At 29.6% G+C, this 72,089-nt stretch overlaps 1 protein-coding gene across 1 annotated transcript; it reads right to left on the bottom strand.

Annotated features, from left to right (window-relative positions):
* Nucleotides 1–10,961: 10,961 nt before the first annotated feature.
* On the bottom strand, nucleotides 10,962–59,435 carry LOC142324497 (uncharacterized). Its single transcript, XM_075365325.1, has 3 exons — nucleotides 59,139–59,435; nucleotides 13,403–13,572; nucleotides 10,962–11,256 (listed from the first exon to the last, which is right to left on the bottom strand). The coding sequence occupies exons 1-3, from the start codon at nucleotides 59,320–59,322 to the stop codon at nucleotides 10,987–10,989; spliced, it is 624 nt and encodes a 207-aa protein (XP_075221440.1). The 5' UTR covers nucleotides 59,323–59,435; the 3' UTR covers nucleotides 10,962–10,986.
* Between the last annotated feature and the right edge of the window lie 12,654 nt (nucleotides 59,436–72,089).

The following is a 72,089-nucleotide window of genomic DNA, read 5'->3' on the forward strand; positions in this document are numbered from 1 at the left end:
GTGGGAAATATTCAAATTTTTTTTCAAATAGGCTATTAGGTGTCTATAACGTATCATTCTTCTAAATTTGAAGTAAATTTTACGGTTTTGTAACATTTATCAAATTACAGTTATTTAAGTCAGGAATGGTAATTTATAAATATTACAACAAAAATTGATATGTTCATTTTGATAAGCTGTATACGACAATTTAGTACCTAAAAATCATCATTATAACATCATGAAAAAGCAGTTTCTGAAAAATTCTTTGGTTTACTTAATGTTAATTATTTCGAAATGGAGAATATTTTAAATAATCACTTAATAAAGAGATAAGAAATTTGTTATCGTGGACTGTTGCGTAAGACAATAGACATAAGACAAGGGGCCCTAGAAAATAGTTTTATTTTAAAAATTATTGTTCATTGCCCGCTTTGAAGAAGGAAACTAGTTAATAATTACAAATATCGCTTTATCTTTGACAAAATAATAGCGTTATATATTGTTACACTCCCGGAATCATAGCTTTACAGCTATGCTGCAAGAAGGAAATTATGGTAATCAGTGTAAATGGGTACGGGTTTTTCTAATTACGTGAGGTTTTATGACTCAGAGATTCCAATAAACAAAAAAGAGGAGGTAATATTAATATATGCATGTGTTGGTGTGTTTGAAATTTAATAATTTTTGATGAAATTTTGTACAGAGACTAGTGTGTATGGGAAAAATTATTGGTAAAATTTGGGATCTCCAGAGAGTCGGGGGTTTTTTGTGGGGCCAATTTTCTCAAAATGTTCCAAATACGCACATAAATCCACTTTATATTAAGCAGTAAATGCGTGCAAGCTTATCTTACCATTTAAAAAAAGAACTGCACCAAAATTTCCCCTTCTTCAAAAATCGAAAATAATATTTAATATTTTATTTATTTTTAACATTAGTAAAATACAAAATTTGAAACTGTTATTTATCCTTCAATTACTTCCACTGATGATATAAATGATTATCTTTAATGGAAAACTAAAAGTGGCATCATCATTACGTTTTCTAGTGGTTCCATTACCAAGCTATAATTAAAAACAAACTCTACTGTAATTACAACTAATCAATGAAGCTTCTCATTGTAAAGAAAAACATGATTTTACGTAATTTTCTATTTAATAAAATCAATACATTTTATGCACAGAAACATTTATTAATTATCTAAGATTGGCAAAACGTAAACGGGTTAAAATAAATAATATATTTTCATACGACTGGATTGAATTAGTATGAGATGGTATTACAAAAATGTGTGAGCAACTTCCAAGATTTACAATCTTAGAATATCAAGGTAGAAGAATCTGTTTGATCTTCCCTCAACCTTAATTTGATTATTTTTAAAAACGATTTCATTAAAATTGAATTATTGAAATGTGGAATGATCATTGTACAGCAATATATTTTTAAAAGGGCCTCTAAATAAACCGGAATACTGTAAAAACTTGAAAAAAATTCAAAGCCTTGATTATTGAGAAATATATAAGGTCCATATTAAAGTAGAAACTCTTCTAAAGTGGAAACGGACTGCATTTTTTACTTTTAGTTTTTGATAGTGCTTATTTTTTGAAAACTAAAGAAAATATTTTATTTCTGAATTACAAAGGATTGAATTAAGAAAATTTATATTATATTGATATGAGAGATATTCTGTTCTAGCCGCGCCAGGTTAAAAGCTAACATTTTTTTCTTGTAATATAGATTCTAAAATTAATTATAAATCAGTATAAAGAAAAGGTTATTTCTAGTCTTTATTTTGCAATTGTATACTGATAGAAAATTGAATGGGGATGTTCTTTAAAGGTAAAACAAATTATAAATAACATTACATCTGATACCCAATATATATTCGTCATCCATGTAATATTCATCATACATTAATGTAATTTTTTGTGTTTGGTTGCTTTAAAACTTTTGGCATTGCTCATGTTATAATGATACTGCTTATAATATTACTAGCAGACCCGGAAATGCTTCGCTGTTGCTATATTTGAGTACATATATATATATATATATATATATATATATATATATATATAGATTAAATGAACACGATTGAAAGTTTGATAAAACATTAAGAAACTGAACATTATGAAACTTCACAAAATTTAACTTTCGCTTTTCACTTATCCCTTATCCCTATTTCCCTTTTTCAATTTTCCCTTTCACCCTTTTTTCTCACGCGTAAATCGATCCAGTAGTTGTTTTTATTCTTCAGCGGACACATTTACGAACATTGAAATTTATGTATATATATATATAAAAGAAGAAAATCTGTTTGTATGTTTGTCTGTTTAGTAAACACCTAACACCGGCGGCCTCAACACCGGGTATAGTTTTTGCAAAAATTTTTCTTTTCACGTAAATAATATATATTCTGAATATGAGTCAAACTGGGGCTCATAAATACAATTACAATAAATAAATACAATTTATCTAAATATCTCAACCCTAGCGCTACCTTGCGGGTCCAAGTTAATTCAGAAACATTTGCGGGCTTGCGCACAACTCACCAAAGTTTTCATCGCAGTCGGATAAATGGTATAGTAACACATAGGGGACAAACAACTAACATTCATTCATTTTTATATGTATACGAGTATATAAGATTATATTCCATTTCATCTTTATTTAAATATTTTATTCTTTTTATTTTTATTTTGATAAAATGTTTAATGACTCACAAAATAGAAAAATTTAACTTATTTGTTTTTCTGCACGGATAGACCTTAAAGGACCACGTAAATAAAATTTCTCCTGTAAAATATCTCGTGTAATTTTTCTCCTATAAGTTCTCCATCCTTTCGAACTGTTTAGCTCTTCTTTCTTCAGTCTATTCTCCTTTGTTGGGTTTTTTCTTTTCATCTACAAGAACCACCTTCAATTCAAAAATTTTCATTCTGTATTCTTTTCGATCTTGACAGTCTTTTTCTGTAATTTTGAACTTTTTGAGCTCTTCTTTAATCTGTTTAACATAACTACCATGGCCTTTGTAGTTTTAGAGTTTACTGGAAATCTGTATTATTCTTTCCATTTGAATAGATTTTCTATTCCAGTTACATTTGTAGTGTCCATTTAGTACAAGATGTCCGGTCTTACAACTATGATAAAACCCCTTAATTTTGCGCTTATAGAAATGTTCTTTTTGTTACAAATATTTTTTGTGTAAAAGTTGGTTGTTCTAATTTGTATTTATTGATCTTAATTAATAGTTTATCTGTTCCGTTTCTTTTAATTATTTCTCCAAAACATTTTAAATGGTATATTTACAATGTAAACTATTGTTATATTTTAAATAATATTTTCGTTTAAATTTGATTTTTTCATTTTTATTATTATGATTATAATTATTGTAGTTTTCCTATTTATATAAAATGCTATAAAATAAGTATCAAATTTAAAAAATTTAAAGAATTAAATTATTACAATAAAGTCCTATTAAAAGGTTTTAGAATATTACAACAGTAATATTCAGACATTTTTTTTGTCTTCAGTCATTTGACTGGTTTGATGCAGCTCTCCAAGACTCCCTTATCTAGTGCCAGTAGTTTCATATCAGTATACCCCCTACATCCTACATCCTTAACAATTTGTTTTACATGTTCCAAACATTGCCTGCCAGCACAATTTTTCCCTTTTACTTCTCCCTCCAATATCAAAGCAATGATTCCGGGATGCCGTAATAAGTGGCTTATAAGTCTGTCTCTTCTTTTAACAATATTTTTCCAAATATTTCAACAGTAATATTCAGACATTTTTTTTTTGTCTTCAGTCATTTTACTGGTTTAATGCAGCTCTCCAAGATTCCCTATCTAGTGCCAGTCGTTTCATTTAAGTATACCCCCTACATCCTACATCCCTAACAATTTGTTTTACATACTCCAATCGTTGCCTGCCTGCACAATTTTTCCCATCTACTTGCCCCAACAATATCAAAACGACCATTCCAGGGTGCCTTAATATGTGACCTATTAGTTTACCTCTTCTTTTAACTATATTTTTCCAAATGTTTCTTTCTTCATCGATTTGCCGCAACACCTCTTCATTTGTCACTTCATCCACCCATCCAATTTTTAACATTTTCCTAGAGCACCACATTTCAAAAGCTTCTAATCTTTTCTTCTCAGTTACTCCGATCGTCCAAGTTTCACTTCCACATAAAGCGACGCTCCAAACATATACTTTCAAAAATGTTTTCCTGAAATTTATTCGGCATTAAAATGCCGAACAGCACAGGCGAAACGAGCTTTCAGTCAGAAATATAATTTGCTTACATCAAAAATTAATTTAAATGGCAGGAAAACATTTTTTTCCCTGGAACTTCTGTAGTAAAATCTGGAGTAACTTCTGGAGAAAAATCTTTTGATATAACTACATTTCGTTGGCCAATGGAAAATCATTGATCGTTAATATGCATTTTTGTCCACCTAGTAAATATTTTCCTGATTTCACGAGGAAGTTTTAGTTAGGAAAGTTGTTTGTAGCCTAAAAGTATGATTGGAAAACTTATTGGATAGGGTTCTGTCGTTTTGTTTGTGATAGCTTTTCCTCTCTTACTATCCTTTAACATTGGTCCCTTTTTCACGATTTTCAGTTCTGTGGCTGTAGATTAGATATTATCAAGTCTAAACTTTCAGATAGGAAAATACTCAGATCTTTATAAATATTTTTCGGGATCTGTAGATGATATGTCCTTTGTTGGAGCTAGGAGTGGACAGGAATGTCTGATATCTGATATAAATTCTGTTTCCTTCCAGTGGTTTTACAATAAGTCTTACAACTGAATCAGTTAAAGTTCGAAATCCTAATCACAAGTAAATTGCAAATAAAACTATTTTATTACTGCACTTGCTCATGAACCTTTCCCTATAAATTCAAAATCGTTGGCAAAATTAAACAAATGCTTTAATTCTCTCAGAACATAAACTGTAATAAATTCATATATATATATATATATATATATATATATATATATATATATATATATATATATATATATATAGACGAGGGTAAGTCAAATATTATCCGCAATTTAGTTATATTTTTGTTTATGTTAGTAGTACTGTCGTGTTGCGTAGATGACGCATGCGTGGTTTAATTGTTGTTATGTCTGTGCAGATTTGATGATGCTAGGTTTGTTCCATTATCGCTGCTCTGCCGTTAACCATGGCTGCTCCACTTTCTGTTTGCACCAAAGAACAGCAACGTTCAGTGATCCGATTTTTGTGGTCGGAAGTGTATCAGGGGCCGAAATTTATCGAAGACATTCGGTACAGTACGGGAACAGTGTGTTGCCGCAACGGAGTGTCTACGAATGGATTGAAAAATTAAAAAACGGTCGCACAAGTGTTACGCACGACGAAGGTACCAGACGACCGTTTACCGCCATAAATAAGAAAAACATTGAGCGTGCACGTGATATGGTTTTCTTAGACAAACAAGTAACTATTGATGAAGTGGCACATCGTGTGCAAATTAGTCACGGTTCTGCCTATGATATCATTCACAACAGACCACAACCGTTTCATAAAGTCTGTGTAAGACGAGTCCCAAAACAACTCACACAATTGCATAAACAAACGCGCTTGGACATCTGCCAAAAATATTTAGGTCGCTATAGTAACCAACAGGACATCTTAGACAGAATCATCACTGGTGACGAAACATAGATCCATCATTACAAGCCGGAGAGTAAACGACAGAGTGGAATGGAAACATCCAAATTCGCCCTGAAAAAAAGTTCTAGACCCAACCGTCCGCAGGAAAACTGATGCTTACGGTTTTTTGGGACTCACAAGGCTCAGTACTGGAACATTATGAGGAAAGGGGTACGACAATAAACAGTGCGCGTTACAGTGAGAAGCTTACTGCCAAGCTGAAGCCTGTAATTCGAATCAAACGCCGAGTACTGCTGTCGAAAGGTGTTGTGTTGTTGCAAGACAACACAACACCACATACTGCTGCCCACACTGCTGAAACGCTCCAGAAACTCAACTTTGAAGTACTGGCTTGTCCTTCGTACAGTCCTGATCTTGCCCCTTCTAACTACCACTTGTTTGGTCCACTCAAAGAGGTATTAAGGGGCCGTCCATCGATTTACCTCGGACGAAACAGTGAAAGAAGTGGTGCATTCCTGGCTCACAGCTCAACCGAAAACCTTCTTTTATGAGGGTATCAAGAAACCTGTGCAACGATGGACCAAGTGCATTGTAATGCAAGGGGACTATGTTGAAATATGATGTACATGTAAGTTTCCTATTTGTAATGCAATAAAATTTGTAACTACATTGCGGATTATAATTGACTTACCCTCGAATATAAAAAAACAGGATTCAATTTAGTTTAACATTTGCACGTATCTTAATGTTGTTATGTTGACCTTATCTGGTCAATATATTTTTTAGTCTCCTTTTGTTTCTTCTGAAATATTTTCATATTAGGATTAGTCCCTATATCTCAGTCATTCCCAAAATGTCGAGACATTTAACCATCTGAGATGGGATATTTTTTGCTCAATTATCATTCCTGTTATATATATATATATATATATATATTTAATATAGTAGCATCCCCACTGCGCCTTAGCCCGCGCTATATCTTTACTTGCGTTTCCCGTCGCGGGCATGGCGCTGCAGTCCACATAAACTTCCCTGCAAATTCCTCATCCTTGCCAACCATGTACTGAAACCATTTATAGTACTCTTTCCTTCGATCTGGGTCGTTCTCATTCATCGCGTGTGGCACTCCTGGAATGAACACTTTTCACTTTGCACTCTTCAGAATGCGTCTTACACTTTACCGTCACACCCCACTTTTGCGCGCTCCCTGGTTCACTGATTTCTACGGTGATCGGGTGAAATGTTGCAACACCGTAGTACTAGACGCTGGACTTGTAGCTGTTCGTGGTCGGCCGGATATTTTCTTGTACACCTCTTTAATAGTTCCGTCGGCTTCGAATTTATCGCGAATGCGGGAAATTGTTCGACGTGTTGGTGGCAGTGTTCCAAACTCTCTCTGCCACTGACGTTGTACCTCGTGAATGTTCTGGTACTTCCAGTACCACTACAGTACAGCTCTGCATTCAACAAACGATAAGCGAACCTCAGCCATTGTTGCTACTCGACTGTCTTCTGCTGCACTGGCTAATATGACTTGCTCGTTCCACCAGCAACCACCCGTACAAGTGCGGCATAAATTTCCAGCCCCACCTACCACTACAAATTTAATACGTTATACTACACTACACATTAGATTAGTGAGTGTAAGTCTTTTTTGTTTAAATGTTATTTAATAACAAACTGAGTTATTATTTAATAACAATTTTTTGGACCTCTCTGGTATTTTACCTATATATATGTAAGTTTTAATAAACAAATTTAAAAAAAAAATTAGAAAGGAATTTTTAATTGTATCACCTTTTATTAAAACAGAAAAATAAGTCTATAATAAAGTTTTATTAAAACATAAACTTTTAAGTCTAATTTTTTTTAAGTAAATTTAATTATCAATAACGTACTTGCAAAATTATTCCATCTTTAACAACTTTCACTAAAAATAAATGTAATAGTTATTTGCTAGTCATATTAGGGTTTAGAAAGCTAGTTTTCTAAATCTCTCAGTAACTTTGAAAACAAAACAATATATATTACAAATAAATACATAAAAAATACAACAAAAATTTATTTTATTTCTACGACCTATACAAAGATCAAATTTCCATTATTTGTTTCTTTTAATATTTCGAAAAAAATTAAGTTTAAACAACCCATTTAACATACGTTTAAGTTCAGTGCAGTTATACAGAATTTTTATGTTTATATTAGAGTTGAAGCGTGTCAGGAATGTCCTCTGGATTCGAATTCTGGCCAAGGGCACTTTTCATACACTACAAAATTTAAATTTCATAATTCTATGCATATGCTTCAAAATTATGATTAATCATAAAAAAGAAAAATAAATATATATATATATATATATATATATATATGAAATTTACAAAAACATGACATTATTTCTTTATTTAGTATAAAATGTGTTTTGGGTGAATGTAATTTTCTATGAAAGACAAATTTCGAATTTTTATGTGACCAAAATTATTTTTTAATTTTTTTCTAGTTTTTTTTTTTTTTAGATGGTTGTCATTAGACACTTGGTTAGACCCCCATTAGTTAAGTTTTGAGTTAATAAAATAACAAAAGCAATAAACTATTATTTAATATATATATATATAAATTAAGTAAATAAAACTTAAAAATTAAATAATAATCTCTGGATTATATATTCGTATTATTAAATGGTTAATAATCATATTTACCAAACTGTACATCGAACCAAAAACCTTTAAAAACGAACTTTCAGTTCTGTTATTAAATATAGAGTTGTTTCCGCTATCTGTATGTTTAAAAATATTACATTTTGCTATTTTATTTAGATAATGAATAAAATTACATTTTATTTTTTATCCTTTTCCAACAATTTAAAAATATAAATTATATTTTACAGCAGTTATTTGCTTTGCTCTTCTTCATAATAAAATATATTACTCATCTGGTATCTAATCTGATATTATTACATTTCAAAGATGTTTTTAATTCTGAGTCAAATATCACTTTGATTTGAATTCAACAATAGAACAACAAAAGTTCAATAATAATATTTATAAATCCTAACGAGGTAACAAAAAATGCCGAAATATTTTATACCATGTATACAAATAATGGGAGGAATCAGTTTTTAATAGTCAGTTGCATGAATAATACTTCGGCTGAGCCCAAAGCTCTAATTAATTGGAAATAATGTAATGTGCAAATAATGTAATAAGAAATTGCGGTTGTATTATTGATATTTTTCTAAAGCTGTCTTTATTATGGCTGCAAGAAATCAAATTAATTAATAAGATGATATGTATGTTATATGTCATTAATCAAGAGAGTAATAATATTTTTAGAATGATTAGTATTACTACTGGTAATTTACTGTAAATAAAGTAAGGAGACCAGTTTTTTTTTTGGCAGTCAAAGTGGCAACACTGTAAAGTTACTAGTAAACATATGGTTATATGAAAAGCTGATTTATATTAGGTATTAATATTTTTACTATATTGTTACCACGTGAGATGTAAACAAACTTTTCGTGAAACGAGTGATACTAATTAAGAACAACTTTGTGCAATCAAGTTTCGTGTTAAACTCTGTGAGAATGCTACTGAAACTTTTTCAAAATTGAAAAGGGCGTATGGAGATGACGCTCTGTCACGAGCTCAAATTTTTAGTTGATTTAAAGCATTTTCAAATGGCCGGGAATCAGTTGCGGACGATCCACGCTATGGAAAACCGTTAACGTTAAAAAGTGACGACAATGTTGAGCGAATCAAAGACTTGATACGGTACGACCGGCGATTAACTGTTAGAATGATTGCAGAACAATTGAATTTGAATCATACCACAGTTAATCAAATTTTGACAAATGAATTGGACATGAAAAAATTTATCCAAAATTGGTCCCAAAAAACCTCACTGTTGAACAGAAAAACAACAGGGTGGACGTGTGTCGCGTTATTCTAGGGTGAGTTGAAACTGATCCTGATTTTTTAAAGAATATTATTGCTGGTCATGAATCTTGGATATTTGAGTACGACCCAGAAATAGAACTCCAGAGCAAGGAGTGGTACACTTCAAATTCACCACGTCCCAAAAAGCAAAAATGAGTAAACCAAAACCATGTTAATTTGTGTCTTCGATAGTAATGGCATTGTCGGTAAGGAGTTTTTGCCAGCAGGTTAGACTGTAAATTAATATGTTTACCGACAAATTCTTGAAAGACTGCAGAAAAGAGTTGCCAGCGTGAGACCAGTCATCAAACAAAACTGGATGCTGCATCATGACAATGCACCTTGTCACACTGCACTCTGCATTAATGAGTTTTTGATAAAGAAAAACATTCCTGTTCCTCAACCAGTTATTCATCTGACTTGAGTCCCTGTGACTTTTCCTGTTCCCGACTTTAAAAAACACCTCAAAGGACACCATTTTGTAAAAGTAGAAAACATAAAAAAAAGACGTTAACTGACCATTTGAAGAATATTCGATTTCTGAGTTCCAACACTGCTATGAAGAATGGGAAATCGTTTGAAGCGTTGCGTGGCTTCCCAAGGGAACTATTACTAAGGTGATAGAGTCTATGTACAATTTGATTATAAATAAATAGTTTTTCTGAACAGTCTCATTACTTTATTTACAGACCTCGTATGACATACTAGTATGCTTCAGCCGTTTCCTTTACATTGCAACTATTCGGAACTTGGAATCGAGCAGTAGCTTACGTATGTACAGTATCTTTTTTACTTTCCAATTTATTTCACTTCTTAAATAAGAAGACAATTTGCAGATCTTTCGGATGGATATGTCCTTATTCATATCAATTTACTGGAGAAATCATAGTATCAAAATTAACAACCAATTGTTAACCTAGATACGTAATTTTAAATATTCATATCGGAAATAAAATATTACTAAAGTTGACTCAAAGTATTATTAACTCCTATATTAATTAAATTAATAGCAAACAAAAAACAAATTAAACGTTTTGTTTAGGTCTAATTTTAGTTAATAAACCAATTATCTTATGTCAATTGTTGGGTTATAAGAAAATTCTAACAGCACTGCACGAATAACTGCTGTTTGTAATACAATTTGTAATACAATCTAAGTAATACGAATAGCTTAAATATACAGATAATTTGTTAACAGTTATTTCAAAATAATTACAGTTATCATAAAAAAAATCAAAATAAGTTTTATCGCTTTATAAAATTAAAAATTAATACCGTAGGTAACATTATTCGTTTGGTTAAAGCACAACAAAAAATAAAATTAATATCATCGTTAATTTATAAATAGCTGTACAATTTTGTTGCTTGTAATGGAAAATCGTAAATAGTCAACGTGTTTTTTGTTTACGAATATCGGGTCACTCAGGCGTCGCTGTCATAAAATGACTAGTATCTTCAACGCTGTTACTATCTGCTTCACTTTCAGCTAAATCTCGTGCGGTATTCTGTTGATGACCCGTATGAGAAGGTTGATGATGTGTTATCGAATGGGGCGGCCTTTGTTGTTGCTGTTGCTGCTGGTGTTGCTGATGATGTTGGTGCTGTTTCATTGCTGCCAACCTTTGTTGTTGTAATTCTAAATGTTGTTTTCTCCATTTAATCCTTCTATTTTGAAACCACACCTTAACCTAAAATCATATTCATAATTCAATATAAAAGGAAATTAATGTGACATATTAAACGATTAATGGAATAAAGTAACTAAGAGACCGCTCAGAGATTATTTATAAAAAGAAACATCCACAGCTGAATACAAATTCTGATTGTGAAATAATTATTACCATCCTGAACCCCGTAGGGAAAGATATTCGCCTTGTGACGATCCTGGTCGCAGCACCACCCCCTCCGTCCATAGTCATGATGGCCTTTATCGAAGCTCGTCTTTTAAACACTCTAAACTTGGTAAAAATAAGCTTGAAAATATAACTGCCTTTCATTCTTCCCTCACCGGGAACAATGAAAGGCACAAGACACTGCTACTTCACAACGGAAATCGGTAGATTAAATATTTAAAAAGGTATGAATAAATAGAAGAATAAAACCATTTAAGAAGCAATAAAAAAAATTTCTGTATTTATAAAAAAAAAACAATAAAACTATAAATTAAACAATCCTGTTAAGATTATTCCAAGCGGCAAGTAAGAAGTAAGATCACAAGTCTATTTAACCAAATTCTATTCCTGAGCGGCCATCATAAACTTATCATAGATTGATCTGCTTTGCTTAGAAATACTTATCTAAGAAATTTATTTCTAGAAGTACTTATCTTATAAAACTTACCTAAGCAATTTGCATTACATTGAAAATGTTTTATTTTTAAATAAACAAATATATATATATAAATAAGTTAGAAAATTATCCAAATTAATAGAAAATTTTCTAATGCGATTCATTAGGTCAACAACCAAACACTTTTTTATATTATATATTTTTTTATATTATTATATATAAAATTATTTTAATATTATTATATTTTATTTATATATATATATATATACACACACACACACACATAAGGGAATTCATGAAGTATATCAATCTTTAAATAACTTTAAAACAGTAACGTCTATAACAATAACTTTAAATAACAGTTAAACTTTGAAAAAAAAAATTGAAAATTAGTTCCTTGAAATTATCTATTTTTTGGTATGAGATCATCCTACTCAAACCCTCAGGACGCTCCAGCTATGGGGGCTTTTAAGAAAGTTTAAATGGAACGGGTAGGCTTTATAGGTAATTTTAACAAGCATGGAAACTCAAAATTTTTGACGGAAAACAGTTTGGCTACACCTAAACAAACCAAAATAGTGACCATTTAATTTTTTTTACACAGCTAGTTTCAAAAGTAGTTGTTGGTACCTTTTAAATAACTACACAATAATGGAATTAAAAAAAAAAATTAATATAAATAAAAAAATTTCACAAATATTCGTAACAAAAAATGATATATTTTTTGGTATGGGACCACTAATTCAGATGTACATTTTCCACGATTTTGAAGAGACAGCTCCAACCTTTGAGTGTAATAAGTGTACCTACTGCTTGTTACGTCCTCGGATTGCCAGGGGAGAAAGTTGTTTGTTAGAAAGTAGCAACAGAATAGTACTGGATTGGAACTGAAATGAGGAGCAATATAGAGTATTTAATAATTCCTTTTTAATTCTTAAATTTTTGACAATTCCATTAACAATTAGTCATTACTCATAATCACTTTCATTAATATATAAGTAAATTAGTCACAGAAAATTTGATCTTAAAAGTATGAAAGATGTTTAGTTTCATGTAATCTAGTTATTATTATTTTTTTTTTTTACTGGAATAAACTGGTAGTAACTTCAATGAAGGCAGTAATCAAAATTGAATTTTATTTTTTTACAATCTTTATTTTTTGTATTCGGCTTAAATTGAAACGGAGAGTTTGAAAAGAAAAACAGGAATTATATAAAAAAAAGCACACTTCATAACTAGATTATCGAATACTCAGAAAAGGAAAGATTAGGCAACATGTAAATACGTGATATTTCGGGATGCTTTCACTTCCTTCCGTTACGAGCGCTACCGTAGCTTTTATCAAAATTTTGCTTGAATACTTTAGTAATAATTAATCTACGAAGTCCTTAAACATAATTTGCTCTTTTAAAATATAATTAATTGATTATTTAATGCAATTACTTATGAACCACACGGTAAATAAATTTTTAATTAATATTGCAGTAATTAAATGAATAAAATATAAATAATTATAAAAGTAACGTCTATTTTTTGTAATCATACCTGTGCTTCTGTGAGTTGTAAAGCATGAGCCAAGTATAGTCTTTCTGGTCCGACCATATACTGTTGTCTTTCAAATTCGGCTTCTAATCTTTCCAATTGCTCTGGGGTAAAAATTGTTCTTACACGTTTTGATTTTCCATTTTTCTTATTTTCTATAGCTTGTTTGTCACCTGTTAAAATAATAATAAATTAGTAGTAGAAAAATCCCTTTTTACGTTTTAACGAGATGTTATAATAAAAATTACTTTTATTCATAAAAATTAACAATCCCATAAGGATCTAACTGAACATTAAATCCTCATTCAGTTTTTACTTCATTTGAATACTTCTATGTTCTCTAAAAATAGAAGTAGAAATAAGCGAGATATTTTCTTAAATGAGCATGAGCGTTTTCTCGGGTGGCTCTTAAATACTTCTGTAATGAGATTTGAATAAAGTGAATCCTCATAGCTTGGAGAGGTCCTTATTATATGTTAAAATAATAACAAATAAAAAATAAATTAGTTGAAGAGAAAGTTTTTCTTTATATTTTAACGAAATATAATAGAAATAAGTTTTATTTATAAAAATTGACAGTCCGTTAAGAATCCAGCTGAATATTAAATTTTCACTCGGTTTTTCTTCATTTGAATACTCCTATTTTCTCTAAAATTTCTAGAAATAATCCAAATATTTCCTTAAATAACCCAGAACGTTTTCTCGAATGGCTCTTAGATACTTCTATCGAGAGATTTAATTATAGTGGATTTTCATAGCTTGGAAGAGGGCTGTAAAGGATTTTTTTGGTGGTGTTATGCTCCTGTTCATTCGTTACAATGTTCCTTTTTGAACATTTTTAATATCAATTCTCTTTCCTAAGGAGTGTTCATAAGGAATAATTCAGATTAATCTTATCTTATCTTTCAAAGTTCAAATTTTTGAGAAGATGAAATGTATTCTTTTTTTTAAGATTAATCTGAATTCTAATACACTCTTTCTCAAAGAAAAACTAATTGTACTGTGCTCGAGTAAGAGCAACCATTTTTTAAACAATGTAGTGTTTACAACAATGCTGCAGTATAACAATAATTGCATCAAACTTTATAAGATAGACAAAACTCTATCCGATAATAAACTGACAATAATACAGAGAAACCAGACAAAAACCGCCATTATCATAACACTCAACTTAGATGCTCAACGTAGTACAGGTTAAGTTTTGTTTTTTTCTTAACAACAATTACACCAAATCCAAGGAAATCCAGTGTAGCAAAAACAATTTCAGACATTCCTTCTCAAAGATATAAAAGAAACGTGAGATAAAGTAGAAACGATTTAGATAAAGTAGATGATGATTATGAAAAAGAAATTAAGAAGTGCCTAGTAAAAGATTGTACGTACGTAACATAACTCACAATAACATTAAAGAATGTTTAATCAATGACGTTTAGTATAATAATGCATAATCTAGAAGTCACTAGCAAAGTTAAAAATGCAGACTGTACATTGAATCTCTGGAATATATTTATATATCCCCCCTGGCTATTTGTAATAAATAAAGTTAAGCAAAATTTTTCACGAATTAGAAATTTTGGAATTTTGTATTTGACAAAATAAACAAATGTTTGGGGCCTTTGTATGTTACAAAGGCTACCACAGCATCTGAAATAAATTAGGCTTACGATATCTATTTTAAATAATAAAAACAGAATAAAATAATATTATACTGTAAAATTGTATTCAGTATAACAAAAAACTGAAATGTAACTGAAAATTCCGCGTACGTGTATTAAATATTACGACAGCTACGTTAACTTAGAATTAAAAAAGGTTAAATCTAAAATAGATGTTACTTTATGGTATTTAATTATTCTTATTTATTTTTTGTTAATTTAAAACAAAATTTCCCTTTTCTTATTTAAAAAAAAAAATGTTTATAATAAGAGAGAAGTTTCATCGTTAATAAAAATAATCAATGATGGTAGTAATTATGTGATACCCTATTTAATAGAAGTCAATGTTTACACTTTTTTTTATTATTAACCAATAAACAGATTATATTGACTCATAAATTATCCTTAAATATTGTTTGGCTGTTGATCCTTTATAAAAACATCATATATTCAAATATTATCCCCGGGTAGATTATATTGAGTTCTGGATGCTATTCCCTTACCAAAATATTTGTCACGTACATATTTCAATATGATAGAGAGAAAAGTCACGAGTTTTTGTTACATTCAATGGAATTTTTTTGATATGTTTAACATTATATACAGAGTACAATAGGGTGGTATCCCTTTATTATTAAATGATTTATAACAATTAAAAAACGGTCAATTGTTGTTATTTATTGATGATAAATAACACATATACGATATATATATATATATATATATATATATATATATATATATATATATATATTGAAAAACGTATTTTCGTCGTAAAAACAAAAACCACTTGGAACGTATTTTCATACTATTTTAATTTAACGGACTCGAAACACATTACTGTATCGAATACATATAAGCTTTAATACATACCTTCATATACCTCTATATATACTGAACGCCAACGCTATCTATGTATATTATCTGTAAATATCCATTGATAAATGGGGTGATCTAATTGTTCGGAATTTTGCATAATAGCTCGTTGTTATAACGAAAAAAATAATGACAAAAAATGAAAATGCTGTAATATTGGCTGTTTAAAAATAAACCCACATGATACCACCCTGTCCCCTTAATTTTTCACATATATACATTGTTTTAGTGTATATATAGATAGCAGTTTATTTTGTCTGTAAATTATTTAGAATTTATTTTCATAATACTTTTTTCATTTTATTAAAGATCGAATTAATTATTCAATTATTAATTTTTATTCTATTTTATTATTTTTTTTTATCACAATACGTTTATTTAAATCGGTTCCAAAAAGGAACCATAAGCAAATAAAATACAATTAACACTTGATGAGGGGTTTCCAAGGAATCCCCTCAATAAAACATACATAGAACAATCCATGTGCATAATGCACTCGAACATATTCAAAAGTATAAAAATCCGCAAAACTACCAAATAACCAAATAATATAACAAGAAAAAGGAAAATAAAAAAAAGATCATAATTAGTTTATGAGAGGATTTTAGACTCTTCATCAAAGCATACAGAAGATGATCATCACTTAGAAGATGACGTCCAGTCCAAGAGTCAGTCGGACTCCCCCAGGTTCAGCACATGAAGGCGATTGAGTCTCCGGACGTCCTCACTGTCGTCTAGGAGATTCAGCGTTAGACAGTTCACAGGATTACCTAGCCGTTGTTTGTAATGCGAACCGAACCGCTTGATTTCCTCGTGGATTAAGTCAATTCCAGATAAAAATTTCTTAGTTCCGTGCAAACCACTGCGCCTCTGTATGAATCGCCACGGTGATTTTCGCCAACTTATTCTGGAAGCGTTTTATAACCTCAATGCCCTCTTGCTTAATAACCACTTGCTCGTTGTACCCCATAACTGTATACCATACGTTCATATGGTGTGCAGAATGACCTTATTTATTAAAAGTTTGTTGGACAGCGACAAATGTGAATTCCGTTCAGTAATCAATAAAGCTGCTATTCTAAATCCATCTCTATTATATCAATTTTTGTTTATTTTATACAGCATTGTGATAAAACAACTGAACCGATTTCAAACTTGCAGTACGTACGATCTTATTCTTAACCTCGGTTAAAATGTATTAAGATAAAATATATTAAGGGGGTCACACCCTATTAAAAAAAAACTCCGACAAAACTTTTAGGTTCACTTAAAAGAAAAAAAATTATACATTTTAGATGGAACACTTTGTAATACCTGGCACAGGTTTTCACACTTCCTGTTAGCATAAATTATTCCTTATAATTTATCTACTAAAAGAGTTTTTAGCAGTATCATTAAAGGGCTAAAAATTAAAAAATAATAATAATCTGTAATTGTTTTTTTATTATTTTTTTTAAACCTGCGGTAGGTATTATATAAGATAAATTTTAATAAAATATTTCGATGAAAAAATATAAAATAATTTTTTTTTTTTTTTAACGACGTATAAGAGGACATTTTATTCGTTTTTTCCACCGCTTACTGACTCCCTTAAAAAATAAATATTTATGTTTTACAATTATTTACTAATGATGAACAAAAATGTACCTAGCATTAGGTGCACCAAATTTACCTAATAAAATCGCCTCCACCATACGTGCAGTTTTTTTTTTTTTAGAAATTCACAGGAATCAGGCCGAGGGAAATAACTAAGAGGGTGATCCATCTTCACCAACCCACACAAATACCAATGTTGCAGTTACTCTCCTCATTCTTAGCACATGTAAAATCGCTCCATTGTACTCTTCAGAATAATCTACTTTAAAGCAGTAGACCATTCTGAAAAAGAAATAAGTATGAATAAAAGAATCGGAGATCGTAGTAATTTTAATCACGATGGGATCAACACACTACTATGATTTAATATTGACTTATTCAGATAAATGCCTCGGATTACTTTTTCTCAAAAATACTGAATATTCATCCGAAATTAAATCAGGAACTTCTTTAATAAAAATTCTAACCCAGTTCCAGAAGTATGGAAAATCAAAAAGCCAAATGAGTTTTTCAGGTACAAAAAGGGGCGCTCAAATGAATATCTGGCTCCCATAATTATGAATCGTGTATACAAAGAAAATTAGATGTGTTAAATATTCTATTGTTTATGTGTACGAATACACAATATTTGTTAAAAGGAATGGTCACTTATTCTTAAAAAAGTAACATTATCCATTTCTATCAAACTAGACAACGAAACATTTTTCGTAAAATTCAATACAATACTTCGACTTATGAAATGAACCTCATTTTGTTTCCGTTACCAATTTTAATAAACTGATGAACCAATCGCAAAATCTTCCCGCCAACTTATTTAAAATACAAATAAAATATTTTCTTTTACGGAAACAATCTTATTTCATTTGACGATTTTTAAATAATACTATTTAAAATTTAAAAAAAACCTGTTTGAATCCCGTTCAACATATGCAAAAATATTTGCTCAAAATAATTTTTAATAATGATTTCGAAACTGTGAATTTTTTGTCAGTTTTTTATTTATTGATTTTTTTTTTTTTTAGTATTTTCATGTATTTTTTACCTAAACATTATTTCATGAGTTTGTATTAAATAATTAATGTGCACTTTAATTAATTTTTAGAATTAAAATCTATCTTATAATGACGTGGTTTATATAATGTATTATTTATTATTATCTACAGATAAGATTAAAAAAACTATTTATTTTATTTAAGGGGACCTGTGATGTAAATATTTACATTAAATAAGGAGCATCAAATAGAAAAATTTTTGGAATAATTGTATAAGACATTTTATTACAGATATTTATTTAATAAAACTTTACCCGTATAATATATGAATTCAATATTCATCTTGATTAATTATAAAATAAAAAATATTATAAAAAAAACGGAAAAAAGTAAGTATTAAACTAGTAAAATATCTATTAATGGTTAGGAATAGGGGAATGTGAATACAATTTTTTTTTGTCTTCAGTCATATGACTGGTTTGATGCAGCTCTCCAAGACTCCGTTATCTAGTGCTAGTCGTTTCATTTCAGTAAACCCCCTACATCCTACATCCATAACAATTAGTCTTACATATTCCAATCTTTGCCTGCCTGCACAATTTATCCTTCTGCCTCTCCCTCCAATATTAGTATTAATAATAATTAATTATTAATAATATAGTATTTTTAATATAGTAATTACACTTCCCAATAATTATATCCAGACATACGACATAATAAAATATAAAATTGCAATAATCTTTGACTTATTGAATTGAAAAACGGGATAAAATTAATGAAAGATTTCTTACAATATCATTTTATATCGCTCCTGCTTCGTCCATCTTTAGTAATTCTACTTCCCAAATAACAAAATTCTTCTACCTCCGTAATCTTTTCTCTTCCTATTTTCACATTCAGTGGTCCATCTTCAGTATTTCTACTACATTTCATTACTTTCGTTTTTTTCTTGTTTATTTTCATACGGTAGTTCTTCATTCATGCCGTTCATTTCTTCTAAATCCTTTTTACTCTCAGCTAGAATTACTATATCATCAGCAAATCGTAGCATCTTTATCTTTTCACCTTGTACTGTTACTCCGGATCTAAATTGTTCTTTAACATCATTAACTGCTAGTTCTATGTAAAGATTAAAAAGTAACCGGGGTAGGGAACATCCTTGTCGGACTCCTTTTTTATTACGGCTTCTTTTTTATGTTCAATTATTACTGTTGCTGTTTAGTTCCTGTAAAATACATTTTTAAAATTCGGAAAACGATTAAGGTAAATACATAAAACACTTTTATACATCACCTAACGACACATATTCATGGTACATAATAATGTAACGAAGGGTGATCAAAAACCATAAAAAAATAAATTATAGCCGCAGATAGAAGACACAATAAGAGACAATATACAAAGTCAATGAGGGGGTGGTATAAAAATAAAGATGAGGGAGATACAGGCATCGTTAAAGGGTTCAGCAATTCACATAAGGGGTTGTTTGATTTTGAATCAAATCCATTTCGTTCTTCCTCTATCTTTCTCTGTCTACACCGCTCCACCATCACTTTTCCCGAAAAGGAGAAAGAGAGGGTGTGAGCGAACGTGTGTTTGTAACATGCATGAATGATTTTATTATAACGTAATACTAATGAGGGTTACGTAACGCGTAATGTTTACAATAATACGCATAACGTTTGTATCACGCGTGTATAATACATATCTGCATGTAGTAGTAATAATATTAATAGATACAGTACAAGCAATGAAGCAGTAAACAATTAATTATAGAGAATAACATATACCATCCAACAGAATATGTTTGGTCTTCTCGTACAGCCCATATATGTATAATATGTTAAAATGACCTAATGCGGTTTAACATAAAGGGTTTACCAACAAACCGAACATCAATGATTGATGATTTTGATGATTCTATTATCAAAACCGCTATATAACCATCAACAATTGTTATTAGAATTAGACCTCACTATTTCGGCTTTCTTTAACAAACATACTCATATATAATATGTAATATATATATGGTCGATATATGATCTTTTCGCTACATTAACTCTGTAATCTTTACCGCCGTACGATAGTAATAGCTGGTTAACAAATTACCCTTCCTTCACCCGTCATCACAATCTGTTAACAAACATAATACGTCTATAAAACACATATATACATTTGTTACCCTGGTTGTTTTGTAATTGTATGGGTTGTATAATAATAAAAAATTTACTGCAGTTGGTTGAAAATTCCCTTTCGTATCCATTCATATTTACAGTTCACTGCCTTTTATATTATATCATCAATCTTTGTAACAGTACTAAATTTATTAATTAATGGTTATATAATAACTTAATAATGATAATAATTATTTGTCATTGCTAACGAAACTATTTTTTCTAGTTATTTTCAATTGTAATATATTTTTTTAGCTTGTTAATTTATGAGTTAAATCAACATTTACTGGCGAAATAGTTAGTAATCTTTTTTTTTTAATCTTTTTCGCCAGTAAAGGATATAAATCTATCTTTATTTCACCAAAACACAATGAGGAATTATATGGTAATACTCCAGAACGAGTTTTTATTGAAAAAGACCCATGGTTTTTTTTTCTAAAAAAAAATCGGTTTACAAATAAAGATTGTTTCAAAGTATATTCCTTTTATTTTTATTCCTCTAAAGTATTTGACTGTAAATTAAACTTTAAAAAAATAATAAATCGAATTTCCCCGACAAAAAAAAACGTAATAAAAAGTAAAAACCATTAATTTATTTTTAATTTACTTTTTTTTAATTTCTGAAGTTTGCGCCAAATAAAAATCAAATAATTACCAGTCATCAAAAATAGTTTATCTAAATTTCAAAACAATGAAATTTAAAGAACTTAAAAATTTGTATAATTAACTACTTGAGATTCAATTATTTTTTTATTTATTTAAAATTTAGATATGCATTAAAAAGAACTATAAAAAACTCTACTTACAAGAAAAAAGTGTCTTGAAAAGAATGAACAGAAAGAGACCGAAATGTACCGAGCGTGAAATAAGATAAAGCTCCAGCCAGGATAAAGGAATTCGTATTTGTTACCCTTTTTTCATACATACATTTATAGAAAATATTAAGTCAAAAAATATTTACAAATCGACACACACACATATAATACACACACACATATATATATATATGTGTGTGTGTGTATGTATGCCTGTCTGTCTGTGTGTGTGTGTGTGTGTGTGTGTGTGTGTGTGTGTGTGTGTGTGTGTGTGTGCCTGCCTCGCTCTCTCTCTCTCTCTCTCTCTCTCTCTCTCTCTCTCTCTCTCTGTGTGTGTGTGTGTGTGTGTGTGTGTGTGTGTGTGTGTGTGTGTGTGTGTGTGTGTATGTGTGCCTGCCTCGCTCGCTCTCTCTCTCTCTCTCTCTCTCTCTCTCTCTGTGTGTGTGTGTGTGTGTGTGTGTGTGTGTGTGTATGTTATATACAATATATAAGTATGCAATATGTGAATGCAAATTAATACAATTCTTACAGCCAATTTGTTGTAGTTTAGTATAAAAATATTTATCATACATAAGATTATACTAATATGCTATAACAGTCAAATATTAATGATTACAAACAACTCACATCTTCAACAAATTCTTAAGCTCTTCTTTCTCAAAATTTTTTTTTTAAAAGTTATCTGCAATTTCCGTATTATAAAACAGTCAAAAATTATTGTTTAAAAAAAAAAATTATCTTTTATCGTTTTCTTGTAGTCGTTTAAAAAGGTAACCTAGGTTTAAAAAGGTAAGTACAACAAAATAAACAAATTTCAGAGAATCGCACAGAACAGTTAAAGAAAGGAATTTTTCAGTTTATTCTTTTTTTAATGGCAATTTAAAAAATCACTACTCTTAACTTGCTTGCTCCTAATTTTGCACAACTTCAAAAATTCGAATATGTATAAAGAATATAAAATTGAGATTTTTGAAAACATTAAATTTGAATAACATTTTATTTTATTTAAAAAAAATATTTTTAAACATTGATAGGCCTACAAAATATTTCTCACTTACTTTTTTCTTATTACTTTTTTTTTGAAAAGAATTATAGTCAAAAGTTTTGTGTCTTTATAAAAATAAGAAACAAAATATAAAAAAAAATGTTGTAAACTGCAATAAATGTAATCTAAGATCCATTATTAAAGTACGGAAATATTTATTTTTACTTCATCCTTAATTTCTAACTATTTTTCTAAAGTTTTCTCAAGAAAATACTCTGAATATTGATCTATATAAGCTTATATCGTTGAGGTAAAAGAAACCAATACTGAAAAACTATTAAAATAATAGAAAAAATGATAAATTCAATTCTCAGATTGTTTATGTAATAAACGTTTTTCGTTAAAAACGTTTTCCTCTAAGTTGATGTATACATCGATATAAATATTTTTCCGCACAGGAAAGATTTATAATAGGTGTTTAAATAACAGGGCCACTACAGTAACATCCTCTACAAAATAAAAAAAATCTAATTCAAACTGTTTGGGAAAGAGTGAAGATTAAATTTACATTATTTTTTAAAATTATACTATTCAAAGTGAAAATTTCTTCTTCTGTCAAAATAATTAAATTTTTTCGCACAATTTAGGAATCGATTTTTTGCTTGAAATAGCAATAGTAATAATAACATTTCCGCAAGCCGGTTCCATCAGTTAAAAGATGGGGGGGATGTGCAGGATGAGAAATATCGTTTTGTTAAAAGATCTTGGTTAATCTCGCTGCGGATGGTAAAATCTTGTAAGGGCCTCTGCCTACGGTTACAGGGTGAAAACCGGTCAATGGCCTCGAAGGAAGAGAAAGAAATTCCCAACGGCAGAGAAGTTGGAAGAGCCTAGGGAATAAACCCACAGGAATTCTAGGTTGGGCAAGCCTTTGCAAGCTGTAGCGAAGGAGCTTGCCTAGGAGAAGGGAACTCCAGTAAAAAATTCCCCTGGCCAGCCAGCATGATGGTTGGGCGATGTTATTTGCTGCTCCATTTTGTAAAACGGAAATTGCATCGAATACAAGCAATGAGCTTCTGATTAGGAATGAAAATACAGAAATCAAAACTGGAAACACTTATCTGGAGGAGGAAGGAACATTGGAGGCAAATTATGGAGAAGGCCAAAGTCCACCTAGAACCTGTAGCGCCAGGTTAAGTAAGTAAAATAATAATAATTTTTTTTTTAAATTTACCACATATTCGAAACTTAAAATGGAAAATTACTAATTCTAAAAATGATTGAAATTAGAAATATCACGATAAAACCGGCTTATGCGTTACCAATTTGACATGGAGGTCAATAGAGATAGTTTTTGGAGTTAAAAAGATACAAAATTTTAATTCCTCATGATTTTTTACTAAATGTGTCATTTGTAAGTAAATAATACAGAATAATAATTGAAATGGGAAGCATATGACCCTCTGTTAAAAAAAAAATATAAGAGGTAAAACGAATATACGAATAACAATTTTAACCAATTTCATGAACTTTAATTTTTAGAGAATTTTATTAGAATTTCTTCTTTAAGCTGGGTTACATTCGAACAATTAGTTCAATTTTGACTACTGAAATACTAAAAAATCTATTTATTTTTTTTTATAAGTTTAATTTAGAAGAACCATACATAATTTTACAGTACGCGATTTAGCCAACAACATAAATTATCACTCCTGTAAACATCGAATTTGTAACATAAATTCTTACTGTCCGCCAATTATAAAATTATTTTCATAGTTTTATATTCAAAATTTTAAAAAAAATCTCAGAAAATGTATTGTTAAAAGATCATACAGATGTATGCAGCTGTTTCTGATATTTTGACGAACATCAGTATACTGCTTACAAGCATATAAATTTTGTTTTGTATAAATGAATACTAATTTGCATACGAACGAAGGGTGATTGCCCCTTCGTCATCATTTAACGCACAGTAATCGTTGGAGCAAGTCAGTTTAAAATATGATCCTTTTTTTATATTCTCAATTAAGAAAAAAGAACAAAAATTAAAAAAAACAAAATCTAAATCTTATTATTTCAAATTTATATAAATATTTGTATACTTAATATATATGACTCCTTTGAAGAATGACTCTGATGATGAATTTATTAGATTTAGTGTTGAAAAATTAAATTCGTAGGAATGCAAGCATGACGAAGGTTTTTCATCATAATTTGTTAGTTTATAATACAATTTTAACAAATCTTAAGATGCAGGGTTATTTAAATGTGGTATTTAAATGAAGAACTTTAAATTCTATTTTAAAGGACTTATAATTTTTAAAAGTCCTTCGGACAGCTGCACACAGCTCCTGGCGGCTCACTCGGCTCCATCCACGCTAAAAGCAAAGCTTTACTTTACGCTGCCTCATTGACTCTTCTACCCGACGTCAATGACTCAACATGAGTTAATACAATATTGGTATATATAATGTTATTACAAGTTCAAATATTATTATAAAATAATATTGGTATATATAATGTTATTAGAAGTTCAAATATTATAATAAATTTTTTTTACAATACAAAATAAAAATTATTATTTATTTAATTGAACCAGTAAAATAAAAGATTTAAACAAAACAAACAAAATAACAGTAACAAAACACTAGTAACAAGCCGGCATAAACATATCTGATTTCCACCATATCATTTAACACTTAAAAATAAAAAATTTAGAATAATTAAACCTAACCAAAGTACTTCACCAAGGCGGCAGTTATTCAACAAATCAAATTGTTTTTTGTTCATAATAAAGCAATTAAAAAGAAAAGAAAAATTCAAATAAGAGATGGCAATGACTTTTAAAATTATTATGTCCAGTAATTATATTTTCATTGTTTGTTGAACAAGTAAAATTTTAATATAACTGCCTTCTTTCAAGAAATAGTAAATATAATTTAAATTATTTCAACTTCATAATCGACACGTACATTTAAAATAAATTTTTAGATGTGGTACTAAAGTAATAAATCATTATTTAGCAAAAGATTGTAACAGAAGCAAATAAATTGTTTTATTTAAATGACAAAAATAATAAGCATTATTTTAAAATTTTAAATCATTAATTATATTTTTAATTGATTGATATCGATAAAAAAATCGGTTCTGAGGAAACAGAGATCTCTTAAAATTCTCAACGTGGTCAATAAAAAAAAAGTTTGAAATGATAAAATTATTTGATTAGTTAAATATATTCTGCTGTGAGTATGTATGTTTATATCTATCTATATATTCGTAATATAGGGTTAACTCTCTCTCTCTCTCTCTCTCTCTCTATATATATATATATATATGTCCAAAGAATTTCAAAAAACCTCTTTTTATTTCACAGATGGATAACCAATATTCTCTTTATAGAGATGAGATGATCTATTTTTAAAACAAGCATTTATCTTTTATAACCTATAACTTGCTACTTCAGGTTGGTTCACAAACCACTACACAAAGATAAAATGTAATTCAATATTAAAAGGTATCTTATTAATTTTTTATAAAAATAAATAACGCAACCTATTGAAAAAACATCAATATAATATATTTTGAGAATATAATATATATAAAAAATAACTTGTAAGTCATTCTTAATCGACACCCAGCAAAATCTACTGAAGTTAAGTTGATGAAAATTTGTATAAACATTTTCCTTACTGTGTAAGGGCACGCCTAAGAATGATTATTTGAAATTCTAATTTTAAAGAGTTAAAATGGATTTTTAGATTTTTTAACTTGGTTTATTTTTTTTAATTTCTCGGTAATAAATAAAAATATCAACTTGATTTTTGGTATTTGTAATCTTCATGTAAATATCTAAAAAAAACAATTTTTAGATTTTTTGAAATTCCTATTTTAAAACTGATTTCTGATTGTATTTTTTTTTCGAAACCAAACTATTTTTTTTAATGTCTGTGTATCAAATAGAGATATGAACTTGATTTTTCGTGTGTGTGTTTGCGCGCGCGCTTATAGTCTTCATGTGAATATTGCAAAACTAATTTTTAGACTTACTGAATTCGACCTTGAAAGGAGTGAAGAAAGATAAAAAATGTAGAACAATGATCGCAAATTTTCCCCATTTCAGATTATAATAAACGAGGTATTCTGTAGGCTTGGGCCTGAAAATACTCGTATTCTTCAGATAAACACCTAAAATCTATTTTCGCGTTTTTTTTTAATTTCGCTTTTTTGCGGGGTGCGACGATGTACGGGGCTAAATTATCACAACCACTGCCACTGTTACTGTATGTGTGACGCGACTGTCTGTACCTGCCTCCAGTTATTTGACTAAAAACATAAAATAAAAAAAATTGACCGCGAAGTTAAACGAAAGTAACAGTATAGTGCGGGCGAAGCCTCGATGAGGATGTTAATTCACACGCACACACACACACACACACATAAATAATAATAATTTTGCTTAAGCAAATAGATTTTTTGTTGAAAGGTTCTTTCTCCTCACGTAAAATATTTCATTATTCACCACAAATGTACTGAAGATCGAGTCTAACATAAACGTTTCAATTCAACAGAGAAGACACTTGGAAAGAAAATGTTCCAAGAAAAGGATAAATGAAATTCGTCTCATCGCAAATGTAATGATGCTTGTAAGTAAAACTATTAATTATTACGAGAATATTGCAGTCTGTAATACGAGTATTATGAATATATTACTATTACTGATTGTGCATCACGCGGTTGTACATCAACACAAACTCCTTCATATTGCAATCACTCAGACCTTCGACTAGGGTAGTATGTAAAATAATTGGTTGTTAATATTTCTTTATTATTATATAATCTCTTTCTCTAATCCGGTAGGTAAATGAAAATCTATTTTACATCACTGTTACCTATTTATTCTACCTCGTTTTTTTAGGATTCGTTCTGTTTGTCCTGTGTAGAATTTAAATCAATAAAGATAGTCTTAAGAGTTCAATGGTTTCTTTTTACAGATACAGCAAAAAGTGAGTTTATTTAGGGGATGATAAATTTTATTTCTTTATTTGTTCTAAAAACTTCTCTTTATCATTATAAGGTATTTCTTTGATCTTCGTTTATACGATACAAAAACAAATTTTTTCATAATCGGGTGGAAAAAGACTTAAATTATTAAGTATAAAGTATTAAACTATTAAGAATAAATGCCGATCTCTGTGAAAGAGTGATAACGTCTAGGCCTTTTATCCGAAGGTCCTACGATCAAATCCCGGTCAGGCTTGGCATCTTTCATACTTAGAAATTTTCATATTCCCACGCACAAGCTTCTTTGTAAGCTTCTGTGGTGAATTAATGTTTCAGTCAAAAAAAGCAATAGACGTTCTTTTAAACAATTTAAAATAAAGTATTTTTTTTTTTTAATTCCGATATCTACCCGTATATTTAACGGTAGATAGAAGATATTTTTTATATGAAGAGTTTCTTTTCTAGTTCCACTCTCCTTTTTGAAATCAGTTTAAAAAAAATAAAACTATAAAACATAATATTGTACGAATCTTTTTTTTCTGTCTAAATCTTCCGGTTGCACTTTTACCAGTCTCGCAAATACATTATCATTAGTAAAGTACTCCTACATTATAGTAATATAACTAATACTACTGTAGAGTTAATGCCTATATAATTACGCTATTGTATATCATTTAAGTTAAGCATTATTCCTTAATTTTTTTAGCTATTTTTAGGTTTAAATAGATTGAAATTCAGTGTAGCATTTATTAATAGAAATGTTTTGATAAATAAAAAATATATATTTTAAAAACCATTCTTATATTAAATTCACTAAAAAGTAGAAAATAAAAACTATGTCAAAAAAAATTTTACATCACTCAAAGAAGAAGCTTTGGATGGTGATATGTAAGATTATGTGAAAGTCGTAGCTTCAAATTAAAAAATTTATCTTTTTGCCAGTTATTTCATATGCGTGATGAATGGCGTAAGAGTGGGGAGCAAAGATTTGACATGAGTCCCCACTCTTTAGACCGTTCATCACGCATATGAAAAAAGTTTATATAAATGTTTCAATACAAAAATACATTTTTCATGAAACAATCAATTTAGATTAAAAGCCACAATCTGATATCAACACTTTGTAAAAAGTAGTATGATTATTCATTCCTCTATTTAACAATTTTTTTTTTACATCTACGGAATCTACGGAAGAGGAAAATAAATGACTTTTTTTGGACAAAAAAGTATAGTTTGCCTCCAACCAAAAGATAATTAACTTTATTAACAAGTGTAACACTAAACAATCATAATAACTTTTATATTTTTTACAAAAAATAAAAAAATAAATAAAAAAAATAAAAATAAGACGAGAAAAAACATTCATTTGAATGTGAATTTTTTAAATCTTTTAGAAAATTATTTTCAACACATTTATTTCTAATTATAACTAATTTCTTAATATTTGATATTGAAATCTCAATAATTATACCAATATTTTCAAAAAAATAAAAAATAAATTTAACCGAATGAATAACTTTATTAACATTAACAAAAATAATTTTAATACTAGACTTAATTCTTACAAAAGGAAAGCAGTTACAAAAAAAAACATTTATTTTTTCAAATAAAAAGTATTAAAACTACATTTCACTGTAATTTTTCTACTAAAATCCCTAGATTAAAATCCAGAAAAAAGGAAAACCACATAGACACATTTAAGAAACAATAAACATTACAATTTGATGACGACGTTGCTTTATTATACCTCCTAATAAAACGAATATCTTGGATTAACAAAAAAGAAAACAATGAATAAAAACACAAAACAAAAAAAGAAAATTTAAAAATAGCATGAATTTAATAAATGAAGAAAAAATTATTAAAAAACCAAAACAAACAAAAAAAAAAAAATAAAATAGCAATGTCTTAAAAGCTGAAAAAGCAATTATTTTCTTTGATTCATTTTCAACACAAACAGCAAATTAAGATAACGTTATAGTTACCACAGAAATAACTATCAAATAAATATTTAAAAAAAATAATAATAATAATTTAATAGAAATAAATACCAGAAGTATCTAAAGTTGAAGAACGGTCTCGTGTTCAAATCCCGGTCAGGCATGGCATTTTCTCATTCATACTTGTCATTCATCTCATCCTCTGAAGCAATACTTAACAGTAGTCCCGGAGGTTAACAAAAAAAAAAAAAAACTGGTTGTTGATTAATAATAATTTTATATTCATAACAATCCGATTTATTTTTTTATTTATACTTTTTTTTTCTCATGTGACGTTGCAATCTTTTCTTCTGGAGAACAATAAGCAACGAATCCCGAATGAGATGAGAATTATATGTATGACATGTAAATGAGATTTTGTCTTGTACAGACTTAGGCCGACCATTCCTGAGACTTATGGTTAATTGAACCCCAACCACAAAAGTACATTTGTATCCACCGTCTAGTATTCAAATCTTTTACTGGTATTTATTAACTATATTTTATTTACTAGGATATTAATAACTTTACTACACTAAAAATAATAATAAAAAAAATAAAAAAGAGTAATTAAACATGAACAGAGAGAATTATAATTTTGATGATAAATAACTAGACAATATGAAACAAACCCTAATTTCTCCCATTCGAATAACAAATTAAATAAAGCATAAAAATAAAAAAAAATAAATAAAAAATAAAAACGAATTAAATTTAAATGACCATCCGTGTATCCTGAACTACATAATAAACACAACCATAATAAAAATACAAAAAAAAACTAAAAAACTAGAAATTCAATCAAAAAGATTAATTTTATAGAATAAGAATTATATATATAATTATATAGTCATCCAAAAAAAATTATACTCATATAAATAAACACTAAAAAAGATTTCAATTAAAAAAAAGAAGTTTATCCTTCAGAAATATGTTTGCCATCACAAATCAAATTTTTAAAGAAACTAATTAAATAATAAAGAAAATCAAATATAAAAGTGGGAAAGAATGATGTAATAAAACAAAATATTCGCAAGCATAATAACATCTAATTAAAATTAAATCAGTAGAAAATAAACCATGTAGGGTAAAAGAAAAAATTAAAATACTAGAACAAGCAGAAAAAGTACAACAAAAAGTATATATTTAAATCTTCATCACAATATAAATAACAAAACAAATTTCAGAAACAGATGTAATTTAGGAGGATATGATATTATTCATTTTACAAAATAAAAATTTTAAAAAAGTTTAAAGGTAAATAATTCAAAAGATCCTTATTAACAAAAAATATACGTCTACCTAAACGCTCATAAATAATACTAATTAAACAAAAAAGACCAGAAGAAAGAAATCCATGAGCAATTATAAAAGAAATAGCCACAACTAATCCTCCTAATTTTTTATAATAAATAACCCACATATAACTAAACTTATGTGACAACCGAATAAAGAGGCTATCAAATTTTTTAAATTTCTTTGAATTAAACAAAATATTTTAATATAAAAACAACCAAGTAAACAAATACCAATAAAAAATAACCTTAGTTATATTAATAAAATAAATATAACCCAAGCAACAAATTAAACCGTATTCACCAAGTTTAAGTACAATACCAGTTAAAACTGTAAAACCAGAATTGAAGATTCACCATGAGCCCTTGGTAATCATAAATGAAACCAAAATAATGGAAATTTAATTAAAAACTAAAACGAAGCAAAAAATAAGTAATTAAAATAACCAAAAAATCAATAATTAAAAAATTTTTATTAAAAAATGTAAGAAATCAAAAATTAAAAAAAAAAATTCAGCTCTTATTCGTTCAGGTTGATAACCTCAACCAAATTGAAATATAAATATAGAAATTAATCTACACTTAAAAAAATAAAATAATAATAATAAAAAATGAATCGATAACAATAAAATCCAAGAAAAATATTTAAAAAAACACAAATAAAAGCAACAATACAAATTAAAATTCTCAAACAAGAAATATTACATAACATTATTATAAAAACATAAGGAATAAATCCAAAAAGTAAAAACATAAAAAAAAATATAAATAAACTAACCGTATGAACAATGAAGGAAGCTACACAGACGCAAATGAGACTGAGCGGGCTGTGTTGCTTCAAGAGGTGGCCACTCAGACCCCGGGTGAGGGTCTGACTCAGATACCTGATGGAGGACATGATCTGGGTGACTTACTTCAAGCTCTTGAGGAAGGGGTCTCTGATGAGGTTCATTTTGGACTGGTTCAACGGAGTTGGCCGAAAAATACATTTTGTTCTTCTATACTGACGACAGATCCTGGGGAAATTGATGAGGCTTCTTATGCGTGACTATTGGACTTAGCTGTGGGTGTTGGACACCCTCAACATTCTCCAGCCCTTCTTCAGATACCTTAGGTTGGGAGACTGGTTAATGAAGGTGGTCTACAAGAGATTAGTGGACTGGTGTCGATAGGTCAAACACCACTGTTTTACCTGGTGATGCGGTTGAATTTGAGCGAACCACTTACGTCATTGTCGTTGACTTTGGCAAGGGGGAGGACAGGATCGTTCAAAGCCTTATGAAGGCCATCCCTGATGTGGTGAGAACGGATAGTCGGGTGTTTTTGCGGGCCTACTGGACTCGGTAGCTACTTACGCAGGTTAGTGGAATACTTTGGCAGTAGGAGTGACTGTAAATTTCAGGTGTTCTTGACGACAGGGAATTGAGTGAACAGGCGCTGAAGAATCGTCGTCCAGAGAAGAGGCCGGTGGGGCCGCCTACAGCGACCGATGTAGTGAAAGCGACGGGGAGTTTCTATGCGTACCTCCTGCGAACAATGAAGGACAACGTATCGCCGGGCGAGTCTGGTGTCCTTTCGGCCCGTCAGGGTCAGTGGGAAGATCTTCTCCTTCGAGTACGGGCCGAGACGGACGATGCTGAGCGGCTTCGTAGGAAGATTGCAGAGAAGGTAGATGGTGTTACGAAGGTGAGGTAGGCGAGTCCATCACCTTATTATGGATGTGCATGTCCTAACCACAAAAGAAATGTTCATGAGAAATCTTTGTCGTGTTACCGGTGACTGTTACGATTGATGTGCTTTCAATGAGACCTGCCTACGGGGTCCCTCAGACAGTGACGCTAGCTCATCAGTCACCCATCATAGATTTCTGTACGACGGCCGGGTGCGGATTGGATGGGTGGCCTGCAGAGTAATCCGACGTCGCTGGAATAGCGATTCTTCCGTTTTTAGAATAAGGGGTACCGGGCAAAGCTGTGTAATGGTCCTGACAGGACCGGCCAATTTTTTAACTGGGGGAAGGTTGGACATGTCAAGAGGAATTTTCAGAAGGAAGCCTGGTATACTTCCTGCAAAATCTTTGGTCACCACTTTGGGGGGGGGGGGGGCGAGGTCGCGAAAACGTACACCGGAAGTGAGATGTGCTCGCTGTGAAGAGTAGAATTATGGTGGCTCCGACGCAGGATACCTTCACCCAGGAGCGATGGGACGCTCCGACGTCTCATCACCAATGAATTTACGGGGACTCCTGGTGGAGCCATGGGAGGGTAAATCAGACTGTAGCCCCAGGGGGGGATCCCTCTAGGGGTTCCTCACTAGAGACAAGGCGTAAAGACCGGTGTCCCGATGGGGGAATCCCTTCGGGGTCCCCTCGTTTGAGGCATGGTGAATAATCAAAAGGCCGGGTCCTGACTACCTGGGTGGGATCTTGAATTCTACCGAGGCTGTAGTTATCTTTAACTGCGGGTCCGCCTCTGGAGGGCAGGGTAAACAATGATGAAAAAAAACATATAAACAAAACAATTATTTAAAATGCAAAAAATCATCAAAGGAAAAAACAAAAACAAATTTTAACATTTAAATTTAATGATAAACTGTCCAAATTTATTTCTTCTAGACTTACTAATTAAAAATACTAATAATGATAAACCCAAAAACACCATGACAAACTAAAAAAATAATTACAAAATAATAATCATTACAAAGATTTTATAAAAATTATAATAGAAAAAAAGGAAAATAACAATAAATATTCCGACATCAAAAGGTATAACAAAAAATAATTTTATCAACAATGGCTCGTTGGTATGATTATATAATTAAAAATTTAAAAAACCCATTTACCAATAATTATTTCGTATATATGTTCAAGCGCTTTCAGAATAAAATTCCATCATCAGGAACTTATAAAATGTATGTTATAATCTTAATAAAACTAAAACTTTTTCATCATGTAAATTTTTTTATGTAACGTAATAAAATATAACGGTGGATGTAATGTAACGGTGGAGACATTCATAATGACAGGACATTAAGTCGACATAATTTTAAACATATGACGATCACTGAACGATTTTGACCAGGTTTTGAACGATTCTAGATTTTCCCCACTTCTGACTATAGAAAACGCGATATTCAGTATATTTAGATTTGCAAATACTCTTCAAACAAATATTTAGGAACTATTTTCGGATTTTTTTAATTTCGATATTTTAAGGGGTGCGGCGGCTCAACCAACACAGTCACTACCGCTGTTACTGTATGTGCGACGTGACTGCTGCATCTGCTTCCGGTTAATTGACTGAAAAACATAAAATAAAAATTGATCGCGGTGGGAAACACGACTAACCATATAGAAGGGGTGAAGCCACAACGGTGATGGCTATATATGACATCGTAAAAGACCGATATCTGGCAAATGTCTACATTCTCCGTTGGATATCGACACATACCAATACGTCGGTAAAAGATCGAAATATTTGTTTATTCAGACCTTTGTTGGTATATGTCGACATTCAGCATGCGCTGATGGTGAATAAAAATATTTTTATAAGAAAATTGAAAATTTCACCATTTATTTGCATCATTATGGTTCATCCTGTTAACATATTCTATATATCTTGATTGGTCCTTTCAATTTATAAAATGTTGAAAATCTGATTAAATTTTTTTGAGGTGAATTTGATTAATCGCCTGCAATGTTGGAGATTAACGTACATAATTTGTATATTTAACGTTAATTAGACGAGGTTGGTGAGCGAAGCGAGTGTACTTTATGTTTAGCTTAAATTTAATTTAATTTTTTTTACGAGGGTTTCTCTTAACTTACATTTAAGATTGATATTTGGTGACTTTTTATAATTTCTAGTTATCATTTCGACACCTAACAGAGATTATCTGTGTTTGTCGACATATGCCGGTGAAGATCCAAATGTATAATAATATAGGCAAATAAAATTTGAGTCTTTTACCGACGTATTTGGTAAGTGTCGACATTCGCCGGAAAATGCTGACATTCTGTAATTTTGGTTTTTCTCGGTAACATATTTACTGAACTGTTAAAGTATTGAGATCTTAGTTTTATGTAAAATGAGAAAAATGTTCATTTTATGATTAAAGAGGTTGTACTGTTTCTGTGAGGTGATAAACAAACTTTTATTCTCTTTTCTTTTTTTCTTTATATATTTCTTACATATATGTGTGTGTGAATGATTGTCCAGTCTGTCGGATCTAATATTTAGTGCAATACTGCAATTTGATTTGTATATTCCTATTTTTACTGACTTTTCGAAGAAAATTACGGTTTTGCTTCGGGTCACACGGCAAGATTGGGGGATGAAATTGAATTTTCTTTAAATTTTCAGGTGTGAGGAGTACGAATATCATTTAATTAAAATGTTAATTTCCTTATATTTACATGGTCTACGTGTAAAATTTGCACTCGAAAGTATTCTAAACTACTATATCAATTTCATTCAAATTTAGCTATGCTATAACAGTTTATTTGAAGTTGTGCATGCGAAAATTTCATGAAGATTGGTTGAGTTACGCTAAATTTAAAGTCAACAGACAACATAACCTTGATTTGAGGTATTATTTTCTGTTACACGGTGGGATTGAAGGGTGTAAATGAATTCTCTTTATGTTTTGAGGTATGAAGATTACGAAAATGTCATTCATTTAAACATTTTTGTGCCCCGAAAATCTCCAAAACTACTAGATTAATTTTATTGAAATTTAGACATGCTGTAGGAGTTTAACCGAAGTTTTTCATGCGAAAATTTTGTGAAGATTGTTCATTCTTGAGTACTCCCAATTTAAGGTCGACAATAAACAACCTCAGTTTCAGGTTGTGATGAATTTTATTGCTGTATTTTTCATATGCGCTTATGTAGTGAGTTACAGAGGTTAGAGTATAAACTTCATACTTGTGTTTAGAGCCAACTCGTTAATCGACCTATGTAATGCTTTGTACTCTGAAAATCAGTGCTTTTCTGATTGCGAAATATTGAGGGCGTCGGAAACTAAAAGTTGGTCTTCTTGCGCAGAACTGTGGTAGTTTTTTTTTTGTTTTTTTTTTTATTATATTAGATTGTTGCATGATGTATATTTTTTGTTGTATTTTGCTTCCAAAAGCGAGTCGTTTTATAACTATTTAGTTTCAAATTAATTTAATTAAATAATTTAATTTAATGAAGAATGAAGGTATAATCTTTGTCACCTTGATTCGGGTTTTATTCACTTATTTTAAAGGAAAGTAGGATTTAACTAAATTATTCAACTGATATTTTAAGTTGTACGAATAACTGTAATGATATATAGTAAATGTAATGAGCTACAATCTCAGCAGGTTGCTGTGTTTTAACATAAATTACCAAACTGAGTGGTATGCAGTTTAAAGTGCTTTGGAAGCCCTAATTTCACTCCCACCACAACTAGCTAAAATAGCCAGTCTTCTTCAGTTAATGTACCATTTAACCAGTTAGTTAATTGCCCTGCGGCCCTTGGCTTATCTCAAGCTTCTGTAAACTCCCCACCCCTTCACAACAATAACAATTTAACTCCCTCTTCTCTTTCACCCACTCCAAATAATTAAATTGTCCAGTAAAATTTACAAGCTACAATTTAGTCGTCTATTTGTGATTAACATATTCAATTAAACTACGTTAAAGTTATTATCTTCAAATTCCCTTCCCTCTTCATTTCTCGTTTCGACATAATTAATGGAAATTAATTATTAACTTGGTTAATTTGTTATTTGTTATTTAATAACAAATAACAAAAAAATTTGTTATTTAATTTGATTTCATTTAAAAAAAAATTAGTCTAAAAATTTAACATTATTAAATCACCTTCATTAAATGTTTCAATATATTTTTCCAATGTAATCTACATATTAAAAAACTGAATTTATCTGTATTATAGGTCGGCAGTATCCAACCAAATGTAAAGCCTAGGGAATTTATATAATTGCCTAATAAGGAACGTATCAAAATAAAAAAAATAAACTTTATGTGACTCTAGCGCTTTATTTGAATCTTAATTGATCTTTATAAAACTTAATAATTAAACATCAAAACAAAAATTAAAAAAATTTCATATTATTCATATTAATTATTTTATAATAATATTTATAATTCACGTTAAATAATGCAATTTTATTTAATCACTAAAACCTCTTTCAAAAATTAATTTTAAAAATTCGAAGTCATAGTTGTCTGAAACACAAAATGTAAAAAACCGTCCTATTTGTACTTATCATGGTTAAATTTGGATCTTTTAGAACTAACAATTTTTCGGCTATTGAGTATTTTTTTTTTTTTTTTTTTAATAATAATAACTGTTTCTGTTACGGATGCTTTCTCACCTTAAAATGTCAATAAATAATAATATATGAAGAAAAGTTTGTTATTTTTTTACCGTTATAAGGAAGTTCCCTTATAAATAATAAAATACTATTATTTCTTGATTGAAATAACTTTTAAAAGAATAAAGACTGCCGATAAGTGGAAAACTGCTGTACCTATAATACTCAAACTGGACGAGAAGAGAATATTTATTAGTTATTAGGCAATTTTTTTTTAACATTCCTTTTTGTCCGTTAAACGCGGCCTTAAAATAGAGCTAGGTTAAAATATAGTCAAAAGGTTTTGTCCACTCATTTTATTTTTATTTTTTTCAGTAAATAATAAATAAAATTACTTAGGCTTAGAAATATTGTTGAGGAGTTAAATAACACTATCCTCGATGTTTTACCTCTATTATCAAGTGAATTATTACGCTAATAAACAAGAAATATTAAGAATTTATTTCTATGATTGCGATGATTTTCACTATACAAGAACAGACTGAAGGTATTATTTATAAGGATGAATTTTGCCTAAGTTTTGTTGGGCTTGGCATGTTGATGAACAGCAATGTATTCAGTTCAATGAAGAAATCGATATGTCGGGAAAACACTTCATTCTTTGTTTTAGTTTGCATGTAATATGATTCTTGTATTATTGGAAAATACATAAAATATTCAAGACTAATTTCTGACTCATATCTTGGCTGTTTACAACTATTACGATTATGCGAGACTAACACGTACTATTTCGAATAAAGACATCTTATCATTATATTAAAAATCTTCGTAAGATCTCTTGCTTTCTACTTAACCTAAACATTTTTAAAAAATCTGTAAAAAGACATCTGAATGACTGAGACTCGCGTTATTAATATCAGAAAATGCAACAGAAAGGGGTAAAAAAAACAATAAAATATAAAAGTAAATTAAATCAAATTATATTAAAAGTATGCAATAACGACAAATTATGTTAAAAATTTTAATTTATAATAAAGTATAAAAGGAAATTATCTCAGGAAAACTGCTTTGTAGTTTTATATTCCTTTACTTTTCTTTTAAAAGTTTAATTATTAAAATAAAGTACCCAAATCTACATCTGTATATTAATATTTAATAAAGAAATTTAAAAAAATAACGTTAATTGTAAATAAGAACACTTTAAAAATAAACCATTGATAAAAGTGAGCCTTTTTTTTTATTTTTACAAAATTATATCCGCTATGATAAAAAAGTAATAAGTCTTTATTATTATTATTATTATTGAAGAAAATAAAGAAAAAAGCATGTAATTTTTTAATGGAAGGGATCTTTTTATCCAAAAATGGGTTAAGACCTTCACAACAATAAATTATGTAAACATTTATATATATATACAGAATCTCCCACGGAGAAACTTTCAGGACATGTTCTACTGGTAAAAATAATGAAAAAACATGTATGTGTATAAACAAGATAACATATATAATTTTAGCATTTCAGAAATTTTTAGCGTAAGCTTGATAGTAGTTTCTTTACGCTGTATCTCTGCATTCCAAGGAAGAACTACATCTGGGCCACAGATTAAATAAAAGCTATTAGTATTATAGATTATACCTTTTTTATTACGTAATGTTAAGGTGTAATTTCTATAGATCTAGCAGGGATGAATTTTTAGAGGGGTGAGCAATGGATGATGGTAGAAGTATGAGATGTGACAAGTGAATCAGTCTTCTTAAATGTCTCACAAAAAATGAATCTATATAAAATCCGCCGAGATTGGTTATTTCTTTAAATAATTTGAATGATTTTTCATGAGTTTAGAAACTAACAGTTTTCGTTAACTATCAAATCTATGTTGTAAAAGTCCACGAGTATTGTAATTCATGATATTCCTGGGAATGATATGGATTGGGTGTTTGGACTATACACAGTGCGGTAGTAGAAGAGTAAAATTATATCATCTGGAGCGGTGTTCTCGGATTTATATAAAACGCGATGAAAAGATACTTCTTGTAACCAGAATATACAACCACTTAATCAACACCCAAATCTCTGTTCTGATACAATTTTTTTTCCCGCGTCGATCTTTGTCATGAGTTGTATAATAATCGTCCCATTCTTTTCATAAATCCTTAGTCAACTGGATTTCATACCCTCATGCTTGAAACAGAATAGATACATCCGGTTTTCATCCTTTAACAAGGTTTACCCTCATGCTTGAAACAGAATAGATACATCCGGTTTTCATCCTTTAACAAGGTTTCACTCAGAACCAATAGATCATGGATCACGAAACTTCTTTCTGAGGTCAGTGCTCCACTAATCGATTTGGTGCGATGGTGAGGTCTCTGATACGGCCTTCATCTGGGCCCTGTATGTAATCTATAATCTTTTAAGATATGTGGCCATTTCCGTCGGTCACTTATCTTAAACCACTTGACCAAACGCGATAATATTTTGCTCAGAAGTTTTTGATACATTTAAAATTTTCAGTTCTACTCTCACAAAAATAGGTCTCTTAAATTTTCATTATTTAAATCACAGAAAAATGACTCTATTATTCACTGATAGCGTTTTCATTAAACTACAGAAAGAGGTACTGTTTACCGATGTCGCTAATGATGATCATTTCTGCTGCCATCCCTCACCATTCATGTATCATCCAACCGGTTAACAAATTGTTAGGAAGAAACATCCCTTCCGTATTCAACGATATATAAATCATAATAACGTAACTCTTAGTTTCCGTTAGTATTCATCAAATTATGCGTTTTTGGGGACATCAGAAAAAGCGTAAGTACCCCCCTTACATAGGCTCAGGGAAGGACATAGTTTTCAAAACTAAATTTAAAAAATCTGATGTTGATACCATATGACCTCCTTTTACGTCTATTAAACTACACACATATTTTTATGCACTTCATTTAAACTTATTTCATTTGAAGGTGAATACGATCCTCCAATTTTTTAATAAAAATGGTCAGTTACAAAATTGCTAAAATATTCGTTTTTATTAACATCAAATATTTATACAATTATTAATTCAACAATCTTACCTGAAATATTAAGTTAGACTAAAATTCCCTTGATTGTTCTTTAAATAAACTGTTTACCAAATAATCCAATATTAAAAACTGATTATTCTACACCGTAAGGTCAAAATTAATATTTGGCTCCTGTATACAGGAGTTCACTAAATGAAATAGATTAATTATTATTTATACCAAATACCAGAAATCTGAAATTCACACCAGATATTTTGTGCATATTACCCACAAGTGAAAAAAATTTTCCACAATCACTTTAAATTTGAATAAAACTTAAAAATATATTTTGTTTTCTGTCAAATAATTAAATAAAATGATTTTTTTTTAAACAAATATAAAAATTTTTATAAGAATTTGCTAAGAAAATCCAAAAATAATACGATTCTAAATTATAATTTTCAATTAATATTTAATAATCAGAAATTTCATCATCTCTATTACATAAACACATGTATAATAATGCCTATTAAATTACATAATCACATTTTTAAAAGTACATAAAATTTTATTTCACTAATAACGTCTGATTTTTTTTTCATATTTACCTTTTATTGTTATTACTGAATAATTATTTATTGTAATTTTTTTTTACAATCACAGGTTAATAATTATTAATAAATCAATATATTTAATTTAAAAAAAGTGTTAAAAAAGATAATTAAAAAAATAAAAATTGAGATGAAGTTTTATTCGAACCGATGTGCCTTCGCCTTATAGATCCAAATATTTCATTAATTAAAATTTCATTTGGCTGTAACTGTGGAACCAATGAAAATAAGTACCACTTTCGAATATCGTTGAAAGTCTCTGAATGAAGGTTTATTACTGAAGTTAAGAAAAAGTCCAAAATCCAAAATTTGTTTTGGATTTTGGGCTTAGTTGGACACTTTTGGTTCAGACGATTGTAATCAAAAGAGAGAGGTACACAACTAGATGTTACAACAGCACTAAATCCAAAATTTCAACATCCTACGGTTAATCGTTTTTGAGTTATGCGAGACCCATACTTACATATTGACTTGTATGTACATACATATGTTTATTGTATACGTATATTGACATACGTATTTATGTACATACGTAGATAGGTATTAAGTTATGCGAGTGTGTACGTACGTACAGATGTCATATCGAAACTAATGAAAATGGATTCAGGGATTGTTAACATAGATATTTCCGCTGAAATCTGAAAACCGAAATTTTTCGCGGTTAAAGATGTTTCCTTTACCTTGTACAAGGAAGTTATGAACCATCCAAATCGGTCCGTTTACTTAACAATGACTAAACGAGTTCTGTTTTTAAAAAATGAACTTTATTATAATTCCCACAAATAAATTGTTTTTATTACAATTTATACACTAATATCCATTTCACTGTTAATAATTAATTGCTAATTATTTAATATACATATAAATAGTTTTACATCATTTTGCGTACATGCTAATGATGAATTAAACAGGACGATGTTGTACATCGAACGAGTAGTAAAGATAGACTTTAATATAGAACGAGTCTTGTACAAAAACTGACTAATTCGCCTTTACAGTTGACAAAGGATACAGCTACATTGCATTCTATTATACGGTGGATTTCTTAGTATTTTTTTTTTTTTTTTAACCTCCGGGACAACTGTTAGGTATTGCTTCAGAGGATGAGATGAATGATTTGTAGCGCATGTGAAAATGCCATGTCTGACCGGGATTCGAACCCGGGACCTCTGGATGAAAGGCCGAGACGCTACCACTCGCGCCACGGAGGCCGGCGGATTTATTTTTGTATTTAGTGATATGAAGCAGCGTCAGGATTTTACTGTAACATAACTTATATATATATATATATATATATATATATATATATATATATATATATATATATATAGAAAACGAACTGTTAAATTTTAATAAATATGTTCAAAAAAAAGTCTATTCAGTGTTACATCTTTTCAATTAAACCTTTAGCAATTGTTGTATTTATAATACTAGACTTTGGCCCAGTATTATAATTTGTAAGAAAACTGGTTTAATTCTCTATAAATCGAAAAGCTAGTGTGAAAAAATAATTGTTAAAAGTTATAGATGAAACTTAACTTTTTGCTAAGCTTTGTACAGAATATTGTTACGCTTTCTACCTTAATATTACGTCACTCACTACGAAAATTGTGAAACATCAAAATATTTAATTATATCTCTGATATCTTGCAACCCTATTTTGATAAATTAAATACCAAATGAATTTTTTTTTTTTTAATTTAATTTGTAAAAACTATAAAACAATTTCTTAGGCCCGTTACATAGTCAAGTGAATGATCAGCTCTCTGCAGGAGGCATTTGAGATTACACTATGCATCGGAAATTTATAAGTTTGTTGTGGGAAATAGATAAAGATTAAAAGGATTAGATGTGTAATACTTAAAAAAATGAGAAAACGTATTGTGTACATCGTTTACTTTGAAGGATGCTTTCATAAATTAATAATTGATTCACGTCTTCACGCAAGTTAGTATCCAATTCTTCGTAGTAACAATTTTTTTAAAAATTATTTTCGCATGTCGATTAAATCCTTTTCTGGATATATACAAAAGCTGGAATCCAGACATAGTATTTGTGATTTGAACAAGGTAATCTATAACTCCAACGAAAAGTCATGCACACATTATAGTAAAAAACATTTTTATTACACGTATTAATATAGCTGTTATTTAAGTATTAAATAATATTTTTATCATATTTCGAGATGGATCCCTCAAAATAGGGCCACATACATAATCTACCTTTAAAATTAACAATTCAATATCGATATTCATATTAAGTCGTATGAATTCACTCAACAACGTAAGTTACTACTTGTTTCAATGAATCTGATACGATGACGGAAGGATTACGGAGAGATATTTTTCGCGCGCGGGCTCTTCACTGAACTCTGTAATATTAAATAAAAACGTCACTTATCAGTACTAGAAGATCGGTTCGTCTGCTTTATAACGTAACAAAATCTTACACCAACTGATATAGCCAACAATTCAAAATATGAAACTCGAAAAATGAAACAGTAAACATAAATTCTATGATTAAGCCATAATGCTCATCAAATAACGAAGTTTATCTGGATAAATTTAATTCTACAACTTTCCTTATAGTTTTTTTTAAATAAATTTGTAAAAATAATAATTCAGATTAATTCGAGGGTTTTTTAATTTTAAAGGAGAACGTCGGTAGAAACATGAACATTTACTTCTGTAGCAAACATTTGAGGAAATAAAAGATAAAAACTTCGATTCATTAAATTTTTATTATTAATTTTTATGAATAAAGTAATTTAATGAACCATTAAGTTTTTTCATAAAAGAAGTAAAAAATTACTGTTATAATTTAATTAAGTTTTACAATATACTATTAATTAAAAACAATAAAAGAGAGCAAAGGTATTATTAATAAAATATTCAAACAAATTTATCTTTTAAATAATTAAAATAATAATAAATTAATTAAATTTTAATAAAAATTAAATTCATTTAAAATGCAATAAAATGATTATTTAGTTAGTGCTTTTGCTGTCGTTAGAGAATGGCGAAATACGGAAACAGAACGAGTTTAATGATTTTTAAACTTTTACCTTAATTAATTAAGTACTTAAATTAAAAAATTACAATTAATTATACTAAAATTCATTACGTTACTTGAAAATACAGAAAAAATAAAATAAAATAATGAAAAATCTCAATTAAATGATTCATTAAGTAATTAATTATAAACAGTTGCATATTTGAACTATATACTTTTGCTACAGTAAAGAGATTAATTATGATTGTTTTTGATACAGTAACGTTGATTGTAACTTATTTGATGCAGAATCATTTCCTTGTATTTTCTCTGTAGAGTAATTAAATAATAGCGCGATTACTTTGTTCTGTGTATTTATTTTATAGCAACAAAAAACATAATAATTAATGTATTATATCTAAATAATGTTTATTTAATATAAGCATTTCTATAAATAAAAATCGTTGTTCTGTTTGTTAAATAAAATGGAGTCGTGACTGAAAAAATTAAATTTTAATAGACATATATATTTATGTTAACGTGTAAAGTACGTATACAAAATGATATAATTTACTTATATAATAGTTTCCACTTACCAATAATCTTTAATACTATGTTCTAGAACTTTCAGATTAGGAATTCATTCTCAGGAACATTGACGTGTTATAATATAATTATTTACTTCACATATCATTAATTATACTAACTTGAATTTTAAAAACAAAAATTATAAATACAGAGTTATCATAAAAGAATGGTGCGGTTTCAGTAATTCATAGGAAGATTGTAGGGAAATTTCTAGATGTTATATTGGTATCCCTGAAAGCCTCCAACCCAAAAGTTTGTTTATCAGTAGTTGTAACCACAACGTCAGTTCTTGTATTGTTGTTGCGGTGAGTTTAGTGAGTTACTATGTTGTCGGATAATGACAAAGCAAAGTGTGTTTTATTGATGGCTGAATTAATTTCGACGTGAATTCGGAAGAGATCCACCACACAAAAATAACATAACACGTTGGATCAGTTAAGAAACAGAAATCAACCGGCAGACCAAGTGTACCAGACGAAACAGTTGAACTAATTAGGCAATCGGCAATTAGTCCTGGGAAGTCCATCCCCCGTCGAAGCGTCAAATTAGGCATTCCAAAATCAACAGTTCACAAAGTTTTACATAAAAAACTGAAATTACACGCTTATAAAATCCAGATACTGCAGGAATTGAAACCCGATAATGGTGTAAAACGTTACAATTTCGCTGTTGAAATGTCGGACAGAATAAGTGAAAACGAATCATTTTTAGATGATATAATTTTTACAGACGAAGCTACATTCCATGTAAATGGATGTGTTAACAGACACAATTCACGAATATGGGGCTCTGAAAACCCACACGCAATTATTGAAAAACAACGCGATTCGCCTAAAGTTAATGTTTGGTGTGGTGTGATGAAAAATCGTGTAATAGGGCGTTTCTTCTTTGCTGAAAAAACAATTAATGGAGTTGTGTATCTCGACATGTTAACCGATTATTGCTTTCCTCAGCTGGATGAACTCGAAAACATTCATAAACGTCATTTCAATCAAGATGGTGCTGCCCCGCACTTCAATGCATTGGTCACGGACGCTTTGAACGAAAAATTTGGACATCGATGGATATGCCGGCAAGGACCCATACTTTGGCCTCCAAGGAGTCCAGACCTGACACCTTGCGATTTTTTCTTCTGGCGGTACATCAAAAGCGTTGTTTATACACAAAAAATTCGCGACCTAAACCATTTAAAAAACAGGATTAATGAAGCAATGACACCGATTAACGAAGAAATGTTAACTAATGTTTGGAGAGAAGTTGAGTATCGTTTGGACATTTGTCGAGCGACTAAGGGCGCACATATTGAAATTTATTAATTATGTAAAAACATGTTTGAGACGACAAATTTGAAAAATAAAAAACATAAACTGTAAGTTTATGTTTTTTATTTTTATGTTTATGATTTAGAAGAAACAATGAACGGCATAGATGAAGTCCTACGCAAGAACTATCGCATGAAAATAAACAAGAACAAAACAAAAGTAATGAAATGTAGTAGAAATAACAAAGATGGACCACTGAATGTGAAAATAGGAGGAGAAAAGATTATGGAGGTAGAAGAATTTTGTTATTTGGGAAGTAAAATTACTAAAGATGGACGAAGCAGGAGCGATATAAAATGCCGAATAGCACAAGCTAAACGAGCCTTCAGTAAGAAATATAATTTGTTTACATCAAAAATTAATTTAAATCTCAGGAAAAGATTTTTGTAAGTGTATGTTTGGAGTGTCGCTTTATATGGAAGTGAAACTTGGACAATCGGAGTATCTGACAAGAAAAGATTACAAGCTTTTGAAATGTGGTGCTATAGGAGAATGTTAAAAATCAGATGGGTGGATAAAGTGACAAATGAAGAGGTATTGCGGCAAATAGATGAAGAAAGAAGCATTTGGAAAAATATAGTTAAAAGAAGAGACAGACTTATAGGCCACATACTAAGGCATCCTGGAATAGTCGCTTTAATATTGGAAGGACAGGTAGAAGGGAAAAATTGTGTAGGCAGGCCACGTTTGGAGTATGTAAAACAAATTGTTGGGGATGTAGGATGTAGAGGGTATACTGAAATGAAACGACTAGCACTAGATAGGGAATCTTGAAGAGCTGCATCAAACCAGTCAAATGACTGAAGACAAAAAAAAAAAAAAAACTGTAAGTAATTCTGTTTTAATTTAAACCATGTTCAAAACCGCACCATTCTTTTATGATAATCCTGTATAACAATTGATAGTCAAAAGATAAAATAATGTCAACGTTATCCGTCATGTCTCAATTGTTATGTTCATTAGTATGAAGCAGTATAACCAACCTAAAAATCAAAATTATTGTTTAATATTTGTTTGAATAATACATAATTTTCAAATTTAGTTTGCTCATTTATCAAATTTTTATAAGTATATATAATATTTTTCTATATTTGTTTTATGAAGGTTAGTGTAATATTTAAGAATATTAATAAAATTATCTGGGTTGTAATTATGATTATTTTCTAAGATATGTCTATCAAAATTTGATCGTTCTTTATTTCCCTTATTTATACAATTAACGTGTTCATTAATTCTAATCGAAAAAGATTGGTTTGCTATCCCGATATATTCCAGATCGCAATTTGTGCATTTTAAACTATATAATCCCTGTTTATCTAAATTAAATTTATTGTTATGTTTTATTATTCTAGTAGGATCTTTGTTATTTGTATAATTATTTTATTATTCGTTGTATATGCAGTTTTTAATTCAAAACATTTAAATGTTTTATTGAATCTTTTGTAATTTATATTGTATTCAGTTTTACCATATTTGTATCCATTATTATTGTTTGTTAGTTTTATATTATGTTTTACATAAACTTAATTTTTTTATTTTAGTATATAATTTATTTATTAGGTTTTCATTGTATCCATTAGTAATAATTATATGTTTGATATTTAATTCAACGTTTAATTTTATATTGTTATGTTTTAAATATAGTCCTAGTAAATGTAGTTACTTTTATACGGATTTGAATACTAGATCGTGGATACCGGTGTTCTTTGGTGGGGTTGGGTTTCAATTAACCATACATCTCAGAAATGGTCGAACTGAGACTGTACAAGACTACACTTGATTTACACTCGTACATATCATCTTCTAAAGCAATACTTGAACGGTAATTCCCGGAGGCAAAACAGGAAAAAGAAAGAAAGTTCTTTATATTAATGAATTAAACGTCGAGATTTTTTGATTCCAAGGGTGAAACGAATTATAATGAATTATGGCGTCCTGTTTAGTGGGTATTCTATATATATCGATATCAAGTTTATTATTATTATAATTTTTATATCCAAAAAAGGAAGGCCATTGTTATTTTCTTGAACTAATTTGAATTTAATGTTATTTAGGGAGTTCATTTCTTCGAATATATCTTCATCTTTAAATTATTGATCATATATTATCAATATGTCATCCACATATCTGTTACTTATTAAAATTTTCTGTTTATTAAATATATGATGTAAATTATTGTTTTCTAATTCATTCACGAAAATGTTAGCTAAAATAGCAGAAAGTGGTGATCTCGTAATGAGACCTTTCTCTTGCTGGTAATGCTTATTGTTAAATTCGAAATAATTGTATTTAATACAAATTTAATAGTTTTATTAATTCGTGCATAATATTACTGTCTATTTTTAATTTAATTAAAATATTAATTATATTAATGGTTTCATTAGTATTAATATTAGTATACATGTCATTTATGTCTAATGTAATGAGTTTTGTTGTTTTATTTATATTTATATTATTAATTATTTCTAACAATTCGTATCCATTTTTTAGATTACATTTATTGTCGACTTTAATTTATGTTTTTAAGGTAAGATAGAAATTTGCTTAATATGTATATAGGTGAATTAATACAATTTACTAACGGTCTCATAGGCATATCAGGTTTAGGTGTTTTTGGTAGTGTTTTTAATATAGGCCTTTTGTATTAGTTACTTGAAATTCTCTTCTAAGTATTCATCCCTGAAAATATGTTTACATTTTTTAATGTTGGAATTTATATCTTTTTTAATTTTGTTCGTAGGATCCTTAATTTCCTTGAATTTATATCTTGTATAAATTTGTTAATTTTTTCATTGTATAAATTATTGTTAATTATTCCAGGGGAATTAGTATTATCAGATTTGACAGTAATTTTCATTTAATTTACTTTTTATATTTATATAATTTTAAGTTACATGTTTATCATAGTGATTAAAATTATTATTATATTTAATATTATCAATGTCATTAACGAACTATTTTCTTAATTTATTTTGATTATCAATTTTATATATATTATTTTCACGTCTATGATGGTGCTTGTTTTTAATAATTTTATTTTTATTTAAAATTGGCAGATTAAATTTATATGCGTGTTTAATAATGTTGGTTTCCTTATCATTAAATTCAATATTAGTGATGTTGATTACGTCTGATCCAACTTATGTTCCTGATTAACTGCATTATCGTGAATTATATTATTACATTTTATATTTTCACCCAACAATCTATTAAATTTCTTATATTAGCATATTTAGTATTCATTAATTTGTTAACATTACAAATCAATTATATTATACAATTCACAAAAAATCGCATAACCCAACTCAAAGATCAAATCCGCGTGTAAAATATATAGTTGTGTATTTAAGTTTTTTTTTTTTTTTTTACATAATGTAAAGAATTTCATTCTTTAACCATTATATTGCACATTTCTTTTTAGTAGTAATAGCAGATTTTGTTTTATTTTTAATTTTGATGTATTTAAGCATTATTTTATAATATAAACATTTTTTATTAAATTTTATATTACCAATTGATTTGTGAAGTTTTGATTTTAAGTTACAGAATTTCATAGCTGTAGTTTTTTGATTCGAGTGCTAATCCGAATGCGCTCCAACATACTATTAAAGATTGTTGATAAGTGGAAACTATTATTTAAATAAATTATATATCAATACCAACGGCCCATGACTAATAAAATTAAATTAAAATGATATAAGCTAAGTAAGATTTTACAAAAAAAAACTGATTAATCTTTTTATTTTAAATGTTACTTTTCGTGATTTTTTTGCCATTATTGGACCGTTGGTTGTTCCTGTTGTAACGCATAAAATTAATTATACAATTGTAAAAAAATAATTGTGACAATGTGTCGTCACGGATTATTTCTATTCATCACGCAATTTATTTTTAATATTGCTGTATTCTCTGTTGTACTATTCAATTATCCTTGTCTACTATCTTTTCCTTTACTTTAATTATGAATTTATTTTTTCTCCCCTCAAGAAATATAGTATAGAAGTATGTAGGAACATTATTTATCTTAGAGCAAAGCTGTAACATCACTCTAAATTTTAATAATGGCCTAATGTAGAAAATTCTATCAGATGCATAATTTTTTTAATAAGAGAATAATTAGTTCATCTTTATAAAATTTACTACGAAATTACCTAAACTAAGTGCCCAATTCATTACAAATGAATGAATTGGTAGTTTTTTTTATTAGTATGAGATTGTGTTTCTCTGGAGCATTAGAAAAGCCCAAAATGTTTGGATATCATTGTGGATTCACGTTTGCTTTAGGAAAGTAAATTTCATACGTACCTAACAAATCTGAGAAAAATTATATAAAAAGATGTTTAACTAAGAATATTCTTCCTATAAATCAGTTGAGGATAGTATTTCTAGCACTTCTGCAGTCCGGTCGTAATGTATGTAATTAGATAGCTAGGTGGATTGTAAAATTACTGATCGAGAGCCTCTAGTAATAGATCATTAATAAAATCTTTTAAAAAGACAGGTGTAAAGGGGATAATTGTTCGATGCAAAGAAAAATTGTTAATGGATATTCATTTAATGAATGAATGGTTGAAACTGGTGTGGTTTCGTAGATGCAAAAGCTTGCGAAAGGTAAAATTTATGCTCGCCTTGATAGCTTTCGGGGAAATTTAATTGAAAAAATGAAAAATTCATTATCGAAAAATAATTCTGAATTAACAGTTATTCCAGTAGAATTAATCTTTCTCCTTCAACTTTAGTTGTTATAATAATAAGCCTATTAAAGGCGGATTAAAAGAATGTTATTCTTCTTGGATGGAAAACAATGCTCATTTATTCATTTTCACTCACTAGTAGAATTAAAAGATCTCTCTCTCCTTGGTTTGTCAATGGATATTGACTGCATCGGAAAATATACCTTCAGAGCTAGTGATTAAAAGCTTTAAAAACTGTTTAATCTGAATTAATATGGATGTACAAAAATGATAACATCTGGAAAAACGAAGAGAACGAACACTAATTCTGGATCTGAAAATAGATACGAAAATAAAGAAGAAAGTGACTAAATGGAAAGCCGAGACGATACCACTCGCGCCACGGTGGCCGGCAATTCTATTGATATTTAAGCTTTATTTCTCAAACTTTTGGATCTATGAAACCATACCCGTTTCAACCATTCATTCATTAATTGAGTATACTTCCATCTATTTTCATTACTACCGTACAATTATCCCTTTGGAAATTTTCGTCTGGCAAAGTCATTCGCCTGAAAATAGCAAAAGGTGGAAGGTTTTGTTCAATCTGCTAAAATGGCCAGCATAATAGTATATCTTTGTTTTTACAACCACCAGTTCGAATAGAAACACTTCTTTCACCAATCAAACGTATAGTTGAATTCTGTGGCATTTCAAAATACATAGGAATTTGATCAGCGTTACCTATTTGTGGTAGTTCGAAATTGAATTTTTTGCGCAAGCCAATAACATATTGAAAATCTATAAGTTTTTTCGTATTTATTTGGTAATCTTTGACAAACCGCGTTCAGTTTTCTTATAGTTAAGTCAGATCTACACATAAATCTTTAAAACCTATATTAGCTGCTAAAGCTATTTGTTTCGCCTTTATACTGCACATCTCTGTAGAAACTGCAACACTTTTCCTTTTTTTTTTATAAAACAAATATAGTTCTTGTTCTAATTTCGGGAATTTTCCGGATTCCAGCGACGAAACTATCATCTTTTTAAGAAGCGCAATCAATAAATTCTTTTTCTTTCGCCTTTCTCGAATACAAGACTCATCGTTGTCATAATTATTTACCGGCCGCTCGGTAACCTCTAATTTCAGCTTCTGACGAATCTTGTAATTTTTTGGACAGTAAATGAAGGAATTTTTTTTCTTTGAAAACATAATTTTTAATCAATAGGTATTTTTTTTTAAACAAAGAGGAATGTGAACGAGATATGACATGTTTACAAGTTTGAAATCAACTGAGTTGAAAAGTAAATGATAAGCGGGAAGAAAGTTCACTTGAAATGAATAAAGCTAAAAACTGGAATGTACCGTATTTTCAGAAAATCGTTTTATTCTACGTATTTTGTAATAGAATAAAGAACTAATGAGAGAGTCATAACTCTATTATACCAATGAAATTTCTATTTGTACAAATGAATTGTATTAAACGTTCTACTCTTCCTTTAGTGGTAGAGGTGGGTATAATAAAATTGTATAAATTAAATTTCCACTTACCAACAATTTAAAAAGTGTAAATCCTAGTACTTTTGGAGCTGTTACTCCATCTTCAGGGATGTTAATTTAAATTCAAATCAATAATCGTTTTTAAATTCAACTTTTATGTTTATAATAGTCGGTCGTCAAGAATAAAATTAATTCGTACGTCAGTTAAGACAGTAACGTCATGTTTGTGACTATTATCCGGTTACTATCGACTATTATTACGGTGAATGTATTGCTACTAATTATTTTATTAGCAAATTAAATATAATAAAATTAATCTGTGTTTACTTGTTGTTCTTGTTTTTTTACAACCGGTTTCATTATCATAATCGTATACAATACTGGTTTGTAAAATAATAATAAAATTAATCAATTTATCATTATGATTCGAATAAGACCCTCATTCCGCAATTTTAAAAAAGAATCATGAAAATTTTGTGGAGCTTGTGCAAACAAATATAGTACTTGCAAATCTACAAAAATTATAAAATATAAGAAATTATTTGTCATTTTTTCATTATTGAACTCTTCGTATTATTTTAAATATAATATATAACTGGTGATAAATAGATACGTGCAAGTATTACTGATTTCCTAATTTCCGGATATCAATGATTCGTTTTTTTATTATATTGGAATTTCCTTTCATGGTTTCGTTGTAAATTTTTTCGACCTAACCGGAGAGGAAAACGTTTTAATGGAAAATCAGTTCGTCTACGTAATTTTAATTAAGCAAAAAAAGTTTCATTTCTTATTATTGGATTGCCACAAATACTGTTACATAAGTTTATAACTTAATATAATTTCAATATTCTACATATTGAATCATGGATATTTGCGTAAGAAGTCAAAAATATTATTTGAAAAAGTCATTTTTAAACATTAAATTCTTTTTACGTCTGTCCTTTTTATTTCTTGCAAATAATTTTTTATATAAACTAGAATTTTCATAAATCTTTCCATTTATTTTAAATTTAAAAATAAAACCTATTTAAAAAAAATAAAAGTAAGCTTGAATGAAAAAGGCAACCAGTGTAAGTGTTAATTAGTTAGGTAATTTTTTTTTGCGCAGAAATAAAAATTTCTAAGGAATTTAAAGATTTGGAAAATTAGTATTAAATTAGTAATTTTTTGGTCTGTTAATTTAATATTTTTCAAGTTAATTTATAATTAATTTTTATATATATTTTTAATATAAAAGTAGTTTATTACTTTTTTTTTAATACTTTTATTTATAGTCGAATCAACAATTAAAGTCATTAGCCACTTATCACTGTAATATAACAACTGTACGGGTAAATTTACAGTCTTGAACAAACTCAGGTCGACTACTCCTGAGACGTGTGGTGAATTAAAACACAACTACCAAAGAACACCGGTATCCACGATCGAATTTTTAAATCCGAATAAAAGTAACCTTTATTAGTTTAAAGTATCTTTTTTAGAATTTGAACCTGAAACTCGACTTCGAAATCAGCTGATTTACGACAGCGACTTTACCACTAGACCAACCCGGTGGTTTAGTTTACTATTTTGTTTTAATAAACTGGTGTACTCTTTACTATTTAAACCTTAATGAGATTTAATCACAGTAAATAAATTATTAAATACTTTTAAGAAAATGAATGATTGTCTATAATTTATATAAAAGAGTAAGAAATTATAATAAATAATCAAATTTGTAAACATAGCGGAGGTTTATTTGAAATTTAGTATAAATTAATGTCATGTGGTATAGTAATCTAATATTACGTAATGTGTTATGAATTTCAAATTTGGGACGCTATTCAAAAAATTAATCAATTTTTCTTCAAAATTTGTTCACAATAATAAAAATTGGAATTTGTTGTAATAAATATTGCAGTATAAAAAAAAAAAAAATATTAAGAAATGTAAATTACAACAAATGATCAATTTGTTGTACGAATCAAGAAATTCTTCCCAAAAACTAAATTTTAATTATTTACGAAAAATTTCAAGACCTTCAGTCTACAATAAAAAAAAAATTATTTAATTGCTGGTAAGTCAGTTAAAAACTTATGGATATAGTATATCTTGGTAATCAAAGAAAAAATTATAAATAAAAAACAAATGAATATAAAGAATGAGTTTACTGAGTATTATTTCCCGAGTAAAGCGTAAAATATAACCCTTATTTAGTAATATATTAGCAAATTATTATCTTTAAGCTCTTTACTTATATACTTAATTCCTTACAAAACTTTGAAAACAATATAGGAATCCTATTTTTAGAGAAGATTGTTTATTAAATCTTTAATATACTGATAAAGTTTTTCTTAACTATCCCCACCCTAATAATAGTGTTTTTAGAAAAGCTTTTTTCTTTTGTTTTTTTTTAATTTAGAGGTAATAGGTTGAAACTGTAATATATATATAATTTTCACTGGAAAACAGATAATGTTAAAAATATATTTTACATATTATTTGTGGTGGATTATTTTGATTTAATAGTTTTGTTTCACGACCGAGTAGTCATCCATGTAGTGTATTATTTTCGACTCAAATGAAAACATCGACCCTTTGCCTACACTATCTATCATGATTTTTTTTTTAATGGAACTGATCCATGTAAAACATCAAGGTTCAACTGGTACTAACAAAAAGTTGCTTTCTATGAAGTCAATGAAACTCCGAGTCAAGCCAATAAAAGCCGTCCAAGCTGATTATAAATAGAATAAAGATTTCATCAGTATCATTTTCATTAGTAAGTTCAATTATTATTGTTGAAAATATATATTTTTTTAAAAATAATTAGTTCGTTTTTAGTAATTAGTTTTCGTTCGTAATTAGTTCGTGTATAATAGATATTGTTCTATTAGATTTTCATTAATTTCATCCTTCTCCATTATTTATTCATTTTCATTTCTTTTTCTTTTTTTTTGTTTATAGAATCGCCAGATAACTAAGCTATCATATAAAATTCCATGACTAGTTTTAAACGTTTCTGTAATATAAAAGTTAATTGCGATCAATATAGTCCTATTTACATAACAAATGTTACTTTATGTAGATTTAAGTATTTTTATGTCCGAGAGGCCAAGAAAGTGGCAAACAGGGACCGGGTAATTATGGGATTGCATTCTTGTAGGTTAGAATCCCGAAGAGATGACATGAAGTGCTACAGATGTTGGGGGTTTGGGCATGCGTCGGCGAATTGTAAAGGGCCCAACCGAGGCCCTGCTTCAATTGCGGGGAGGAAGCCACAAGATTGGTGAATGCGTAGGACTTACAAAGTGCCTAGACTGTGGCGTAAGAGGACACCGAACCGGCGGCCGGGAGTGTGAACATCATCGAGTATGAACTGTTTTCAGATTATTGTTGGCAGAAGGTCAGTCGCAAATGAGTTAGTGTAGAATGTTGCGATGAAGAAGAGCATCGACTTTATTTTGGTAGCGAAAGCAAACCACAAGAAGGTCTCTAGAAGCTTTTCTACTTGACTAAGAGTGTGACGTAGCAATAAAGAATGTCAGCAGTCGGTTCGCTATATTGGATGTCACAACTGGCAAGGGAATTGTGGCAGTGAATTTAGATCCTTTCACCCTTGTGAATAGCTAATTGGGAAATGGCTAAAAAAGTTTTTTTTTGGTCCTGGAAGCGGTAATCAGAGAGGCGGTGGTCCTTTCTGGTGAATATAATGCAGAATGTGTTGAGTTGGGGGAGGACAGGTCGACCCGTTGAAGTTTTAAACTGGCTGCTCTTCTCGGAGTTCTAAATTTGTCAGTTATAAACAGGCCGAGAGTACGGACTTTCATTGGACGTGGAGAAGGATCCACAATAGACATCGTTGCGGTAACGGGAGGGCTACTGCAGAGAGTGATATCATGGAACGTCTTGGACGAGGAACTGATGACTGATCATTTGGCGATTTGATACTGCATTGGACTGGAGAGTCCGGTAATTGAGGCCGAGAGTGGTAAATGGAAACCGTCGACGTCACAGACTCAATCTTTTGCCAATGCCGTGATTGAGAGAGTGAAAGGAATGCAGGACTTGACTCCAGAAGTCTTCCTACAAATTCTTTGTGAAGAAAATGAAAATTAAAACTGAGGAACGGTGGGTACAGACGTAACGTTCACTGGTGGACAAATGAAACTGCGGAACTACGAGTTGTGACTTTTGTGGCGAGGAGAAAAATGCAAAGAACAAGACGGAATCGACCGGCGGAGGTGGCAGAAGCTGAGCTCGCATATAAGACTGCACGTGGAAATCTTAGTATCACGACCAAACAAGAAAAAAAAGAGCCTGTGAAGAAGCAGTAGGCGATCTAAATATTGACCTGTGGGGCAGCGTATCGGGTCATACTAAGGAAGTTTGGCACGCCGCCGTCCACATTATGCAGAGATCAAGTTCATAAAGCGATTATAGAATTATTTCAAAGAATGAAATGCCCCGCATGATTCTCATAACACAGGAAGAGAGAAGGTTCACTATAGAAGAATTAAACGAAGCAGTTGGTAGAAAGAATAGCCCTGTTCAAGGTGGGGTCTCGGACACCCTATTAAAGGCGATTGCAAAATCACATCCATGGCTGCTATTAGAGGCAATCAACAAGGCGTTGACTACAGGGAGTTTTCCTAGAACATGGAAAATGGGTAAATTGCTGTTGATCCCGAAACAGGTGAATGCAGGTTAGCGACAATCATACAGACCAATATGTCTATTGTTGACGATCACCAGGTTATATGAGAGGCTTTTGGTGGGAGGAGTTCAGTTTGAGTTAAAGGCAACTAACTCAAACTGCAATGCAGGCATTGCAGTTTGAGTTAGTTGGCGCCACTGCAATTTGGGTTCACTAAGGAAACCTCCACGGTGGATGCCCTCACCAAGGTAGTGAGATGGATAGAGACAAGTAGAGCGGACACCCGGAGGACCAGAACGATACCCTGATGGTTCTCCTAGATGTCCGCAATGCTTTCAATAGCATTCCGTGAAGACACTTCTTGGAAGAAATGCGGAGGAGGAATATAAGTTCATATCTGAGAGCCTCAATCAGTAATTATCTGCAGGGAATAAGAGCTGCTGACACCAACAGAAGAAGGGGAAATAAGTTTCTGGATTTGTGGAGGTCCCCCAAGGATCTTTGCTAAGCCCCCTCTTGTGGAACCTAGTTTTTGACGGAGTGTTGAGGTTGGGGTGACACTATTTGCGTACGCCGACGATTTGGCAATGCTCGTTGATTGCTCCACAGAAGATGAAGTGGAGGAAAAGGCAAATAGGGTCATAAGACGGTTAAGCATGTGGTTGGCGAAAAAGCGGCTACGACTCGCTCCACAAAAAAAGCAATTCGTAGTTATGGCAGACTGACGTAAGATTAGAGGAATTCGAGTTACGGTCGATGGGGTTAGACTAGAAACAGCGCCGTTTGTGAAATATCTCTGAGTATGGTTCGATCAAAATGGGTTATACAACCGACACCTCAATGAACTATGTAGTAAAGCGGAGCGGATCGTCAACGCTCTGAGTAAATTGATAGGCACTAAGTGGGGACCCAGATGCTAAAAGAAATTTATTGATGATAGCAGCGATTTCTGTAATATTGTATGCAGTTGCCTGCAGTGCCTGGTTTTCCATACTAAACAGCAAGAGGAATGTGAAGATGATGACATCACTGCAGAGACGAATGAATTTAAGAATCGTGGCGGCGTACCAAACGGTATCAGCAGATGCGGTAGGAGTCCTGGCCGGGGTACCGCCGATCCAGTTACGGGCAACCCAAATGAAACGGATCTATGAGGGCATCTTGGACAGGGAAGATGCCACTAATCTCTTGCTATAAGAATGGCAAGAGAAGTGGAACGCCGCTACAACTGGGGCGTAGGCAAAAAAGCTTATTCCTGGATAGAACCGTAGCTGGGGAGGAAACTACCTGTCACAATTCCTCCTTGGCCACGGAGGATTTAGTGTATACTTACACAGGTTTAGAAGAAGGGAGCCCCCCAAATTGTGTGTACTGTGGTCAAAAGAACACTCCCTGCCACATCTTTTTTTTGAATGTGCACGTTGGGAGGATATCAAAGCAAGATATACACACAAGAGATTACTCCAGAAACTACAACAAACTATATGCTGAGAGGTAAAGTGGAATGGCTGACAATAGAGAGATTTGTGGCTGAGGTTGTACTCAAAGGAAAAAGTGGATTACAAGAAGTGGGAAGAGTAACATAACGACCGAGACCCGGCTATTGGGGAAGGGCCCGGGAACGGCATAGCCGGACCCGGTCTCCCTGGCCTTAGTGTTAAGAGGCAGAGGCAAGATGAAAATAAGGAAAAGACCTGGAACCGGTGAGCCGACCTGCTATGCCGGTAGGCGGGGAGTCTCATTAGAGTAATACTGGATTGTTGAGCCAGCCCAGGGAAGCAAAAAAAAAAAAAATTAAGTTCGAGGAAATATGTAATTTTTTATCGCCAGTGGTACGTTCTCTTTGTTTTGTATATATATATATATATATATATATATATATATATATATTGAAAGAGTAAATATTAAATTAAATTATAAATTTAAAAAATAAAAATAGATAACGCAATTTCGTAAAGTTTTCTTGCTACATAAAAAATTTTATTTAAATTATTGTTTACACTAAATTACAAATCTACCTTGCATATTTGTGTATACTTTGTAGCAGTAAACTTTAAATTTTATTTTTGATAATTTGGTACTTATTAAAACAATCTGAATTTTTAAATGTTTATTTATCTATATCACTTGAAATTTCCTGAACTAATTCTTTTCAATAAAAAGATGATTTTAATAAAAAGGTTTTTAGAAATATTAAAATTTTATTTTATAAATATTAAATATTGCTTTCTATCAATTACTATAATTAATTTAAACCCAAAATAAAATTTAAAAATGAGGTTTTTGTAAATTTATCTAAATTTGTAAACATTTATGTTTTAAGGTTATGTTAAAAAATAATTTTAGAAAAAATATTAAAATTAATCAGTGATAATTATTTCATTTTAAAATTATTGGCATTACCTAGATTTTTACCCTGAAAAAATGTATTGTTCCCTTGCCATTATGGTGTACAGTATTAGTAAATTTAAAATTTAAAAAAAGTTTACAAGGGGTAAAATTCTTAATGAAAAAAATCATTGTTAGAATTTTTAAATCAAACAGATTATAAATAATCAATTTTTTTTTTTTAAAAAAAAGGTTAATTGGACCAAGTCATGCTAAAAACGAATTAAAATAAAAAATCATGAAACAGTTAAATAAAATTTTAATATAAACTATTTAACAATTATTTAAGTTAATTTTAATAACTATTAAAAAATAATAGAATAATCCATAATGAATAATATTTAAATACCTGTAGCTCGGCTAAAATCAAGTGCCGCTGGTGTAGGAGTCTGAGACAAACCAAGAATGGCATCGATAGTGAACGATCTTGATTTTCTCGGTTGTGGCGGGCTTGGCGAATCGCTTTCGCTACCAGAACTACTAGTAGTAGCGACTATTTGTAAAAAATGACTTACTAAAGGCCGCTGTATCATTCTGAAGATGTAATATTAATTTAAAAAAATAAAATCCTCATTACACAAATACGAATACATTACGGTAATAATAATTAATAATATTATAAATTAATGTCAATATACCGATAACACCGCAACGAGTTGCTATAACAGACTGACAACAGGATGAAAACCTACACCCACCGAATCCGACAAGCGACGGTCGACAATTCTCATACAAAAACCCCCCACTATAATCACAACACCACGCTTCCACTACCCCTACCACTTTGTATGCCATCAAATCATCCCCTTTTAACACAGTGTACCACCCTCTTTTACTCATACGCGCACACACACAACACACACACAAACACACACACTGATGTACAACAAGGACCTTACCGCGGCTGCATTACCGCCACATACTCTTCAATCTCTATATAACATATCCCACTGTACACTACATAAGCCGTCCTGTCAATCCTGTGTTGAGCGAGCAGGTTATTAAAAACTCCTACCTCAATAAGAGAACTAGGACCACCCATTTGTCCCTTCCATGTAGGCTATACAATATCATCCCTCCTTAACATTACAACTAAACCTACTATAAGTAGGGCTTACAACAGCATACTTCGCTTTCCTTCCCCCCGCCGTTATCATACTACAGCTTCTTTCTCACACATTAGAAATATATGATAGCTCTAAAATGTTGTAATTTGTCGTTAAGGGACATGAGTTGTATTTGTGTTAACTTGTTGTTTTCATGTTCTTTATATTTATTTATTATCATTAAGCTAATACTTTTTTAAGTAAAATTTAATTTTTTCCTTCAACATTATTTATTTTTACTTTCCCAAATATTATAGTAAATAACAAAAAGAAAATTTATTTATATCATTTACAAGAAAGAGGAAAAGAAGCAAAAAATTATAAAAAACATTGCTCTTTAATATAGAATAATAAAAGAGCATGGGAGTGACATTTAGTATATAGTATATTTTTTTTAAATCTATTTAATGATACATATATCTATATATAATTTATTTACATAACCTATGTATGACACTCCCGGTAACGTACGAATTCCAAAGCAGGGACACACATCTAAATCGGTTCGGCCTTTTAGTTACTACGGTGAAAAAACATACATATATACATCCTAAATACGTTACACTCCTTTTTGGGCAGTCGTGTAAAAATATAACTTTTTGTTATATTTCTAAATATTAAAATCGGTAAAAAATTATTGTTGGTGTTTTGCCACGAACGATTTAAGTTATGTTCATAAGATTTAGATAAGTAAAAGTGTTTCTTTTTTTATACAAGGAAATAACTACCAGACTTAATAAATCCGGTTATGAAGGGACATATGGAACTTAAAATTATAGGAAGAGCTAAAGATTGTATTATATAAGCCAGTTAACTAAGAATGTAACCTGTAGGAAATATGTTGGGATGAAAAAATAGAATAGAAAGGAGTGAAAATAACTAACCAATCAATTGACTGGTGACTCAAAAAATAAAAAATAAAAATAATAATTAACTTTTTTTATGATCTTAGACTGAATATTTTTGAATTTCTGTGAGTTAAATTTTTTTTCTGGTTTAGCAATCTAAAAAATATTTACGGTTGAAAAAAAATTAAGGTTATCAGAATAAAAAGTATTTTATAATTTTATCATTATGGAAGGAACCTTTGGCAACATCATTTGCACCATTTTTTTATTTTAAATACATATTAACTCTGTCACGTTAAAATCAGCAAATTTTCCAACAGTTAAATTAATGTTTGAATATTAAATGTTTTCGGTCTGAAGGTAATTCCTGAGTTGTATAAATGCACTAAGGTCTTCTCTGCTGTTTTATAAGTATTACACTGTAATATAACCATACCTGTTTTATATAAATGTTTATGTGATAGGTACCTAAGCCTCCAGTAAGGCTTTTTCTACTGATACTAAATAGGGAACAAAGCCTCCTAATAGGTCCTTAGACAGAACTACTTTATCAAAGCATCCACAATACAATTCAAACAGGTTGCCATATCATTAATAAAAAGGTTCCCATCTTAAAAAACATACAGACACAATATCTGTAGGTTTTTGATTTTGAAAGGTAGGTTCCTTGATTTTTCTTTCTGAGAAGAAAAATCAAAAGAAATAGATGACTACCCACAAAGGAAACGCTACACGATAAAAATAACCTGTCTCAAGAAAGAAATTTCTCCCGTTCTACAAGGAATTCCTGAAAAAAATCGGGTTATCTTTTTTCAAGGTGGGAGAAGAACATTAATTTAGTTTGAATGCATTGATAGCTCATACATAAGAAAAAAAAAATTATTTTTTCTTAATTTACCCACAAAACCAGTCCAGAACCAGTTTAAGTTTCCTGTAGAAAAATCCTCATCCAGAATCTAACGTTTGTTGATATATACAAGTATACAAACGAGTGAAACTGCATATTTTGAAATTAACTTGTTATAACATCCAAGTATTAGCAAATCTATATTAAATTTAAAAGGTTTCAGATTCGAATATCAGTTATAATTTAACTTTTTTAACATGCTACAAATTTTATTTAAGAAAATTGATTATAATTACGTTTAACAGATTATTTGGCTTTATAATTAGCCTTTTAATGCTATATAAATAAATAAATAACGCATGCCTGACATAAAATTCTCAAATGATGCAGTAAAGAATGTTAGAAGTAATATAGGAATTAATATAGGATAAATCTTTAAAATCCATACATACAGTCCGATATGGGCACAAGAGACGAAGAAAAATTATGATCGCTCAGAAGGGATAACTTGGTTAAAAATATATTTTTAAAACATTGGATTACTTACATTAGATCTATTTAAATGTATCCGATCTTTTTGTCTTCTTCTTGAGAAGCAGTTGAGTAAAAAAAATTAGTCTCAGCAGTACGTTATAGATAACCATGCTGGGCGTATGGGTTTTTTAGTATTGTTGTACTGCAGTCTTTGTGTATAATCGCTTTAAACACTTTTATCATTTTTCATTATGTGTAACCATAAAACATGATGAATTATAAGTTTTACCAAGTTTGACCAATTATACCAAGTTTGACATAATGATGGGTGATCTAGGCATTTACGATGTGCACAATCCAACAATCATTTATAAAGATAAATAAATATTTACGTCACATTAACAAACATTGATAAAGTAACTCAAATTTAAAAAAAAAATCTAAATATTGTGATGTTCAAAAAAGTAATTATAATAAAACAAACTATTATACTCGGAACAGAAATATACAAAACTGGAGTTTATAGAAGCTCAACTACTCTGACTGCACAGTGTTCTAGTACAATGTTCAAACGGGTCGCAGCCTCAAACAAAGCTACAATTTACACTTAAAGCCCCTCCACAGTAATATAGTGTCATCATATTCCAGCCATCACATAGATTTAAATCGAGCGCACACACACACAAAAGAACGTATATTATTAACACACCCTAAAATTATGAAATTAAAACACACAAAAAAATGATGGACTATATAAATTAACACGTTTTTAATCTAACAGCTTTCATGAATGCATTTTAAACAGATGAGTTAGCCTAACCGAAAAAAAAAACTGCCAACAAACATTTTTAATTGATGATGCCAGAGTGACAATATTAGTACCAGCGACTAAATAAAGATGATCACAAGACCGTCTGAAAACTATTATGATTGATGTATTGCAAACGTCAAACTTATTAAATTTTGTTTGATTTGATGTTTAAATAATTTTTATAGCTAAATTTATTAGTGGAAAAACATTCAAAAAATATTTGAACTTCAGCAAAAATTGATCAAAACCAAAACCCTGGCAAACAGTTGATATAATATCGAAACGTTGTTTTAAATAATATCAAATAATAAAATTTTGAGATTTACTTTTGCAAATAAGCTCCAGATTATCATCTGTTAATCTGGTACGCCTAATTCTTTCTTTTTTTCGGCAATGATCACTGTAGGACCACGTAGTTAACTTCTCGCTAGTTTTTCAGTTCTCTAAAACGCCTTCATTTTTTCACTGTGCAGCTTCCTTCTTTCTTCCAACCACTTTCGGTTAGTACATTCTTTCTTCTCCTTCTCGATCCCTTTGATTTCTAAGATTCTTTTTTCTAAGCACTCTTCTGCCTTTAAATCCGTCACGTTTGTGTTTGCTGCCTTTAGATCCTCTTTAATTTGTTTGAACCATTTAACGTTAATCTTCTCACCATTACGGTTGTCAAAAATTCTCTTCTTAATCCTGTTTGAATCTATTTTTGTCAGATGGCCATCGAAAGCTAGTCTTCGCTTAATATATTGCTTTCGTAATTTTATCTAATTCCCGGTGAAGTCCCTCATTAATCCTTAATTTCCAACCATCATTAGTTTTTTTATGAGCTCTAAGATTTGCTTAGTAACCGTTTTTCAGCTAATTCCAGTTTGTCTACTTCTCCTTGGTTCAGAGCTACGCATTCTGCCGCGGATAAAACTCCTGTCGGATTATTGTTGAATAGGCCTAGTCCCATTATTCGTAGATTTAAAAATATATATTATTATTGTTTTTATTATTATGAAGAAATTTTTTAGCATTCTCAGGATGCTTGTTATTAACGATTAGATCTTTGGAAATTTCATACCTAGTAACTACGTTATAACAATACCCATTCTTAACACCAAATTATAAACCCTTTTTTTTTTATAAACATGGTATTCTCCGGTTCACTAAGCAGGTAAATGATTCTCAAAATGTTTAGTTTCCTTTTAATTTTTAATTATTTCCCGAATTGAAAGAACTGCTTAAACAATCTGTAGACGAAATATGAAAAACATATATGCGTACCGAAAAAAAATTCCAAAATATTTTTTTTTTAAATGGGAAAATCGCTACGATAAGTGTGTTATGTCCCAAGTAAATTATTCTGAAAGAAATAAGAGCTATAAAAATAATCACTTGAAATATTACAATTTTAAGTTGATTTTCTTTTCTTTGGAACAAAATGAATCGGTTTCATTTTCATAAAATTCCACCAAATCTATAACTTATACAGGACGTGCATTTTGTAAGTAATTAAATGAATAAGTTTTAATATTAAATTAAACGGACAATGTATAAATAATTAATTTGAATAAATAAATCATTATCATCATAAACGAATGCAGTTAAATTAACTGATAATTTCCAAGTAAATTACTTGCTCTTCATTAATTCTATTTACCGTGGTATGCCGATACCAATTCCCTATAATTAGTTAATTTTACTGTTATATTTTATTTATAAAGTTTGTGTTGCTCTGTTACAAATTCTGAAAATTGTGTTCAGCAAAGTAATTACGTGAGTAGTGAACAGATTCATTAATAGGCAAAATTAGGTTAAGGTATAAATTGTTAGATAAAAATAATCTTTAAATATTTCTTTCAATCTACCGACCCAGTTTTACTTTACAATATATATAATAGCCAAACAATTAATTTATCAACATAAAACCCTTTCTTTTGTCATATTTTGAATATTATTTTTGATTGAGCAAACTTTCTGTCTGTTCTAACTGAATTTTCAATAACGATTACGAAAATTACTTAATAAGTAATTAGTATATATTAATGGACCTAACAAGAAATAATTCTTTTGTGATTCAAGGCTCACTGATTCAGAATAATTAATAGTTTAAATTTAATAATAAAAAAATATAATAATTAATTAATTTTAATAGTAAAAAAAAATGTAATTTTAATATTTTAATTTCGTACATTATTGAAGGACATCTACATTTTCTTTAAATAAATTACCTCATTGTTAGGAAAGACAAAAATCATGTTTCTATACATATCAACTAACATTTCGTAATTTTTCTCTGTAACTATAATTTTTTTTTTAAATCAATCATTGAGGAAGGAGAAAAATATTGAACTCACTGCCATAATCTATATATGTAAAACACCGTTTCCTGACTTACTAATCAATATACAGCTCAAACCGCATAACCTAAGTAGGTGAACTTTGAAGGATACATTGGTTTCATAATGTGAGCATCTACTTATGAAGGATTTTGGAAAACATCGTTTATAAGGGGGTTAAAAGTGAGGAATTCATTTATGAAAATTCTATATCTCATTAACCGAAATTGTCTTAGAGGTAAAAATTGGTATATGTACATACACACACACACACACACACATATATATATATATATATTTACTTTTTTTAATCAAAAGGCACATGTTTCATCATTTTTTTTAAATCTATTTGGAGTTTCAAGGAGACGGACATTTTTTTATGAAATTTCTAAATCTCAACAATATGTAATGAATAATTTTTGTATTCTATGAGATGACTGCGGTCCACTTTCTTCATCGTTTTATTATTCCAGTTCGATATGAAATATTATTACTTTGTCGTTCAATTAAGATTTAGACCAATTTAAACGTACTGGAAGTAGACAAATTTACAGACATGCTCATTAAAATATCAACCTTTAAATTACGGTAAAATTTTAACAAAAATCTAATACTTTTTTTGAAAACTTATTCTAGGTATAAATACAAAACAAACGCAATCGAAGCCACGTGAAACAGCTATTAGGACAATACGTATTTTTACTAAAAACTGCACATTTTATATCTTTACAAAATATGTTTTATATCTTTACCGATAACAACCAAGATTTTTTTCTCAGTAAAAGTGTAAATGTATCTTTATTTGGAATTCTTAAAAATTATGAACCATATTAAGTCCTCTAGTGTAATCACCAGTTCAAATTACTGATACTCATCAAAATTTAAAAAATTCAGCTGACGCACAGAGTGAGGTAAGATTGATTTCGGCTTTCCGTCTGGTGTAGAGCCTGCGTTTCGGTTTTTTAGATAAACTTTATAAAAATTTCGTTCTTAAAGTATAAACTTGAATGGCTTTTCTCCATCACCAACAGAAACTGTGGTAAAAGTACAAATAAATAAAACGATAATAAATAAGAAAACGGAAAAGAAGAAATGAAAAAATATATATTTTGGTAATTGACAATTATTCTTACGCAATAATATACGAACATTTTGAATACTTCAGACGATCCCAGTAAAAATTGTACATTGTTTATTTTTTTCATTTATTAATACTATTATTCTATTTTTATTTATATATTTTCCGCATTATCTACAAACGATGAGTGTTTAACAATTGAAATTACCAAATAGGTTTTCATTTTAAACAAACATTTTTATAACATTCTCTTGTAATTTTGTCTTAAATTTCACTTAATACAAAAGTTTTTATAAAAGTTGCTGAAGTTCAAAACTGAATTTCTTCAAAACAAATGTGTATACCATTACATTTTTATAAAATGTTAAAACTTTTATTGATGTATGTAATTTTAAATTTTTAGTAATTTTTAATCACTAGAAACAATTTTTACTAATTTATTGATAATTTCATATGATTTGTCAGAAGTATGAATGTATTACACAGCTTAAGTCGAGACCTGTTGAAAAATACGTTCCAAATTATTGTAGTAAGTGTGGTTAAATCATGGATCAACAAGCCAGAAAAACCGACAGCTAAAACCGGGAGATAGCAATAACTGAAACTCTTATTTAATTCTTACAATATCTTAAAATACAACTGATCTGGTTAACTCTCGAACTATTAATCTTCCACAAAAGAGAGAAACCGCTAGCTAATTACATTTTTAAAATATTGGTCCGACAGACTTAGTATTGATGTACGATCTATTTTAACTATACAGTTCCTTAGAACAAAGACGATAAATATAAAAGTAATAATAATAAAATTATAAAAAACAGTCTGACAATAATTAGTAGACGATTGAAATGCGTACATTAATAAATATATACGTAAGAACTATTCATACAGTGTCCAAGGAAGATTTAAACTTATTCGAACTATTTTTTTTATTTTGCTTTAAGGGATCATTATAATTTTTTATAATTTATAAATATAAACTGTCCTTTTGATTTTTCCTAAAATCGAACAGATTTAATTTAAAATTAAAACAGTCAAACAATTAATAAATATTTCTTGTAACAAGATATGCATGAAACACAACTTAAATTTTATTAATAGATGTACAAAGGTGAGAATGAAGATTAAAAAAATGGTTCTGTTTCAAATCCAAATCAGATTGTTTACAATTTGTAAATTACAATTTTCAGAAAATAAGAATCGTTTGCTCATCGCATGCGCGCAGATACACTCACAATGTTCAAGGCCAGTTGGTCTCAGTTGTTATTCTGCTAGTGCTGTATGAAATTTCGTCGCTGTACTGTGACAAGGAATGATTTTACGTGAATAAGTAATGAATAATAAAAACTCTGTCTCAGTTCGGACGACAGAGTAAAATAAAACTGTGCATCAGAAAGTCATAATGAATAACAAAAACTCGTACCTCAGAAGAGCTGATATCACTGGTCAACATGATTTTTGTCTCACGAGTACCAGGTGTATTTAATGCAGTTTTTTATCCTGTTTTTAAATATGTATTCGGAATTCTCCATCACCCACAGTTGTTTTTGTTATCTTAATATTTTAAAACGTTTTTTCGTTCATTTGTCTAGTGTCAAGTAAAAGCTCCTAGAGTATTGCAAATATAATGGAGCCAAATGAGCTAACTCAAAGGGTAACGTTCCAAATGTGAAACATGACCGATTGTGTAATCCTAAAAATTTTTATCTACCTCCGTTACATATTGAACTAGGATTAATGAAGAATCTCGTCAAGGCCATGGAAAATACTCCTGGTTTAATTTTCTTAAAACAGAAGTTTCCTAAAATTAGTGATGCAAAAATTAAAGGAATATTTGTGGGTCCACAAATACGATCACTAATGCATAATGAAAAGTTTGAGGAATTATTGAATCCACTGAAGAAAGCAACTTGGCAAGTATTCAAAAATGTTACTCAGAGTTTTTTGGGAAATCGTAAGGCGGAAAATTTCCGTAATATTGTCAACATTTAATAAAAATTTGGGTTGGAATATGTCCTTAAAAGTACACTTCCTGCACTCGCACCTAGAATTCTTCCCTGAAAATCTTGGCGCAGTGAGCGATGAGCACGAGGAACACTTTTATCAGAAGGTTTCGGCTGTGGAAAAGAGGTATCAAGGCATATGGAATCCTAATATGCTGGCCAATTATTATTGGACCATCAAGAGGGATGCTCCACAGGCGAAATATAGCAGAAAATCGTCATTTCTTACTTTCTAGGTGAGTTAAATGTATGAATATCTTATAGTTAAGAATGCAGAAAGTATTAAAATGTTTGAATTTATAAATGCCTGTCTCCCGGAAACCTTGCGTGATGGGGAAACCTCGTATAATATTTGAATTCAGGAGAAAAATACTATCAGAATCAAATATTTTTCTTCCTGAGACAAAAAAAACTTTTTTGTTAACCAGTGTATCCTGTTTTAGTTAACCTTGAGAACGTACCAAAAAAAAATGTTTTTGCTTCTAATTTCAATTCCTGTGAACCGATTTGCTTGAAAATCAATAGACCTCTCTCTATTCCTAATAGATTTACATCACCTTACTAAGTTTGTCAAAATCTGTAAAGATTTGCGTCCAGTAGAGTGGACGAAAAGATCTTATACACTCATACATATGTATATAAACATATATAAATATGACGGGGCGCAATAGCGATTTTCAAATTCTTTGGAAACCCGCAGACAAATTGAAAATCCTGCCGACTGTGAGGCACGATCGGTCATGTGTTTTTTGAATATGCAAGGGGTTCGTCCTGCGCAAGTTCATTGTAAAATTACAAATTTGTGACAGTGTAATTAATGAAGGATATTGTGTTTTAAAAGATAAATTTTAATGAAATAGAAAATTTAAAAAAATTATATAAAAATAAAAAAAGCAGAATATTCTTAATTTGGCATATTGAAACTGATCATATTGCTATACCTGAAATAGAAAATAATCAAAAGTAAAAACCATAATGATATTGAGTATCTTTGATTTATCTCTTTACAACAGTTTACCTGAAAAGAATGTTATGTCTTAAAACTGAATTTTAAACAATAGCTTTTGTAACTTTATAGTCCTGTCTTTTAAAATTACGTTCAATAAAATATTTCTTTATTTAAGGTAATAATAGAATAACTGATCTGTTAGAATTAATAACAGATGTATAATAGTGACCCGTAACTGAATAGAAGGTATAACTGTAAAACTTAACAGGTGTTTCTATACGATTAAAATTATGTTATGGGTTAAGAAAAGGATATGTATAAAAGGTGAGCACATGAAGTTTTATCATTTATAATAATTTTATCAAACATGAACCCTTGGAATGATTATATAATTAATAATTAAAAAACCCACTTATCAATAATTCTTTTATATATGCGTACAAATGCTTTCAGAAAAAAATTCCATAACGGTGGTGACATTCATAATGACAGGACGTTAAGTCGACATAATTTTAAACATTTGACGACCACTGTTATTTTGTATTACTTTACATAAACAAATTTACTTGACAAAGAAGTTTAGGTTTTAATAAGATTATAACATAAAATTTTTTTAGTTCCTGATGATGGAATTTTATTCAGAAAGCGCTTGAACGCATATAAAAAAAATTGCTGGTAATTGGGTTTTTAATTATTAATTTTATTATTTATTTAGAATAGTAAAAAAAAAAATGTGTATTTCTCTGACAAATGTTTAAAACTATTTATTTTTATACTGATTTTCTTCAAAAATTATTGTTTTGTTAAAAATCAATAAGTTAAGTTATAATCATAAAACCAGTATATTTGTTTATAAATGATTAGTTAATTTATTATAATGTAGAGATTTTCAATAAATTCTATAAAATATTTTAACAAACTTGAGCAAACTATTGATGATAAATAATTATTCTATTCTCTTAAAGGTAATATACAAAAAAACCGCTTACCAACATTTGAATTCGAAGCGTTCAAGCGCTTTCGGAATTAAATTCCATCTTCAGGAACTCTCATATTCGTCTTATTTGTAATAGTAATTAAAAATTCACATGTAAATTATTAAAAAAAAATATTATATTTGCTTAAAACAAGAGTTGGTCGTCATAAGTTCTAAAATTATGTCAACGTAAACGTCCTGTCAGTTTGGTGGTCTCAACTGCTGTGTCTAATCTGTGCGTCTGTTTGTGTCTATAGCATATTGTTGGTAAGAGGTTTTTTTAATATTAACTTTAATTTAATTATATACTTATACTGACGCGCCAAGCTTAACAAAATTATTATATTCTATTCTGATTGGTATTTAATTAATGTGGAAATAGTCCCAGTATTTGCCTGGTTGGATCAAGGGAAACCGTTGTTAATTTTTCATCAGAACATCATAAAATTCACGATTAATTGTAAAATAAAATATTTATATGATTAAATCTAGTTATATTTTTTTAATAACCATATAAAATAATGTGAAGATAATAAAAATAAAAAATTCGCAATTCAGAAATCGTTAATGGAAATTGTTTGAGCACAAGTTTATAACGAACGACCAAGCATATAATATCAGATGCAGATATTTTTTAAATTTTATTGTGTAAAAAATCATCGACAGAGTAAAATTATTTCTATAAAAGAAAATCTTCAAATTTATTTTAAATTAATTGAAAATATTTTTTTAAAAGATAGGATAATTTATTAAAAGTGGAATGGAAATATAAAAAGGCCCCTTTAACTTAAGCCAAAATATTGTATTAAATTACACAAGAATAGTTCTGTTGTCTGGTTTAATAGAGATAAAAATATTATTAATTTTTAATAATAAGTATCTATTCGATTTGGCAAAAATTGCAAGCTCATAAATATAAACGCAAGAGTAGAAAAAAAATATTTTTAGTTTTTAAATATCGATCGATGTTATTCAAACTTATAGGTGCCAAACAATGATCAGATTTTTATATCTTAAAAACTCGTCCTAACCTGATCTACATGTGAACACACGTAAGCGTGACCTATGTGTAATAATGATTACAAGCTTACCGTTTTATTAAGGATATTGTCTTTCATTATATAAACATGTATTTGGGTATATTTAGAAAAAAGTTGCTCACAACTATGCCGTTAAAACTAATTAAAAACACTCTCTATACTTTTTAATTGTTTAACTTGATGTACACCATAACCTTAACGGTACTGGTGAGTAACATTAGTTACAAGTGACGCCCTATTTCAATAACAAACATCCTATTGCGGAATATGAGGAATGAAATGGGGTTTCCGACGCATTCTTTATTTAGTCAAATAATACAGCTCCCTATTAATATTCATGTGATATTAAGCTCAATAAATAACATCTTGAATTTTTAACATAGGGGCAAGCTGTATAATAAATATCACTACTGTACATCAGTACAAGAGACTTGACTGATGTCTCTTGTACTTCAGATATTTTACAAGTATCACATCTATATTGGGACATATACTTCAAAAAAATTGATATTCTCTTACTTTTTATGAAATAATGCGATACATACATTTTTTCAATCCAGTTGTAGAAATAATTATTATTTTTAAAAAACGACTTATTACTGTTAATGATCTAGTAGCGTACACTACGATATATAAATAATTCATATTGATACAATATTTATCAATTATAAATGAGCTTATTTGGTTTTTATTTTTCTGTTTTATTTCGTAAATATAAATTTAGATTTTATTTTAAATGTTTTGTAAATATTATTTTCATTAGGTATTAGTTTGTACTTATTTATTTTTGTTATTTATAATTACTTTTTGTTTATATAATTAGGAAAGAAAGTAGTGATCGTGAAAAATT

This window comes from Lycorma delicatula, chromosome 5 (assembly GCF_047948215.1).
Source record: "Lycorma delicatula isolate Av1 chromosome 5, ASM4794821v1, whole genome shotgun sequence".
Taxonomy (NCBI): domain Eukaryota; kingdom Metazoa; phylum Arthropoda; class Insecta; order Hemiptera; family Fulgoridae; genus Lycorma; species Lycorma delicatula.

Excerpts from the sequence above, each read along its gene's own strand:
- LOC142324497 (XM_075365325.1), bottom strand. The coding sequence starts at position 59,322 with ATGATACAGCGGCCTTTAGTAAGTCATTTTTTACAAATAGTCGCTACT. Across the intron at positions 13,573-59,138 it reads TGATTTTAGCCGAGCTACAG|GTGACAAACAAGCTATAGAA; the intron begins GTATTTAAATAT and ends TTATTTTAACAG. Across the intron at positions 11,257-13,402 it reads TACAACTCACAGAAGCACAG|GTTAAGGTGTGGTTTCAAAA; the intron begins GTATGATTACAA and ends ATATGATTTTAG.